The 72089-nt window shown below is 41.9% G+C and overlaps 1 protein-coding gene and 1 long non-coding RNA gene across 3 annotated transcripts; one reads left to right on the top strand and one right to left on the bottom strand.

The window, feature by feature from the left end:
• The first annotated feature begins 21177 nt into the window (after positions 1-21177).
• SLC30A8 (solute carrier family 30 member 8) lies at positions 21178-43413 on the top strand. Its single transcript, XM_014281765.3, has 8 exons — positions 21178-21257; positions 29586-29794; positions 33719-33865; positions 38279-38432; positions 38950-39139; positions 39707-39812; positions 42133-42267; positions 43268-43413. Exons 1-8 carry the CDS (start codon positions 21178-21180, stop codon positions 43411-43413), a joined length of 1167 nt encoding a protein of 388 aa, XP_014137240.2.
• Positions 42286-53227, bottom strand: LOC114016455 (uncharacterized). Of its 2 annotated transcripts, XR_008731575.1 has the most exons (4): positions 53058-53227; positions 48450-48697; positions 47951-48110; positions 42286-43119 (listed from the first exon to the last, which is right to left on the bottom strand). It is a non-coding gene; the product is annotated as an uncharacterized LOC114016455 (long non-coding RNA). The 2 variants fall into 2 exon arrangements; XR_003560898.2 differs by lacking the exon at positions 42286-43119 and having other exon boundaries at positions 43417-48110.
• Positions 53228-72089: the final 18862 nt, after the last annotated feature.

The raw sequence follows: 72089 nt of genomic DNA, 5'->3' as shown, positions 1-72089 counted from the left end.
AAAATATTCAATTTAGACTGAAGTGAAATACCTGAATCTTCTGTAGCCATCAAAATCAATGAACTAATTTTCAGAGATGCTAATTATCTCTCAGTTCCTATGGGACAAGGGAGCCCATGGTTGTCTGGAATTTGAATAGACATTTCCTATTTTTATTCGTCTTGCTCCAGTAAACCTTTATTCACTAAGAATATGTGGGTTGTTAGCTGTTAATTATTATGCTAACAGTATTTTGCTAAAGGTGGTCTGGAAACCTGTTTTCCCAGTTACTGACTCATCTAATTCTTAAAAATGAATTCCATGTAAAATAACTGTGACATTGATGCTTTCTCTAATCCCCAGGTTAACAGAAACAGTCAATATCCTCTCTCTTAATGAGCAGATGAAACTGTATATTGCCACTCTAATTCTCTAGTTTTGTGACTGGATTTCTTTAGCCACTTAAGCTTAACAGCAGTGCTTTCCACATGGGAAGATTTAGTATCCATAAAGATCCTCCCCATAATCTGCTGCTACGGGGGAGTCCGTACCTCCCTCCGAGGAACATGTGATTCTTGCAGACTTCTTCAGAGATTAAAGGTAACTCAGTTTCAAAAATCCTTTCTATGCAGTACAGGCATTCAACTCAAGACTAAGACACCTAAACTGAGGTGTCTAAATGTAAGGGCTTTATTCAGGTGCCTAAACATAGGTGCCTAGTGCTTTGTGAGATGCCCTTGTGAATTTGTTGAGATGCTCATTTAGCCTTCATCGGCAAGTCCAGAAGAGCATGGGTCTCCTGTAGGTCCTGTGCTGTGTCTGCCAGCTCTGTGTAGATACCTCAGATCATCCCAAATGGCGCTGGGCATCTATGTTAACTAATTTAATAGAACCCTAATTACGATTAGATTGAGTGACATAGAGAGAGTCAGTAGAGAGATGCAGCACTCACCAGGTTGGCTGCTGGATCCCCCTAACCTCCAGCAAGGGTACTGACTATAACAGCGGTTTAGGCACTAAGCTCACATATGGACATTTACTTGCAAAAAACTAACTGTCCCAGGCTTTATCCTTTATCCCAACCTGAGACCGACCCATGAAATTTTTGTGGTAACAGGATGAGTTCAGAAACGGAAAGCAGAACGTGTGAAAAGGGGGAAACCTCTATGTGTATGCCTCAGTAACTCAATTAGCTGGTACTAGTTCCCCTCCTGAATGTTTCAGTGAATGCTACATCTATATGGTGGCAGTGAAAGGGCAACTTTCTCTTTTTACCTTCCACTATCTGAGATCAAACAGTATCTCTTCTGTGGAAGAAATATCAGTGAGCAGCTGTCGATCAGATATTACTACTTTTTTTTTTCCAGAGCTGTCCTGTTATTTCATTAACACAATTAGCTTAAGCACTAATCACTCCATTAAAAATAATCTGAACTTGATTGTTTCCTTCTGCTTCTATCAGGAGTATCATAGGTCATAGAATCATAGAAACATAGAATGGTTTGGGTTGGAAGGAACCTTAAAGATCATCTGTTTCCAACCCCTCTGTCATGGGCAGGGACACCTAACACTAGACCAGGTTGCTCAAAGCCCCATCCAGCCTAATCTTGAACACTTCCAGGGATGGGACACCCACAGATTCTCTGGGCAACTTGTTCCAGTGCCTCAACACCCTCAGCATAAAAAGCCAATTCCTTATCCACCGACTGGTACACCCATCAAATCCTTATCTCTTCACTTTAGAGACAAGGATGTGCAGGACAGTGTCAAAAGCTTTGCACAAGTGCATGTAGATGATGTCAGTTGCTCTTCCCTATCCACCAACACTAACCCCATCACAGAAGGCCACCAAATTTGTCAGGCACAATTTGCCCTTAGTGAAGGCATGTTGGCTGTCACCAATCACCTTGTTTTCCATGTGCCTTAGTATAGTTTTCAGGAGGATCTGCTCCATGACCTTGCTGGGCACCAAAGTGAGACTGACCGGCCTGTAGTTCCCTGGGTCCTCCTTTTTTCCCTTTTTAAAAATGGTGGTTATGTTTCCCCTTTCCTAGTCAGTAGGAACTTCACCAGACTAACGCAGCTCCTCAAATTTGATGGACAGTGGCTTAGCGACTTCATCCACCAGTTCCCTCAGGACTCATCTCATCAGGCCACATGGGCTAGTGCATCTTCAGGTTCTTTAGATGGTCTTAAACCTGATCTCCTACAGTGGGCAGTTCTTCATTCTTCCAGTCCCTGTGTTTGCCTTCTGTGACTTGGGTGGTATGACTGGAGCATGTGCTGGTGAAGATTGAGGCAAAAAAGTCATTGAGTACCTCAGGTTTCTCCATATCCCAGGTAACCAGATCTCCTGTTTCCTTTCAGAGAGGGCCCACATTTTCCCTAGTCTTCCTTTTATCACTGATGTACCTATAGAAGCTTTTCTTGTTGCTTTTGATGTCTCTGGCCAGATTTAATTCTATCAGGGCTTTAGCTTTCTAATCTGACCCCTGGCTGTTCAGACAATTTGTCTGTATTCCTCCCAGGTTACCTGTCCTTGATTCCACCCTCTGTGGGCTTCCTTTTTGTGTCTGAGTTTGTCCAGGAGTTCCTTGTTCATCCATGCAGGCCTCCTGGTGGTTTTTTCCTGACTTTCTCTTGCTGGGATGTTGGGATAAATCACTCCTGAGCTTGGAGGAGGTGATTCTTGAATCTTAACGAGCTTTCTTGGGCCCCTCTTCCCTCCAGGGCTTTATCCCATGGTTCTCTACCAAGCAGATGCGTGAAGAGGCCAAAGTCTGCTCTCCTGAAGTGCAGGGCAGTGATCTTGCTGTAAGCCCTCCTCACTGCCCTAAGGGTCTTGAACTCCACCATGTCATGGTCACTGCAGCCAAGTCTGCCCTTGAGCTTCACATTCCCCAGCAGCCCCTCCTTGTTGGTGGGAACAAGATCCAGCATGGCACCTCTCCTCATTGTCTCCTCTATCACTTGGAGAAGGACTTTATCGTTAATGTATTCCAGGAACCTCCTGGATTGCTTATGCCCTGCTGTGTTGTCCTTCCAACAGATAGCGGGGTGACTGCAGTCCCCCATGAGGACCAGGGGCTTGTGAACATGAGGCTGCCCTATCTGCCCACAGAAGGCCTCCTCTGCATTGTCTTCCTGGTTGGGTGGCCTGTAGCAGGTCCCCACTGTAATGTCACCTGTCCTCATGCAGAGCTCCATGCACTCCAGCTGGTCATTAACAGAGAGGGTTACACGCCCTCCTCGTGTCCCCTGCCTGTCCTTCCTAAAGAGCCTGTATCCTTCCATTCCAACACTCATAAGAGCCATCCCACCACATCTTCATGATGCCAGTAAGGTCATAGCCCTGCTGGCATCCGCATGTCCCTAACTCCTCTTGTTTATTCCCCATGCTATGTGTGTTAACACTGAGGCATTTAAGCTGGGCCCCCAGTGGCTAGAGCGACTGGAATTCCCTTGTGCTGCTCTTCAGGTGCTCTCCTGCTGACCTGTGATCCCTCCCCAGGCTCTGGGCATCTATTGCTGACATTGGCATCAAACTGGTTATATTGGGATGGATTGAGGTTTCCCTCCCCCAGCAACTTCAGTTTAAAGCCCTTTTCACCAGCTGGGCAAGCCTTTGACCAAAAATGCTCTTCCCCTTCTCTAACAGATGGACCCCATCAGCCCCCAGTAGGCCAGGTTTCTCACAGCGAGTCCCATGGTCTAAGTAGCCCAACCCTTGGCTATGGCACCAGTCCCATAACCAATTGTTGATCTGCCAGTTTTGGCTGGCCCTTTCAAACCCCTTCCCTTCGACCAAGAGGACTGATGAAAAAAAACCTGTAGTATAGAGTCCCTTACTGCCACTCCTAGGGCTCTGTAACCCTTCCTGATGCCCCTCAGACTGCTCCTGGCTGTGTCATTGCTGCCCATGTGAAACAACAGCATCAAATAATAGTCAGTGGACTGTACTAGGCTAGGTAGTCCCTTGGTAACATCCTTGATATGAGCTCCCAGTGAACAGCACACTTCTCTGGGGAGCACATCAGGTTGGCAAATGGGTGCTTCCATGTGGGCACATCTCTTGCCAGCAGGTCTGCTGCTTGAGGTCGGGACACCTTCTGCAGCCTGAGGTCTGCACTGCAGCCTCTCCCTTTGGCAGCTCCATTTGGGTGGAGGCATCAGCCACCGCAGACCCCCCAGGTGGAGCTGCAGCCTTTGCTCTCAGATGAATGCCCACCATTTTGCATTGAGGGAAGTGTAGGATGAGTGCCCTTGACCTGTGCAGATGGTCACAGAACAGTGCCAGGTTGCTGGGTTATGTGGATTTCAAGTCCCTCAGCGCAGCCAGTGGAATGTCCTTCCTTCGGAGAGTTACCTTCAAATGTCTACCGAATGCTTGACGGAAAAGGACAATACTGAATGGTAGAATATTTGAAATGCTTCCAAAATTCACCTTCCAGTTTCTTACACTATTGAAAACAATTGTTTCCTGCTGCTCAATGCAATTTTCACTAGGTGCTTAGGAGAAAACAACCTTGAATTGTCTTATGACACTAACTTCCATTATGATAAATCTCAAGGTGAGAGCGAACAGAAGGATATGAGCATCTCTTACAATCATGTAATCATGTTTCTGAATAGCATTATAGTAGATGTTCTTTATAGTCTCTGCTGCACAAAATACCCAGAATTTTATTGGCAGCATCTCTCTGACAGATGCCATTACTGTTCTTGTTTAAACCAGCATTAAAGCATCAAACTTGAAAAAAAAGTTATCAGAATTTGCATTTAATGAAATACAAAGGTAAAAAAATGTCATCCAGAAAATGAAAATGAAACTGGAATTTTCTAAATTAAAAATTCTGCATTGAAGGTGTGTTGTTTGGGATGCTGAATTCCAGAGACTAATCCAAATAGGTATAGAGTTGAATAGTTTACAAAATTGACAAAAGAAGTGCTAACTGTGCATGCCCAACCCCCACTTTCTTAACAACTCACTGAGTTTAACTTGTTTAATGTCCACTTTTAGGACTGTTCTTTAGAAGCAGAGATAACTAGAAACAGTTTTCCAAGCCAGTGCCATACCAATAACATGAAATACCACTAAAGAGCTCTGTCCTAAGCATTGCAATGCTGAAAACAGAAAACATACTCTTCCTTTTAAGAGAAGGAAACTGCACTATCTGACCTGTCATTTTTGCATTTATCAAGATAATTATCAGAGATTATTCTAGATCAAGAACCCAAAATGTTCCCTGTTACACGTGGCCAGCCAAGCATTAGACCAAGTGCCTCAGATTCTTGCTTTACCTTCTGCATTCACTCCGGCTATGGTAGCCTAAGTGAGATTTTCTGTGGTGATGTGCTAGGGCCTCCAGAAGCCTGGTCATAGCTTTCCAAGACATGACCCGGCAATTAGGACCTCCTGCACAGCTAATTGCACCAGCAGCAAGACTGTGGGCTAGTAGTGAGAAGCTGTGGAAATTTCTGTAGAGCTGCTACTGAGGAACTCGCTTCTGTGAAAGATAACAGTCTTCTAGAAATCACCAAGTCAGTGACCTGAACAGGAATGGCTTTAGATATCACAGATCCAGTTCTTGCCTTACCTGATCTGATGGAGAATTCTGTAAAGTCAGTGGAACTGTGCAGTGTGACAGAAGTCATGTGTAGTCATGAAATCTGGCCCCATTTTAAGCTTGTCTCATTTATTGTGCTGTTACTAATATCAAACTGCAACAGTGAATGTTGTAAGCTTAAAGCACTGTAAATTGCTTGTGTAACACGCTTTTAGAACATTCAGTATTGACATGCTCACTCATTATGAACACAAACACACTAGGGGAATGGACTTGTCTGGTCATTCAGGAAAAAGTGTTGTAGAGTCTTTCTATTGTTGCTTTACAGAATATGAAAAATGTCTGAATACCAGTTTTTGCATGTTGGTAAAAGTGTTGCCTACATAAATCCAATTACTATAATTCTGAAATCTCTTGTTTTAAAAATTATCCTTATTTTGCTATCTTTTGGGACAGTAATTCCCATTTTTTATTATTCATATATTTAAGTTTTAGAATTCAAAGCCTACAATGAACATGTATCTTGTTTGTGCTCTGACACCTTCTATTTTCATTTGCTATCTATTTCACAGATCATTGTCACTGATTTCAGTTTAGCTTAGATGCCTGGGCATTTTTTCCTGTCATTAGTCGGCTATGTACATTTTCAGGTGCTTCCATACCTTTACAATCACGTCTTTAGTAATTCTAAGTATTCTGACCTCCACCATCTCATGAGATACTCATAAGATCTGTACTGAAGAAGAATTAAGAAAATTATACCAAAGCCTAGCTCCTGCTATGAAATCTTTGTCCTGATACTGCATTAAAGACTCGTACATAAACAATTCCAAGACAATAAGAGAAGGAAAGCAACTGCTTGCATCAATAAATCATCAGCAGCAATTAGGATAAAATAGAATTGACATCTGGCTATTTCAGATGATGATAGGAAAGAAGCATAATTGTTAAAACTGTAAGAATGTAAAAGAGAAATTGGAAATCCATACTCAGTGAATTAATGCTGGCAGCATGAGCACAGTCTATAAAAGTCAGTAAAATTTGACAAACCTTTTTGAGCAGCACAGTTCTGAAAGTAGACAAAAGGCACATGAAGTGTGAAATAGTCTATAAGGTAATAGCTGCTAGACTGCTTTCCTAGGTTCCTTTACTAGGTCTAAATAGTCAGCAGCAGAGTGAGTATAAACACAGCTGGTTTCCTCTTGCACCGGTGTCGCTGCACTGATGTTAAGCAAGTAGCATTTTGTTAGTAAGAGTGAAATTTGTCCTACAGCAAGAAAGCAAAGCACGGATAAAATGTAATTTGGCAAAATACAGCAAAGCAAGTGACAGGCAGTGGTGCTGATACAGCTCACAAATGCAAGCAGGTGGAAACTGCAGGAGATGGGGCAGGCTATCTACTCCAGCATAATGAAGTTCAAATAAACTGTATGCTGAATTTGGGTCCCTTCCTACTAGGAACCCTTTGCAATAATTCGGGCTGATTTAGATACCCAGCCATGAATGCACGGATCTCCTGAATGTATCCTTCATGCATGAAGTGGCCAAAATCTTCCTCAAATCTGGAAAACTGGTTGCTGTCCATGGGGGAGTTATTTCCCCTCTGATAGCTGGGGAAAACAACATGACTTTTTCTTGCTATGCAAATATCAACACTGTCATTTTTGCACTTGGAGAAATCTAGCAGTTTTGTACACGCAGAAAAGATGCTGGATTTTTAAACCTGGCATCCAAAATACTCTGAAAATCCACAAAAGTGACTGCTAATGAGTATAGCTTAAAAAGTCTAACATTTCAGTCTCTGTGTCTATTTTAGTACCCAGTCCTTCTGCTGTGATCCCCCCTGATGGCTGAAAGGCAGATGCCTGTGTGGCTGAAGGCACACTGTTACCTTCAAGTGCGTTCATGCAGGTCATTACCCCATTCCCTGCCCATCCTTATTGAAACTATAAGCATCTCTCAGTCACACATTGCGACTATCATGCTACACCAGCACTACATAGAGAGTTTTGCATTAATAGCACTGTGTGAGGCCTAAAGCACTGTAGATTCAATGTGAGGGTCAAACAATGTTGTAGCAAAAGAGGGATCTGCTTCAGCTCACGCAGCCTGTGCCCCTCTGGTCTGATCTGGAGTCCTCTGAAGTAGCTGGAATAAGTATAGTAATTTCCAGCCCGCTTTGGAGCTCTCTTCTGGTTATGTCTGTGAAGTCCTGAGTGTGCAGCAGAGAAACGTTTGTGGGGATCGTTGAGTTTAGAACTATAAACATAATCCTTCATTCAGATGCTGTGATACTGAAAGCTATAGAAATCCCCTAGGTTTATATAAAGAGTAAGGCTGCTCAGGAAAAAGAAGATTTTGTTGTTTTTCTTTAAAATACTGCAACACCACGTTATTTTCATTTATTTAAAAACAGCTTCTCAGCAGTCAATAAATATTTACACTGATAGATTTCCTACTTAAGTGTGGCAACTTCATGATTCCCAACTGGTTTTTCTGTTACAATGCTATCAGGTTCCTTTTATCTCAAAATGTTTTCCAGTGAAGACCAGTGCCGTTATTTTTCTTTTATAACTAAAGAATCTGAAATTCTCAGAACTTTGTTGCCACAGGCTATCCCTGGCTCTACTATATTTCAGTTTGAAAAGGTCTTAGCCGTACACCCTTGTCTTACCACACTTCCCAGTGGATGCATATGAAATTAATTCCTTTAGGTGTTTTATCTCTTCAGGAGAGCTGTCACTAATGTCCTCCTAGGTGATGTGATATCTGGCCTCAAACTCTTACTAGGTTCCCACTGTAGCAGAGGGGAGTTGTATCCTTGTTTGTAAGTGAAAAAATAAATCTAGAAAAATATAGCCATTATTTAGCTTGTTGTCTAACTAGGAAAAAATAATGAAGAAATTAGCTATGGTTTATTTTATCTCCGAAGCGGAGCACTGCTTGATCTTTCATTATCTGAATTTTCCTCAATGTGGATCTCTTTCCTTCATTCAGAGCTTCCACTCTGTGCCTAGCTAAGAACTAGAAGAAAAGAGTGATCATGGACCCAAAAAATCTATCATTACCTCCTCAGAGCAGACATTTCTGTATTTTGCCATAATAGGCACATTTCTTCTCTCCCCCTCCTTGAAAGATCTTTCATCTTATTTTTTCCCCATGAAAACCTCCAAAATACAGTGTGGACATTTATTTTGAAACTACGAGTCACAATGGGCAATTGTTTCATGTGTAGGCAAATAAATTCATTTAACTTAATTCTACAGGTAACACTAATAGAAGTATCAAAGGTCTCATGAGGCTGGTGGAGTTGCAAAGCAGAGGCTGCAATAGTTTGAAAGGAATTTTTTACATTATTGTATTCTCTGAACTAAATATGTAGGGAAAGTCATGGGGAAAGAACCTTCAAGGATGTAGTGAAATGTATAGTTCCCCAGTCTGGGAAATGTATATCAGGATTAAATACAAGCAGAGCTTTGTACTTACTGCAGACAGACGTTACTGTTGGGTGAGGAAGTTTAGTTTGCATACAGGAGACAAAAAATCTTACCTACCAGCCCTGGAACAGTCACTTAAACTACAACATCTCTACTACTGCCTTATGCAGGCAGGCCATTATTGATTTGCTCCCTCATCAGGCTTATGTGCTTCTAAATTTGCCCAGCAAGAGAAGCTTTTTAACAAAGAGCTTCAGTTCTAAGATGACAAGTAGTGAAAGCATAGAGGGTGCCTTCTTTTGGGAAAGAGTGAAAACACTGCCATGGAAAATAATAAGGTGGTAAAGTGGCGCAGAGGATGCTTGGCAGAGCAGGGCTCCATGCTGGAGCTTAGTGCGCGCCCTTTGCTCTGTGCATGTGTGCAGAGCAAAAGCCATGGGATCCCAGTCATAAGTGAGATCTAAGGTTGAAATTCAAGTTGTCCCACAGGTGTAACAGTAATGTAGCTGGGGATCAGTGCTGTGCACCCAGCACTCTTCATCCTTTATTCCTGGTCCCAGAGCTCCCTCCCAACCCTATTTATGTGTTAGATGTGTTGATTCACCTGGTTAAGAACCTGGCTATCCAAGGGGCTCACCCAGGCACTTTCTGCTACAGAACTGACCAGACTGCATGTAGGTAAGATACTTATACATAGTGGAAACTGTTCTTGCAGATGTGGAAACTGACACATAGCACAACCTTTTGTACGCAGTCAAGATAGTTGGATATATTGTGCATGATTTAACACTGCCAATAGAACAGACCATGCATGTGCTGGAGTGGTCATGCAGGACCACAGCTCAGCTGGATCATAACAAGGGAGAAGAGGTTTGGGGAGTCTCACCAGGTCGAAATGAAGATACTGCTGCAAGGACCCTCACAACAGAGATTCCCCATCACCATCTGGGCAGTAACCAGCCATGCTGTTTGAGGGACTGGAGCATTACTCCGTGGAAACAACCCCTTAAATCTCTTTATTTTTAACAAAAGGTCTGTCTGTGAGTGTCTGTGCAACAAGCGTACCAGTGGTGCAATGCTTCTGGGACACTGAGAAAATGTACATAGCAGCAGCCCCCGAGATACCCAACACACAGAAAAGAGGCATATGATTTCATCTCCACTGGAGCAGCTCTCCTTTGGTGTAGAAAACAAACAGATCCAGTATCTTACTCCTAAAACTCCTATTTTGGAATGCAGCTCTCGTGCTAATGCATATTTTATTATTTCACTGGAAGTGGGAAGTGTTTAACAAAGATCTTCTGCCATCTTATAGATATCATGTGGTAATTAGATGGTCTCCTGACAGGGAGAATTGAAGCAAGTCTTTTCATGGATAATTAAACATGGGTCCTTCATATCCCAGAAGTCTGTTGTAACTTTGAGTAAGACCTCCTGCAATCTCCTCTGCCATCTTGCTTGGTACTCCCCTTATCTACTACTGGGAGTCTACTTAAGAGCTAGGAACTCATGGCTTCCTTTATAGGGCACATTTGGAAGGAGCAGTTCATATGTTTTAAACGTTCTCAAAATCTTTAGTGACAGAGGTTTTGTGCCTTTGGTTACTTGTTCCATTGATTAACTGTTCTAACTAGACAATTTTCTTGCCCAACTTTCTCTTTTGCTGTAAATTATCCTAAATCACTGCTTGTCCTTCTTGTCCTCCATCCCTCTGTACAAACTCTGCAATATCACCTTTATTCTGCCTTCCCACCAGTCTGCTAAGCTAAGTCAAACTAATTTTATTTCAGCCATTCCCTAAAAAAAAAAAGAATTTTCTAAGTGCCACTTTTCTTAACATCAACGAACAGGTCTTCATCTCTGTGGATATGTAATATCTGAACCAGGACATGACACTTCTTGTCAAGCTTCAGGAGTGCTGAGAGGAGAACTACTGTCCATTTTCCAGGATAGAAGCTGCCTATCTGGCAACAGCATGACATCAGTTATATCATATTTAGATTATGATTCCCTATAACCATCTTTTCTGCCACGCTGCTGCCCAGTTCTTTTTTCTTTTTCTGTTTGTTCCTCTTTCCAAGTGTGGCACTTCTTGCACTTCTCTATGCTGCGCTTAATTTCCCAACTTCAGATCATTTCTCCAATGCATTGTTTTAAATTTTGACCGTCTCAAGTGCTTTCAGTCCTTCTTTGCTCATTATTTTCACATTTGAGAACATCCATGCTTTTCTATTATCCAGGTCGTTGATGGGGATATTGGACAGTATGCCTAATTGTGCGGGACACAGCCTGTTCTGAGTTATTGAAGATTGAGTGCAATCTTACAGCAATTTGTGCATTCACCTTTATAGTGTTTTAATCCACTCAATTCATGCTTATTTCATAAGCTTCATCATAAAAACGGAGCTACGCAGACTAGGCAGTTAAAACCAAACTGTGATTGTGATCAACTGGACATCCAAAGTACCCATTTAGTCAGATTTTCAGCAATAAAACATGAATCAAGCTTTTTTCTAGAAATCTCCCCAAATCTTTGGCAAATCCTGAAGTTTCAGTGGTGGAGAATCTGTGGGAAAATAGAGCTGACCTCCTCATACTCTACTTACAACACTTAATGCCTAAAAAGCCATTACTCAATATCACTTCTAAGGTTATGTTTTGGGCTCTCCAGAATGTCTTCTACTTTTTATTTATTTTCATAAGATCTACTACAAATGAGCATCTCTCTGGCCATCAGTTTAATAGAAAGAGCTGTTATCCACATACTTGTGTGAATAGTTCAAAAAAGTTTGGCTGTGTAAAATCTGGAACTCTGACTACTGTTTAAGTTATTGCTGGCTCAGGTTACTAAATTTTTTAACTTCTTGATAAGTCATTCGAAACATAAGCTTCCCAGAGTGTTTCAATTTATTACTCTTTTTAAGTGAACTGATCTAAATTAGAATCTCCTGAGATCAATAGCTCATTTTTATCACAGAACATTTGAACTGTACCATATAGATCAGATAAATCATCTTTCACTGCACTCGAAAGTCTTAAACTGCAAATCTGTGATGTAAAACTACCATAGACTTGGTGGTAGGAAAATGATACATTATGACTGTTTCTACCTGCCTATGGCTCTTCCTGAATAAATGCCATGTTCCAGCACAGCAATTATTTTAATTGCAGATGTTTCATCAGGCTGCATGACATATTGCTGTCTCTTAGAGCAGGCTGTTTACTTCTACGCTACAACCAGGGTCTCATCACTGGGTGACACAGGTTAATTACACTGTGAGAAACGCTAGATAATGTATGTGACTGCATGTGCGATCCTGAGCTAAAGGCAAGCGTAGATTCAAAGTGGAAGTTAAAATCACTGCCATGACCTGTCCTGCTTTAGTGTATGAATCACAGGATTGTGGAAAATTCATGCTGGAAGGGCCGTCGGGATCTCTCTAGCCCAGCAACCTGCTCAAAGTAGGGTCAGCTCTCAGGTCAGACAGGTTGCTTAGGGCTGTACCCAGGCAGGGCTTGAAACACTTGCAGGATGGAGATGGTCCGACCTCACTGGGCATCCTGCTCCAGTGCCTGACTGTCCTTGTAGGGAAAAAGATTCTCCTTATATCTAGCCTCAATTTCTCTTTTTTTTTCATTTGATGCTTATTGTCTCTCATCCTCCCACCATGCACAGCTGTGAAGAGCCTGGCGCCACCTCCTCGAGGACCTCCTTGTGGGCACTGGGGGCTGCTGTTAGGTCTTCCCCCAAGCTGTCTCTTCTCCAGACAGAACCAGCCCAGCTGCCTCAGCCCCTCCTCACAGGACCAGTGCTCCCACCCTGAGCATCTCAGTAGCCCTCAGCTGAACTCGCTCCCATTGACCAATATCTTCCCTGTGACATTTTGGCTTCCAGAGATGACTGCTCTTTGATTTTGACACTGCTTCTGTTCAAGTATTAATCATGTATTAAGCTGTTATATGCTGTTGGCTGATCAAGAACTGCCACAGCAAAGGTCATTACAGGGATTTCAGAGGTGGATGACATGACATTGCATAGAACCACTTGGAATTTGCAACCAAAACAGATGTAGTTTTCATAACAATTTTTCTTTTGTTTATTTTTTTTCCTTTTTCACTTCTTTCAACAGAAAAAGTTCTTAAATACATAAGAGAGATTTTTGCCTTCATTTTGCCTAAGCCATGATATGCAAAAATAAAAAATGGATTTTTAATGTCAGTTTAAAATATTCTTTTGAAACAAATAAACCTTGCTGCAGGCCCTTTGGAAAAGGTGGAGGATCCTTTGAGTTTCAGGGCAGAAGGAAGCCTGATATTAATGGGGACCCAGAAGAGCCACAAGAACAGGAATGTGCGCTCACTACTGGGCAGGTCACTAGTGCAGAGCTGCAGCCACTGAATCCCCACAGTTCATCCACTCTGGAGGCTTTGACCTAAGTCTTTCCATGTGGCAACTGTGAAGAGCAACGTTTCACAAAAATATCAGATACAGAACATTTCTCCATGTTCTTGGGCACAGGCATTAAAGAAGATCGTGAGGACTTTTTCCAGAAGACCGTCTATTATCCTGGTCAGAGCGTGGTTCGGGAAAGCATTTATACTCCCAGTAGAAAATAAGGATAACTTGAAAAGTTTTTCACTGTGCTCTCACTGCTGCTGCCAGACTTGCAGCTGTATATTGCCATATTACAGCATCACCATGGTGATCACAGGAAATGCAGGTAGGTATCCACATCTGAGAGTTCAATGCTAAATCAATTGCAAATTGTGTACTTTAATGCACTTTAATTCATTAAGTCAGGGTTTCATTGTGGTCTCTCCTTCACTAGCATTATTCAGTATTTTCATTATTGCCATGGAAAGAGGCATAGAGAATATGTTTATTAATTTCTCAGATGACCCCAATCTGGAAAGGGTTACCTGGAGGACTATAAAATAGGATTAGAATTCAGAATACTTTTGACAAATTGAATACATGATTAAAACAAAGAAAGATGATGCAATGCAATCAGTCCGAATGAAAGGTATTTATACATAGGTAGTGATAATCATCTACTCAAATATGCAATAACTGGAGTGGGGTAAGCACCAGTATAACAGGAGATTGGTCTGGCAGGGGAGGACACTTAGCAAATCACAAGGTGAACCAACTTCTGTAACATTATACTATTGCCAGAGAAGTATCTATTGCCATGGGATACATAAGCAGGAATTTGTCTATCTGACACATAGAGGAAATCATTCTTTCAGCTCTGGCATGGCCCCAGCTGGAGCATGTGCCCAGCCGCTGTAGCTCGGAAATGATGCAGCGGCTGGTGAGTGTCCAGGGGAGAACGGTCCAAAACCACAGCCCAAAGGAACTGGAGCCATTTGAACAGAGAGGCACAATTGCCGCTTCTAACACATAAAAGGTAGCTATAGAGAGGGAAGGAATTAATTGTCCATTATGAGATAATGGCTTCAATTACAGTGAGGTTTGAGTTAGGCATTAGAAAAAGCTTTCTAATAGCAAGAATAATTAAGCACAGAAATAGACTGCATGAGGAATATCCATCACTGGAGGCTTTTAAGAGGAGGCTAGAAGTGTCTGTAAGCTGTACAGGAATGGGCAGTCCAGCCATGGGGCTGAAAAGGGGGAAGAGCTGTTCTGATTTTGTGCTAGCAAGCAGAGAGGATTTACATTTTCTAAACGCAAATCTCATGGCTGTGATACAATGTGTTTGCGTAGCACTAGCACACAGATGACCTGGAGCAAGTAATTCATTTATTAATGTGTGCAAACCCCAATAGAAGGCCTATTCTTACAGATGGCACCTCAAAATGTTAGGAACACACAGGACGGGGCATCAAAGTAAACCCTGTGATCCATCCCTTGGTTAGCCCAGATGCTCCGCAGGAACTGGGCTCCAGCTGATGCTGCAATGTACCAGTATATATAGGCAGGAAAAAGCCTAGCAGGAGAGTGTGACCAACCTTTGTAATAATCAGCGTGCTCTTACTTAGATGCCTTCCTGCCAGATTTTGCTTAGATCAAATTTTTAATTGGTGTTTGGATACTCTAGGCAGTGGGGGAGTGCAGAGGGAGGCTGATGAAGAAGTTCTTTTATAGTAGGAACACTAACCTGTATGTTACCAAATCAGCTAATATGTTGGTATCCTAAAGATATCTGCAAAACCCTGGTACTTTTAAGAGAGGAAACTAGATACAAATTTATCAACAGGCTTTGAGCGTTGGAAAAAGCAAGAGCCAGACTCTTTAAATGTCATATTAAATGCAAACTTAGCAGTATTTACCAGCTTCACACTACCCTTGGTATCGTCAGGTAGTTCAGGGATTTGATTACAGTCATCATGACAATGCTATAATAAAAGATTATGAATAGCTTGTTGCCGGGTTGGGAGCAATCTGGAAATCTCGTATCATAAAACCAGCATTCAATCTCTTTATCTTTATTATATTAAAAAAGTTATAAAAACTCACTGCGTAAATTTTACTGTGCTCCATACACAAGAGACACATTATTTAACTCTTTATTTAATTTCCAGATGCTCTATATATGCCATATAAAAGGTATCCAGAGAACCCAGGCAGGAAACAGGCTTGCAGTAGGCAGCTCAGAGGTATGCATGTGTGGAAAACACCATGAAAATCATAGCTTACCTAGTGTGTTTTGCTTCCCTAAGCTAGAAGCCTTTCAACCATTTCCACAGGTTGCATTTCAGGCTGCAGGTTGATGTCCCTTCATGCTGGCTGGTGCTGCCTGGGGTTCACATATGTGTTGTACCTCTGAGATGCTGGATCCTGGATCCCCTGGCGTTGCCTGCCTTAAAACACAGCCACTGTGACCCATTCGGATGCCTTACATGGGTATATCGCTGCATGCCATGATACAGTGCATGAGTGGCAGTCTTTGATGTCCCAGCCCCGGACTTATACCGGAATGTCCAATTGGTCTTTAGCAGAAAGGAGAGAGAAAATGCATGTCTGCAGAGAAAATCTTACCCAGGTAACAATTCACAGGAGTCAGAGCAATGTGGGCTGCATTTCACCAAGAAGTTTTAAGGATGCTGTCCCTCTGTAATGACACAAGTGTGCTCGTGTGGCCAGGGAGCCCTCGTGCTGCCCCAGGGGTGTACCCAGCTCTGGTGCCTGAGGACATCCTACACAGTCGGAAACTGGAAGGGGAGTGAAAAAACCCCCTCACTTTTTCAAAGTCTCACCATTCCTGAACATTTGAATGGTGAGCCCTGGTTTCCTACCTGCCAGTAATATTACACATCATCGCAAAGAAAAGTTCAGAAGTCCTGCGGGGAAGAAAAAGTGTTTGAGCGATGACCAGTGCCTGCATGGCACAGGCAAGAAGGACGTGAGCTCTGTTTAACCACCAGCAATTTGACAGGCTTGAGAAATCCTGGTTGCTGGGAAGCCTTTGCGCAGGATGTCCCTGCAAATGCTTTTACCAGGTTGCTCTGTCCTTTTCTTAATTCAAACTGCAATTACAGGGATGATAAAATGGAAAATAAATATATATGCAGTAGCTGAGAAAAACCAATTAGTTTTGCGCTGGTGAGAAATAACACAGAACTCCTTGTGTCTTTAACAAACTGGCTCTCAATATATATTGTAATGTATCTTCATGACCTGCGTATACTTAGGAAGACCATGACAATGAAATGTATGTTGGAAGTGTAATAAAGGAACAAATGCAGTAAAGTTACTATATTTTATTAGTAGAAGAAAACAATTAAAATTATATCTAGGTAGTAACTTAGGAACCAAATGTCATAGCTGTCTCTTTTGCTGCCAAAATATGTGTACTCTCTTCCTAACAGTCTCTTTCCCCAAGGAAAAATAAATGTATCTAAGAAATACTTGTTAGCAATGCAATTACAGGCTTAATTCCCCAACCAACTTCAGACATCATAAAAACAAAAACAAGCAGAAGCCCTTTGCAATAGCAATGAAAAAGAGACAGAAAAACACTAAGTATTCAGAGAAAGTTAATAATATATTTTTGTAACAAAAGCTGACACACTCTTTGACAGTAACATTTGAGAAGTCATTAGTATTTGTTTTTCAACTGTACTGTCTTCTTCTTTTAAGCTACAACCTAGAATGAAAAACTTCCAAGGGTAGGCTCTGTGCTACTCCTTAACGGGACTTTTGGGACACTTAGACACCAAGGTAGCTTGCCAAACTCTCACAAGAACAAAGCACCTGTAACAAAATAACATTTCTTGACATTATTTATTTCTGAAGGTCTGCTCCCTCCAAGGAACTTAACGAGAGCTGGGTTACTTGGGCAATGTGGATTCAACCATGAGAGCTGAGATGCTGAGAAGCTGATTCAGAGCACTTCCAAAATGTTTGCCCTAAGAAAATAACATTAGAAGGAAGTTTGAATGAATAAAATAAAAAAGGGCAAAAAGTGTTAAACCTTACTTTTTATGTGGTCATACAGATTAGACCCATATTCATACCCCACCATGGAGAAAGAAAACCTTCGAAAGCCCTGGCACGGGCAATATGAAGTTTGTAGCTGTGCAAGGCTCATGCCTGTGGTGTCCTTCAGGACTCCCATGCTGTGCTCTAGATTCATCCCATGTCTTCTTAACGTACTTACCAGTGTCCTTCCTGCCCAGCCTGGGCACCCTGAGCTCTCTCGCTATCCATAGCAAGGTCCTGAGCTCCTCATCTGTGAGGGGTTGTCTCACACCATTAGCTTCACCAGGAGAAACTCTGAGCTTGGACACTTCCCTGCATGGAGAGCAGGTGTCTGATACCCCCTGACCTGGGGCTCCAGCCTGCATGGAAGAATCCCATTTGATTTGGTAGCAGCACAGACTTTTATTGTTGAAGGCAGTGATGCACACCACAAAGTGGTACCATGCTATGTTCCTGCTAGATCCCCACTCCCAAGGAAAACTCAAATTTCTTTGACAAGGGCCTGAAAAGTAAGAAGACTTTTTCTCCCCAGCTACTTTGTGTAATTTGAAATACTCATCTAAGACATTGCAAAGGACTTACTACCCCTCAGTAGAGACATAGTCAGTGGCTATCAAAAGTCTCCATTCTTTTGAAATATTGGTGTCAAATCCAAGATAAAAATACTGAAGTTTAAAAATTCAGTATTTTAAAATATTGAACATTGACATCCTTTTAATGATTTTTAAATTTGCTCTAAATCAGAGTAGATAGTTTCCTTTTGACAGTCACTTTCAAAAGGTTACTGCATTACTAGTTTCACAAGAAGAGGGAAGTGCTTTTTCTCTCAATTTGTCTTGCCTCCAACCTTGAATCCCAAAATGACAGATGGCTGGAGAGGTTCCAGTCAAAGGCATTGGAGCTTCACTGGGTGAAAAAGCATATCCTCACTATAAATGCAAAAACTGTAATAATCAAGCCCCAGGAATCACAAATGCCTGGATCCCTTCATTGCAGGCAATGCAGTACAGAGCTACTTGAGCCCATGCCACAGAAGGGTGGAGAAGAACTTTGCAGACCATCTCTAAGATGTCTCATGCCTGATAAAACTAACAGACTTCACTGGCATTTTCAATTAATAGATGCACCAAATTTCTCTCGGTACATTTAAGCTGTCAGTATCTACTCCCATAATGACAGGATGAGAGTTTGGGGTTTTTTTAAATATATATATATTTAAAGTGTGGCTGATTAAAGTTGAAATGGGATCAAGGATATGCTATTTTTACTGATGGAAATTTTGTATAGTAAGTACAAGGAGCTTTCATTTGAAAAAGCCAGTGTACTGCCTCACATGTCTGCATTGGATGCAAATCTTGAGAAATGTCCTTGACAAGGACAGTGTCCTTGTCAATGGAACTGGTATGATGGGATATGTGACATTTTTAATGTAGATTCAGAAACAAACTGCATTATTATTGGAAGTCGAAGATGAATTTATTGAGACAGTCTGAATAATTTCTCTGAAGCAGAAATTCCACAGACAGCTGCTGTCTCTCTCTTAATGAGTTTCAGAGTCTGTGTAAAGAGGAAACCCAAGTCTTTGTGGAAAGCTCTGAAGAGATTTCTTTCTATCCTGCCTCACAGCCTGTCTCCTGAGAAGCACAACCATCAGCACTGACAACAATAAACACAAAACAAAGGTCTAGATTAAATGCTGGGAATGATCTATGGCTTTGTTTTTCTGGTATGCACCTGAGGCTGAAGACCCTTTTGCAAAATGATGGAAACTCATCTATCTCACTTACAAAAGTTATGTGCTTCCAGTGATTTGAAACAGAAGCAGGTTTTATCTGTAATCTTCTGAGGTGGATTTTAAGTTTTCCTTAAATTAAGGGTGCTTAGACCTGATACTTTGGCTTAGCACCTCAGAAATACTGAGATCCATTATAAATCATGTCCCAGGCCAGGTTTATCTTTCAGGCGTCCCTTGTCTGTGACAGGATGTTGGTGTTTGGTAATTTCTAAAGGAAATATGAGTTGAGAAGTGCACAGGGACACTGCAATAACAGTGGTATTTATGGGATGGGGAGCCAGGAGAAGCGTTTGTTGGGTATGAATTACAAGCCTGTGTCAGGTTCCAGGGTGCACAGCTGGAAAGGCCACCTTCCCTGTCCTTCCTTCCTCCCTCTTGGTGGCAGAAAAAAATTGCCACTTCGTGGCATTTCTGGGGTGGTAAGTAATGTGGTACTTCTGTTTTGTAAGATTTCTGCAAATGCTCTGGGTCCATACTTGGACCTGAGCCTCTTCTCAAAACAGCTCTGCCAGCCATCCACATTGTCAGGTCCAGTGAGTGACTGCAACTTTTAAGAAACATTAAAAAGCAACTTTTTAATGTCCAGAAGAAGCTAGGAAGTCCCAGGAATGAGTCAGAAAATTGATCTCTTCTACCAAAGGGGCTTATAAGGGTGAGTAGGTGGGTATAAGCACCTGAGAAAAGGCTCTTGAGAAAAGAGCATTAGAGAGGCAGAGGTGACAGCACATTGTGGAAAAAACATGTATTTCTGCTGCTTGCTGACAGCTGCTCAAAAAAGTGTTTGAGATACCATCAGCTCCTTGGCTTACAGGTTGCAGCGAAGTGTGAGGCAACATGTGGATCTCTGACAGCATAAACCCAATTGTTTGCAGTTATATGATGTACAAATGCGCCCCCCGACTCCATGGATCTCAGACAGACTATGTATTCTGCAAGCTGGGGGAAGGGAGGGGAGATCCCAGCTCTTCATGTACATATTAAGCTACCAATGGTACAAAAAAGCTGCACAATTTAAATGCAGCACCCAGCATTTGCTCACTGCCTGTTCCTAACCTCTCCTTAGAAGGCAGCGCACAGGTAGGGATCTCCATCCCTGCCTGCTTCTGCTGAGGGCAGAGTAAAACACAGGCAGTGCCGGGGCAAAATTTCCCATTAGCACTGAAGAGCATGTGTGAGGCCAGGCTGTAGAGAGGTGAGAATGGAAGTCTTCTCCTCCCCTCCGGGGACTGCGGCTGCCGACGGAACTAACAAACTGAATAAAGCAGAACTAACAACCTGCAGTCCTTCCCGGTGAAATGAAGATTTCAATAACCTGTGTTGCAAATGGCAATAATAAGCTGTCTCTTCTGTTTCAAACCGTTAGGAGCAAACGTGCCAGGGGTAGAAATCAGTCTTTAGAGCAATCACTTAGATTAAAAGGCTTGCGCTGAGCCAGGGTGAGAGAAGTGTACTTTCCTCCTGAGCCGAGGAAGCAGAAAGGCAAACAGCAGTTCGACTGTTTCCAGGTGAATTGGGCTGTTTCATCACCTTCCTCCCCCCTCTCAGTGCACCCATGCGAGCGCCTGTGTGCGCGTCGGTGTGCAACCTGCCGTGCCTGACCCCGAGCCGGCAGCAGGGAACGCATGCACCCACTGCCTGACCACGGAGCGTGTCACAGCGTCAGGCATGGAGGGGAAAACAAGGAAAACGGGGAGGGTGGCCTCAAGTCTCCTAATCTGACATAGCCACCTAGTTGCTGGTTGGCATGTTTTAGTGGCGCTACCAGTGCTGGGAAAGCAGCTTTCTCTTGCAGTGGGTTTGAGAAGATTATTAAAAGCTTTACATTTAAAAATATTTGGCAGTGATTTCTGCCTAAGTCGGGAGGACATTTGTGCCCACATCTGCTTCCAACAGAGAAAAAAGAGTTTAAGGCGGGGGAAAACCCAGGCAACCCCCTCCCCCTCAACTTTCCTCATGGCTGCCAAAAAGGGTCTTGAAAGAGCTTGCCTTGTGAGTCAGAGGGACACCAAGAAGTACTCCTTGGCCCTAGACAGGTAACACAACTCTCTGTTTCCTTTGCTGCCATTGCTTTGTCTTTGAGAGCAATACGAGATCACCTATCTGCTGGCGGGCTGCAGCAGTCAAATTATGGGGAGTTTCACAGTGCGTACAGGGAACATCTTTCACTACTTTCAAAATGTTTTGTTTGATTTTTTCCTTCCCAAACTTTCTTATTAAGTGTTTGATGCGTTTACTAGACAGCAGCCTGACGTGTCTGCATCTGTGATGGATTGAACCAATCTACTGTTGAAGCCAGTGTCTCCTGATATATATTTTATAAGCTTAGTAGATTTATTGTAGGATGCAAAACCTCATGGATTATGCTGCAATTTTAGGCTGAATTATAATAGTGTTATTGACACCATATTTGATTCAGGGCTCCTTCATGCTTGAATGTCTAAATTATCTATTTGGTCTGAAAGAAATGCAATGCTGTTACAGACTTGATCCTGCAAAAAATTTTATTCATGCGGATAGTCTATCAGACTTGGAGTTGATGTACCTCTCATGTGCCAGAGGTCCTGTGAGTAAATGCTTGCCTGAGTGAGGAAAGACCTGAAAACATGTGATATGCTGTAGCTTGGGTTAAAAAATGAATATAAATGTCTATCACAAAATAGTTTTGCAGTTGAACTTCTATTCATTCTTCCTCTTGACTCAGACCAGCAAGTATTTTTAAAAGAAAATAGCTGCTCAGTTACAGCCTAGCACCTCTTGACATTTCCATTATCTCATTGGTTTTCAGGTTGTTTATGTCTTGGCTTTCTTAAAATGTATGGGACAGAAACTTGGCGTAAACACTGTCAGTTCAAATGGAAATCTGTCTCTCCCTGTTCTTATACTGGGGTCACTGCCATCGTATTTTAGTCATTTCAGTGTCTGGGTTATTATTTAAATATTATTACATGGCTCCATAAATACACATGGCACTGTCCAAAATTACTTTTGTGGTAATATTTATATTTTTAAAAGATCCCATATGATTCTGCAATTCATTTTAGTTACTGAAGACTCTGAGAGCTTTTTTGACAGTTTGCAATTTTGTGGGCACAGCTTCAGCGTTTGAAATCCTTTGGCCCCTTGACACCTCTGGACACAAGGACATCTCTGGACAAACCCTTCACACAGTGCGGGGAAGGGTGCCCAGAGACAGGGGTAGTTGTTGGGCTGCCTTGTGAGGAAGCTCTCGTTTTCCCTTGATCACTGGCAACAGGGAATATCCCAGTGAGAAGAGGGGTAGGATGCACGTGGCGGGCACAGTCTCTGGCAGATGATCCTCCCATCTGAGAGCTGACTCACTTTCTGGAGGAGCTGATTTCTTTCTGATAATTATTTCTTAACTCAGGAATTAAATTAGTTGGGGTGAACCACTGCAACGACTGGAGTGTTGGGCTGATTGCTGCAGATACGTCCAACAGCCCTTGAGCTTGGGGGCTAGTCCCAGGAGGGCTCCACAGCAGAGGTCCTGAGATGGCTGGATTATGGCAGGGGTAACACAGCTCTCCAGGAGGAGGACTTGTCATCCAGCATGTGGCTTTTGTGCTGCACCTGCTCTCAGCTTTTCTTGCAGGTGAAATTTGACTAACAGCACAATCTAATTACTCTGCCCCAGCAACAACCAGAAACGGGGTCTGAGAGCTGGGGTCTCCCACCTGTTCAGAAGAGCTGGCAGCTCAGGGGAAGCCCTCACCCTGCTCCCCCTGGCAGCCCGGTGAGCCAGAGTGCCAGCCCAGGGGCTGGAGCCAGCGTGGCAGGGTGTGTTGGGGCGTGTGTGTGTGTACATACATGTACCTTCTGGGCTCCGGCTTGCACAGACCAGCTGCACGCACAGCTTCAGGTGTCTTAAGCTGTTCAGTAGCAATAAGGTCATCTTAGCCTTTAGTATAAATTACCACATTTTCTCATCCCCTGTGTGTAGGCTTAATGAACAGCTCTAATGCTTTCATCAGAATTTATTTTGCACACAGATTGCCTATTCCTTTGCCATCCCCCAGTGCCTTTCTTTTTAATAAATGCCATTATTACAATACGCAGGGAACAAAACTGTATTTATCTTAGCCACATGAGTAGGAAGTATGAAAACAGACCCCTTTCCCTGCACACAGGGCTGTGGGGGAGCATGCTTTGCACATGCCAGGCCCGTCTGTAGTCATAGTGGGTTTGGATGTGTTGAGGTTTCTCATGCCAAACCTGAAATGCCTACAGGGGTCTGGGCTTTAGCTGAACTCTTTGAAAATCAGGTCAGCTGTAGGCTTGTAGGATAATTCATGTTGAAAGTGACCTCAGGAGGTCTCTGGTCCAACCTCCTGCTCAAAGTGGGGTCAGATGAGATCGAATGAGGTTGCTCAGGGTTTACTCTTGAAAAAAATCTCTCAGGACAGACACTGCACAACGTCTCTGGACAATCTCCTCACAGTCTATTTTTCTCCCTTATATTCAGTCTGAACCTCTCTTGTTTCAGTTTCTGACCGTTGTCCTAGTCCTTCTTCCATGCACAGCGATAAAGCTCTGTTTTCTCAATAGCCTCCTCAAAAGTACCACCAGGCTGCTACTAGGTGCTTGTGAGCCCACCTTCAGTTCCCACAGAAGAAGTGCTCCAGCCCTCAACCATCCTGGTCACTCTGTTGAACCTGTGCCAGTTTATTGATCTTTCCTGTCCTGGGGACTCCAAAACTGGGCACAATATTCTAGATGTGGTCTCAAATGTCTGTCCCAGGTGCAGGACTTTGCATTCATCCTTGCCAGATTTCAGAAGGCCCCTGTTGACCTCTTCCTCCACCCTGCCTATGGCAGCCTTGCCCTGCAACGTACCAGCTGCCCCCCTAGGTTGGCATCATCTGCCACCTTGATCATGGTGCACTCCATCTCCTCCTGTAGGTAACAGACAAAGATATCACACAGGACTGGTACCAGGGCAGGACACCACTTCTCACCAGCCTCCAGGAGGGGTATGAACCACAGTGGTAACAGGGTCTGAAGCTGAGCACTCAGAACCTCCTGCTTTATGCAAAAAGTGTTGTCTGTAAGTCATATCAAGAAAGATTCGTATCATCTGCCTTTCAATTAGATATGAATTAGGTGTCTAAGATAGTTTTCTATGGTTTTTTTACAGTCAATGGTGGTGGTGGGAGAGGATAAATTCTTCAGGTGATTGATCATTTGTTATGTTATTTTTTATTTGTTATCATCTATCTAGTGATCTAGATAACCACTTATCAAAGTCTAGGGAATGTCTTGAGCAAATTCCTGAAGTTTCCAGGAATGAAGACAAGCCAGATGATCTTATTTCTTGCTGATGATAGATCAGAAGGAAATCAGATAGATTCACTAGAAATATTCAATATCCCACTTCATATGTCAGTGGATTTGCAACTCATGTACAAACTACACTGTGAGCTAGATTTTGGCTTGATCCAGCATGGTTATCTGGATTTCTGATTATGTTCTTTATATGTCATTATAGTGGGATTTTGAATACCATCACACAAGTGAAACTTGACGCATCTAGTCTCAAAGTCTTCAGTTTTATTTTGTCTCTGAGGCAACAGACAACAAAAAAAAAAAAAAAAAAAGGGAAGGAAAAAAGTGGGCAATGCTGAAAGGAGAGATGTGTAAAAACCCTAGGGCTTGTTTTCATGTAAAAGCTTTTAACACAGGGCATTAACATGACCTGTGGTTATGTCTATCTATTAGTGAAGCCTTAGGCTTGTAATTGATTCCTGTCTGCCAAGCTCATACCAGTAGGCAAAAAGTTTGAAGTGAGCCTGGGAGATGATTTCTTCAGGTGGAGATTGATTTTCTGTAACAAGCACGTAGGGAATATTTTCTTCTTTTTTTGCCTTCCTGCAGGCAGTAGGAAAACTCTTATAAGATCAAACAGTCTTCATCAAATACAGGCTTTCCACCACAACTTGTGCTTTGCAAAAGTCAATGCTCAGGAAAACTTTAGGTGTTTCTTGTAACTTCTGAAGACTTTTAGCTGTGGGTCCTGTGGTTATGTCTGCTTTGTACCAGCTTGCCAGCTGGTCCCAGGAGCACACAGTCTCAGGTGTCCTCTCTGCGGACTCAGCAAAACCCATCCCGTTGCTTTTGCCCTTGTGTTAGGTGACATTAGGACCCCCTGGAAAGGGCTGTGTCTGCTCAGTACTGCCCATATGCCATCTCCATTATGCCCACTTCATCTCAGAAAAAAAATCAGAACCAAAATAGTAAGAGGTATGAAACAGAAATTAAATAGCTAGGACACCAGCTCAGAAAACTGATGGTTCAGAGGTCTAACAATCATACATAGAATCATGAATGATGTGATGAAGCTAAACAGGAAATAGTAATTCATTATTTCTAACAGTACAGGAACTAATTAAAATAGCAGGCAGACAGTGTAAGGGTAACAAAGAATGCATTATTTTTACACAAATCACAGTTAAATTGTGGAACTCAGCAGTTTCAAGTCAGCCACGTTTGTGGCTGAAAGATCTGTGAAGGACTGTTAGACACAAGCTCTGGCTCAGCCACCTCCCAGTCTCCAGGTTTGTGTGACTGGGGTGCAGTACTGCTCCGGACATGCTCCTTTTTGGTACTTTGTCCTTGTGTATTCCCTCCTGCTCATGACGAAGTTTCGATACTTGGCTACGTGTACCTTTGGTCTAACTCCATGCAGCTATCGTTAAACTGTTACACAGAAGGAAATTTATTGACAATATATTTATGCATACATGGCCAGGCCCTCAAAATAAGACTAAAGAAAGTAACCACAGGACAAACTCCCATCTACTAGACATCTAAAAGTATGCAAATACATAAATATTAGCCTTTGTTTTGTGGCCACAATAAAGAAAAGGAGAATCTGGACAGCCAGGCTATAGACAGATTCTCAAATGCCTTGGAAATATTTCAGATTGGTACATCAGTTGAAATTGGAGTGGTGCCAGCATAAGGGAGGTGACTATGGCTCTGATAAATTTTTCTCTGAAGGCAGTTTCATTATCCTTCCAGGCACAAAAAAATTACTATTTTCCCTTGTGAAGGAGATGATCTCCTGTGGGAAGTGCAGTGATTCTACATTTTGCTCTTTTGGCTGAGGATCTCATAATGGTCTAGGAGGATGGCAATTATTCCCATCAGCTTGCAGATCAAGGCACCCAACAGATCAAGTGAAAACAAACAAAAGGAAATTGTAATCAAAAGCTTTTGCTAATGATCTGTGTGGAATCTGCAATATGTATTAATTTTTTCTACTTCCCTCCCTCTGGGCATGACTCAGTAGGAGCCTTTTTGTGACATTCCCCTGAATACCTTTTTCACAAAGGAAAAGGAATGTGAAATGGAGAAAAATTATTTTTTAATCTGGGACTCTGCTTGCAGTGTGCTGGTGCAGAGATCCGATGCTCAAAGGCTACATCTTGCTCTAACACGCCCAGAAAGGGTTTATGGTTTGACAGAGCTGATCTCTGCACCTTAAGCTTTTGATTTACACATTTATAAAACTATCTCTTAGATTCTTTTAATTAGTGGCAGCTTGCTCTCGGAAGAAAAAAATAATGGTTACGCACAGGAGCTGGCAGGGGTTTTCCTAACTTATCGGGCCAGATGCTGCTCTGCAAGTTCAAAGGGAGCAGCGGATGCTCGCCACCTCTGCCAACTGGGCCATTTTTATTTAGGTACCCTTTAGACAGAAAAATGTGACATTCGTGGGTTTACACTGTCTCTGTTTGCTTTTACATCTGTCAAACAAGATCTGTGGACAGTGCTTTCCTATCCTTTGTGTTACTCTGAGGTTTTGGTAGCTGATGGAGAGACTTGAAGATTAAAAAAGGGAGGGGGATCACAAAGCGACCTATTTTGTTAGCAGCAAGGAAAGGATTTGGTGGCTCAGAAATATGCAGGGGTAATTTTGGCATCCCTGCCCTGACAGGCTGTTGAGATGATCATGACTCATGTCGTTAAGATGATTTTAATGTTCAATGCCAGCTGATGAAAATTGAGTTAAAGGGAAATTAATTTTACATGCAAACTATAGAAAAGCATTACAAGTTAACTCCAGAGAGGGATCATGAGAAAGAAAACCTTGCATACCCTGATCTCCAGGGGAAAGTGAGAGAACTACAGTATTTCATTCAGCCATCTGGAAGGAATCAGTTTGTGGTACCTTCTGAGTCTAATTCATCAGGAAAATATTGTACATAAGTGACACAGCGCACATGAGGAGCCTGATGAATGTAAAACTGAAAGACTGGAGAAGGACTGGCTAACAGGGACCCTGGCTGCCAGATGGGCAGCCCATTCCCCAGGCGGCCCAGCTCCCATTTATTTGTTGTTGTGGGGAAGATAAATGAAAAGACTGACAAAGGGACTAAGAAAACTCACTGTCTCCAGGCATCAGGCATTAAATCTGACCAGTTGCTCTTTCACACAATCTCCTTACGTACAGGGGGAACCGGTCGCCTCTGCTGAGCAAACAGAGACCACATGCTAACCTGGCTGGGAAACAGGCTGACTCAGGGGAACATGTTGCATCCTTGGAACATCTCAATAATATTTAGAAAACCAAATCCATGCTGATTATCTACAGTTACAAGGCTTGGCTGCCTAGTTGGGTCAGCTCTTCTCCTTTTGCCAGTACCTCTGTGGTGCTGGTGGATGCAAGGGGCTGAGGCATTCACAGCTCCATGGATTAGGAGGCTTTGCCTCCTGCCCATCAGCGCGATGTGTGCTGCGGGGTACCTGGCAGGACTTCGGACCTGCTGAGCAACTGCAGCCCCCTCAGGCTGCCCAAAAAGGCAGCTGGAAAAAGCTTGTGATTTCAGTAAGATTTTTTTCTTGACATCAACTACTGCAGATTGGCGGCCACCAGCATAATTTCTTTCCTGTAAGATTTTAGGCATCTTGACACTTTGATAGACAGCGCAGAAACGCTACATGAAGTCACCAAGATCCATGTACATCCCAGAACACAGGTCTCCTTCACACAACTGAAGAAACAATACTTCCTGGTCCCAAAGGGAAGTCCTTGGTCAGAATGGGGAAAGAGACTGTTATTACTGGGGCAGTTAAGCTCAGCCCCACATCATGCCCCTAGGCTAATTCAGACTCAGAAAGAGCAGTGGAGTTTGCTGCATCCCTGGGCAGGCTTGCAGACCACGGCCCTCATGCACAGACCTCACATGGCTGTAAAATGTGGCTACCTGGCTTTTACACACATGCATCTGGGCAGAATTCACCTTTTGAAGTCACAGTGTGCTCCCACAAGTCTCAGTATAGGGCAGGGGATGTTCTACCAACAGGGTTATCACCTTAGGAGCAGCTGTGGCAAAAAATGTTGTATCTGGAGAGACATAATGGTTTTCAGCTGAGCCTCCTGGGACAGAGTTTGGGGAGGGGTTGCCATTTGGGCACTTCTCAGTTGAGAGGTAAGGAGGAGGGAAGGTGCTTGTTTACCACCTGGGGGAGTCTCTGGGCTGCTCTAGTGAAAGCACCAGATGTCATAGTCATCCAGGAGCTCCTGCAGTTGCAATGCAATGTGCGTGGCCCTGGATCTCTCTACCACCATCCCATATTTCCTATGCAAAAGCCCTGAGAAGGGCTGCACTGAGTTTTTGTGGCAGAGCAGATTTGGTTGGGAAATCACTTGTGATGGAGCAATGCTCAAAGAGCCACTTCCACCAAACTTCTTGCCTTTCTATGAAATCAGTGGCAGAAAAGGGTCAGCATACTATGGAAAATTTAGTTCTTTGATTTTTTTAAGTGCCTTTGAAATTTTTTGGCTAATATTTTCTGTGCTCAGGCTCTGCCAGAAGATCGATAGTTTTCCTATGTATGTGGAAATTCGAGATAAAATAGTTCTGCATGCAAAAAGAGGAGAGAAATATCTTTAGTCAATTACATTTGAGAAGAAGTAAACTTTTTTAAAAGTAGTCTTCTTGACAAAGCTGTTATGAATAAAAACCTGAATTTTTCCATCGAATTATCTCCATGCTATGCTAAATTTGGTTATATTTGCATGATGTATGACTTTTTGAAAATCACACGGTGTGCATAAAATACACAGCCTAAGAAAGTCACTTTGTGCTTCATAAACTGCTAAATGATGTAGGAGAGCCCAAAGAGCAGGGAAACACAGCCAAGCAGTCATTTCATGTGCAGCTCCCTTCTGCAGAGCCCTGCTTGTGCAAGCAAGCCTCTTCTGTGACCTGCTCAGCTGTTCCCAATGCTGCTTTTATCCTTCAAAAGCATTAATTACATAGTTTCTGGGGATGCAGGGCTAGAAGCCCAAATAACCAGGGTTTTTCTTTTTTAACCTTCTGTTTCTTTCAATCCTGAAGGATAAGCTGGCATCAGAAGAACTTAAATGAAGAGAGGCAGCAGCAGGAAGCAGAAGTCACTGAAGCTAATCCAGCGCATCACTGTCACAGCTACTCACAGGCCTATGAGAACAGGAAAAGGGAGCAGCAGCGAGCCAGGAGGAAGCTCTGTGTAGCATCAGTAATTTGCGTCTTCTTCATGATTGCTGAGATTACAGGGGAGTACATTTGCTCCGAGAGAGCTCAGTTTGTTGCCCAGCACAGCCGTATTCATGCCCTTTTGCACACACTTCGACTGCAGGGACCCATGATGCACAGAGGTGAACCCACCTGGGATAAAACAGCATTCCTTTCTCCCAGTCTTTACAGGAATTGTGGGGTTTTTTTAAGGTGAAAATATCAAAATATTTTCATATATCCATTTAAAGATTGCAATCTGGGTAGGAATACAAAGATCAGTTAATGGTCTAAACTGTTCTCCCAGGTCTTTAAGCCCAGCTGAAAGTGGCTAGCATGTCTTAGCATCCTGTCACAAAAGGTTTCTAATAAACTGGGTTACATTTTTTTTGGAAAGATTAAAAGATTTTATATATTTATCCAGGCCAATGAGACCTCAGCACTGATGAAAGCTGCTAGCAGCAGGACCTGATATTAAATGCAACAGTCTTTACAAAATCCAGGGAAATCCAGGGCCAGATTCACCATCTGCTTTTCTACAGTTAAGTGAATGTATTTATACCAGGGCACGTTTATCTTTTGAATTGGCCTGCTGGTGTGTCTCGGGATCAATGGAAGATTATTCCCCTGTCTAATTAGCTTTCACTTCTGGACCCATCCTACAATACCCAGTACAAGTACTTGGCTCACTGATAGAGCATTAGCTTTCATTTTGTCCAACTGATCTGCTCTCCGCATGGCTTCTGTGATATTTATGCCTACCTGATAGTTCCTGGCTCTTTAATTGCCACTTCTCTGCAGTGAGGTGAGGTGAGGTAAAGGGATGAGGAATCCCACAGACATTTGTCACATGTGCCCCAGGGGATGTAACAAAAATCAGCCAGGAATGCCTCTGAAACCCATGTTTTCCCAGCTTCTGCATCTCTGGAGCCCCATGAAAATGAAACAGAAAGGCTTTGTCTTCCCCACAGGTGAGAAGTGGAGGTACTGAAAGAGCCGCTGCATTTCTGCTTTTTCCCCTGGCTGCCAAAGCCAGCAGGGACTTCTCCAACTCTTCCCTCCCACGCGCTGCTTCTGCATGAAGCCCCTTGTTCGTAGGTCATGTGCATTTCCTCCATGAAAACCGGTGCACACCGCTAATCTCCATGCAGTAATTTCCAGTGCCAGAAGTAATGTATTATTAATAAAACCATATCATCAGTACGCTTAATTTTGGTGAATGCGGCAATGCTAGAGGATAATTGGAAGGACAGATGATATGTTAACTAAATGTTTCATTTTGCTTAATGAATCATACAGCTTTTTTGCAGTGACAGCTTAAGTAACAGGCTTGAAGACCATTTTGCTTCAGACCATTAAACTTTGACAAACCAGTTACTGCAGTTACAGACAGCAGTCTATGGAGATTTTTGTAATTACGAACCATGCATTTAATTTTTTTAATCGTTAGGCTAGACTGCCTGAGCCTGATGATTGACCATTCAGTGACTGACAATTTCTAGTGCTTTGTGATATACAAAGCTATAAACATCCATTGTAGGTAATAGTAAGTCATAAAGGTCACTTGTTGGGAGCAATGACACAAAGAAATAAAAGCCTATAATGATTACACAGGCTTTACTCTTGAAAATAAAGAATATGTTCCCTTTCCTTCTCCTCTTAAGGGCAAACGGCTTTCGTGGGCATAATTACGCTAAACAAGAAACAAAGCTGCATCACTCTCAAAGAGGTTGAAAAGTTGTGCTTCTTTGTATCCCTAGGTCTTTCCGTGATATTTTTGCCCAAACCATCTGTGCTGGCCCTTACTGCTCTCCCAAAAGGGACACTGTTGGCTGAGCCTGATATACCAACTGTCTCTGAAAGACAATTATCTTCTGTTCTTCTAATGCAGATCCATCAAAATCTCTGTACATTTGGAGATACCAGTCAAATTGACGACATCCCGTGTACAGCCTTGATATGAAAGTGGTTTCCAAGGATTTTTAGTGGCTAAGGACCAAATGTGGCTTTCAAAGTACTTTATTTCCATTTGGGCACTAGAAAGAGAGGCAAGCCCCACACGTGTCCTCATGTCAAAAAGGAATATAAAGGCTTGACCGTGCTGCTAAGATAAGCAGACTGAGATCTCAGAAGCTCACCCAAGGCATTAGTTATGCCAGCAATACATAAAACATTAATTTGCCAACTTTTTTTCAAAGATGACAATCTAGAAGCAAGCTCTGGTAATGTCCCGCAGAAGATGGAAATACACTAGCCAAAATGCAATTGGGTTTTGCAGGCAGCTTGTGCTCTATATATTTGTTTGCTGAAAGATAGCTGATGCCTTGGTTGTTAACATCTGTGCACTGTCAGGCAAGCCTGCTTCCCTCTGCTATGCAGAATTGCTTACCACTTTAGAAACAGCTGTCCTGCAAACAGTGAAAGTCTAAGAGCTGGGTCATGACCACAAAGTATATGTGCATTTACACCTGGCCATGTTCTGGGAAATCCCTATTCTGTTGAATTTTTCATATTGCTGCAAAGAATGAGATGCCCCCAAATTCTGCAGTCATGCTTGCTGCCTTTTGGGAAGCAATTTTCAGACAGTTTTAAATGATATGTATAGGGAGGAAACATAGAAAAATAATATATCCCCTATATGTGTGATATATAGTCTCTTGTGGTGACAAACCATACAGTATTAGGTATTCGAATCTAAAATCTGCATATGGGAGGAAATTAAACAGACCACCCTGCTGGCATGAAGCCTTTTCATCTATAAGGAAACAAGAGATATGTCTACAGGTCTCTCTGGCAGTGGTATCTTGCCAAAGTTTTGAATGAGGCATTTTATGACATTTTTAATTGATTTTCATATGGATTGTGGTCAGGAGAAACAGGTGAGCTGAAATTAATTAAATGACTGAAGGATGGAAATATATCACCAAACACAGAGACTAGATGTTTTGGTTCTATTACTTCACATTTCTGTTTTTCTACATTTCTACTCTGATGAAAAGGTTCCCCTGCCATAACAAGTTGGCAGGACAGCTTTCTGCCTGTGTTCCTTGTCTTCTCCTGCAGCCACTGGCACCTGGGGTAGTTTAGAGCAATTTTTTAGGGGGGTTTTTTTTTTTGGATTTGCCTTTAACCCTGAGACACGGTTAGAAGAGTTTGGCAAAATAATGATATTTGGCTTACTGGGTAAAAGAATGTGGTTTCAGATTGCCTAAAATGGTTTGGGGTTTGGGTTTAGGGTGGGTTTTTTTTTCAGAATTCACATGAAACTGAAGCCCCTCAAAGTAAAATGATATTCAGCCACAATTTTTGAGCTCTAGTAGGAAAATTAAATCATGCATTACAGATGCAAAATGATAGATTGCTCCTGTGAACACATTTTTCTCTATGCCATCACCAAAACAGTTGGTTGTTTATCCCAGCTCTTCTACTGGGACCTTTCCTTTTATTCCTGTTTTAGTGTTGCCTGTGACAAATAAACAGTTGCGCATCCAGCTGTCCAAAACTCAGGAAGAACATGCATATTTTCCTATAACAAATAGGAATAAATTCCATAAACTAAGTCTCTGAGGTTTTGTACATATATAAACATATCAGTGATCTGTGAGAAGATAGTGGGGGGATAGTGGAAATGTGATCCTTAATACTGCTTTTCATGAAGAAATCTGATATTAAAATAGTCATAGTAAAATAGTCCAATAGTAACATAACCACAGCACTAATATATTACAACTCATCGTCCTTAGGGCTCTTGATCTCTCTCAGACAAAGAAATTCAGCTTTTTTTTTTCCTACTCATTCATACCTTTCACTGTCTGAATAAGGTACAAAATGAAACAATCTTTGAAGAGTTTTGAGTCATGTGTATGATCACTGAAAATTGAGTGTTTCCTTTGAATCACAGCAAAGAGTTCTTGAGTTTGACCTGGTTGACTCAACCTTCTGACCAGAGCCGTGATAGGGATGTGTGTTTCACACAGGTGGGCAGATCGCTGGGAGCCTGGCGGTGATCACCGACGCGGCGCACATCCTGGTGGACCTGACAAGCTTCCTGATCAGCCTCTTCTCACTGTGGCTTGCCTCCAAACCTCCCACCAAACAGTTGACTTTTGGGTGGCACCGAGCAGGTAGTAAAATTGTCACAATGTGAGCATGTGGAATGGGAAAGGGAAGTCATCGTAGGCAGGAGCTAGAAAATGTGCCGATGTCCCACAAAGGTCTGTAGATGTTTAGGGGTAGCACACTAATGCCCTCAAAGCCTCCAGGACACACAACAAAGCAAGCTAGTGAACTTCTAAGAAGTAAAGAGCACAGTCATCTCTTATCTGCAAACGTATCTTTCAGTTCATTATTCAATATAGTTGTGGGCTGGTGCTAGCTTTGGCTGAGATAAACAGCAACTTCCCTCAGTAAGTATGAGGAGGACCGAGCCCTCAATCTACTATGAAACACAAGCTTCTGTAAAAGCAGCAATACCCATAAAAATTAGGATCTACTTCATTTATAGAATAATAAAACAATTCATTAAATTATTTTTAAAAAGACAACAATGTTATATTTGTAGAAAAGTGAGATCCTTTAACATTTACCATTTTCTAAATCTTCTCCCTGCACATCTCTGTATCACTGCTGGTTTTTATCAGGTGGAAGCACTGGTAGGCTTTTAAAGTTCTCTGTCCTCAACCAAAATCAATATATTTATGCATGACACCTAACAGCAAAAGCTTTACAAACACAAGTGCTTCTACAAAAGGCAAGACATGAGAAAAATTTTCTGGGGGTATGATTCTGTTTGAGATTTAGACACCTTAATATCAATGCCTACACATACGTGAGCACATACAAGCACAGGGTCCAAGTTTCTGATACATTCAACAGAAATTGAGACTCTGTTCAGCTGCCTAAACATAGAATTCTAGTGCTCCATCCCTAGGGTGTCTGAGACTTATGCATGGGAATGGCAGCTGTCACACAAGACCCACGGGAGACCTCACAGGGTAACAAGCACAGGGCCAGAGCATCTCAAATGCCACCAGACACTCACAGTTTAGAAACTCAGGTGTGTTCCCAGGCAGTCAGTGGAGCAGGGAGCTGTGTGAATCACCATTAATCTGATGTCCATTGCCCACAGAGGCAGTTTAGACATTTAGCTCACACCTACATGTAGACATCTTAATTTAGTCATCTCGGTCTGGAAACAAATCCCATGCTGTGTGTCTTAGGGTTTAATTTAGTTGCTCATGTGTAAGTGATTGGTGCTGTTTGAAATGCCCTAACACGTTCCACAAAGTGTCCAGCTGCCACTCTGGAAGTCATCTATACATCTTGTGCCAAGCCATACATGGAGCTGTCAGTGTACCTCAAATGGCTTTAGACACCTGTACACCCGAACTGAGGACTCAAATGATAAATACTTCAAGGTTGTTCAACATGAAGGTCCAGAAGCAGCTTTCTGAGTCAGGATGTCTGTAGGCCAAGGCTGCCTGTAGCTGCAGAATGTACCAGGAGAGACATATGCCGTACTCATATTGTCTTTATATTGCTCCCCAAGTATGTTCTACCAGCTCTGCTGGAAACAGGCTGCTGGGTGAGGGGGAGGTTTAGTGTGACAGAAGCATAGCTGGCATTATGTAGACAACACACAGCTGAATTTTGCAGCCTTAGAAAACTACTACTTACCATCAGTTGATCCATAATTACTTTTTGTGTTTATGCTCTCTTAGCCTGTGAAGAAAGGAAAGTGAGAGAAACTCCTGTCTTGCTGATGTAGGCAGGTTTAGCCACCTCAGTCTGTGTTAGATTTTTTAGGTTTTTATTGTTGCAATGCAGAACTTCAAAACCAATCCTTTATTACATTTTTATCCTGGTAGCAGAGAGAGCCTTGCATAAAATGTCAGTGGCTATTTAATTGCATTCCATGATAGTTATCCTGTTTCTTGGGGTTTTTTCCCCAGCTGTATTTCCAGTTTGATATGCAGGTGGATGCTTTAATAGAGTAGCTGAGGGCAGTCAGGTGGGTGGCAGTCACTGTGCACTGACTACCAAGGTCTCACAGCTGCAGCCCTACATGATCTTGGAAGCTGTTTTTTCACTGTTTTTCTCAGACTGATAGACAGAGTTTGTCATGCAAAGACTGTGTGTGACAGGGCATAGGTTTAGCAGAAGCCATCTGAATGCCTCCTGTCCTCTAATCCAGAACCAGGGAGCAGAACCAGCCAAGACAGCAGTTCAGTGAAATCCTTTGGGTGTGCAGCTACTTTCAGCAACATGGCTGGAAGCACAATATTGAATGAAACCGATAGTGTGAGCCAGACCTATTTCCAGGCAGGAAAGCTGTCCTGGTTTCGGCTGGGATAGAGTTAATTTTCTTCTTAGTACCTGGTACAGTGCTGTATTTTGGATTTGGTATGAGAATAATGTTGATAACACACTGATGTGTTAATTGTGGCTAAGTAGTGCTTAACTCTAAGTCAAGGACTTTTCAGTTCCCCATGCTCTGCCAGCGAGGAGGTGCACAAGAAGGTTGGGGGGAGCAGAGCCAGGACAGTTGACCCGAACTAGCCAAAGGGATATCCCACACCGTAGAACGCCATGCTCAGTATATAAACTGGGGGGACTTGTCTGGGGCTGCCAGTTGCTGCTGGGGGACTTGGCTGGGCATCGGTCAGTGGGTGGTGAGCAACTGGATTGGGCATCAGTTGGGTTTTTTTCCTTGGTTTTATTCCTCTCTCCCTCTCTCTCCTTTTCATTCTAATTGTTGTTGTGATTGTAATTATTATTATACTTTATTTCAATTATTAAATTGTTCTTATCTCAACCCATGAGTTTTACCTTTTTCCCGATTCTCCTCCCCATCGCGCTGTGGGGTATGTGTGTGTGTGGAGTTAGGGAGAGAGTAACTGCACGGTACTTAGTTGCTGGCTGGGATTAAACCACAACAAAAGGTATCTTCAACCTCAATTTCTTTATCCCTGGTATGATTCAGAGATTCCCAAACAATCCTACACTACTGTTTGCTGCGCTCTGTTAGTGCTAGTAGCGCTGAAGAAAGGTAACCTCTTGAGTAAGCCTTTAGTACTCCTGAACTGGTCTGTAAGCTTAGCTAAACTTTTCCTAAGATACTACATTGAAAAGTAATATGTATTTTCACCTATGTAGCTAAAGATGACCTCTAACATAACCTCTAACTCCGTTGTGGAGCATATGTGCACATGCACACAGATATTCGTACAGGTGTTCACAAAAGCTGCTGGCTCCTTTCATGCCAATGATAGCATAGCCATCAACACCTTCAGCTGGGCAAAGTCTGCAGGGTTTCAATCTCTAACTTGCAGAAAATACAAACACCAGGTATGCTTTATGTTAGTTTTTCTCTATTTTTAAGCTAAACTAGGTTTCTCTGTCAGTGCACTTTAATCCATTACTTGTCAGTTTTAGACAAAATGGTTATTTTCATAAGCGTCTGAAGCCTGGGCTGCTGCAAAAGCTCTGACCCTCATAAAATATATTCAGAATCCTAAGCTGAGTTTCAGCTGTTTTCATGGACTGACAGTGGAGGTCTGTGCAAGTGCTTTGCTCTTTCTGGCTATCTACTGCCTTTTACTTTCCTGTGAGCTTTCATTGTCCTTGGTATTTTCTCAGTTGGACTCATAAAGCGCAACATTTACCCATTCAAGTCACACGGCAATTACTGGTTCCACATCCTATTAAAAACATGCTGTACGTTCATACGAACATCCCTGGACCTGTCCTATGGCAGTGCAATAAAACTTGGCCTTGGGGACCGGATTTATTTGAGCCCAACTCAGAGCCAATAGAGATGAAATTAAATTTTACTGCCCCAGGGAAAAAATAACTTCCTTTATCCTCATCACTGCTGGTGGCACAGAAATGATTTTGTGGCATTGGCAGAATGAGTCCCAGGAGAGGGGAAGGAGAGGTTTTGCTGGCAGGACCTTGCTGGGGGCTGTCACTGCCTTTCTGAAGTGTGAAGTGACAAGAAGTGTGCGGAAGCAAGGGAGGTTTTTGGAGGGGGATTATGTCTGCCAGTGGGTTTGTGTAAGCAGTGCCTCTCTCCGGGCTGCCAACCTCTGCTCCCGGGACCAAGATAATCTTGTTGGGGAAGAGGGGTGGGTTCCTGGGGTCTTCACACCATGCTGCCAGAGCCAGGCAACTACATAAGATGTAAAAAAAATTGCTTTTATCTTTTCTTCACATTACAGCTCCTTTTGCTCCTCCCCAAACCCCCCAAACTATCTTTTTCATCTCTCCAGTTTCTCCAAATGCTTCATGAACTCAACACTGGAAACGGGAAAAATGTAGGAGCAGGCAGAACAGGGTAAGACCACCACATACACAGGATTTTCTATGACCAGAAAGGATTTTGGCCCATTCTTTGTGAGCATCAAAGCTGCCAACATACAAGAAGTAACTCTCCTGGCTGTAAAGCTCACAAATGTGGAACCATTACCATCAATCTCTTAAACTTTCTTGCATTTCTGTTATGACTCCTGTTAAAATCGGATTGTTTTAATCCTTAGAAATTCTGGGAGCTCTGATGTCTGTGCTAATCGTTTGGATGGTGACTGGTGTGTTGGCATATTTGGCTAGTATGAGGCTGCTACACCCCGATTACGATATTGATGCTACGGTGATGCTCATTACCTCTGCTTGTGCTGTGCTTGCCAACATCCTGTAAGTTACTTTGTTTTCCTCCCCATATAACTTTTGAGCCTTGAACTTGCTGCTGTATTTCAATAAAAAGTGATAGATATTGGCCTCAAAAATATTAAGCATTTATGAGTTTTGTGAAGATGCGGAAAGGGGTAGAGAAGAGAGATCCTGCTTCTCAGTGAAGGTTGCAGTTGCTCTCCTTTCTGTTAGCTGTCACACGGGGAAGGGAACAATGAATGAATGCACAAGCTCCAGGAACAGATTAATTGGCACCTCAATTTTTATTAGCTATTAGAACATTCAAGAAGTCTATAGAAAAAGAGGCCTCATTAATTACGCCGTTCACGGACTTTCCTGTTTGTATGCAAAACACTGAAACACCTAGGAATTATCTGCTTAACCACCCTGCACTTTTACTTATCATACCTGATTTTGCTGTTCAGCATTCAGAAGTGAAAGGGGTGATGATGTGAGTGACATCATTGCTGTCAGAGAGGCAGTAACCCCACTGATATTTGCAGCTTTACATCTCTTGCAGACTAAGCCTGACTCTGCACCAGAGCAGCCACGGGCACAGCTGTGGGGACCAAGCCAGGGAACACAGGTCAGCCCCTCTGGAAAAGCCAGCTCTGAGCAATGCCAGTCTGCGGGCAGCCTTTGTGCATGCCATTGGAGATCTCTTCCAGAGTATTAGTGTGCTAATTAGCGCACTTATCATCTTCTTTAAGGTTAGTGTTATTAGTTCACTTGCCTTCCTTGCAATTAAGTATAACAGTTATTTTCATAGCATTGTTACATTAGGTACTATGTAAATATTTTCTCTGTCTTAATGATATACATTGTAATTTAGTCAAAGACAATTATACTTATTCTTTGGAACTGAAATGACTGTTCACTGAGTGAAGCACTTCTTGGTGTTTCAACTGCAAGGAGGATACTTCGGTGTCTCTCACTTTCTTCATCTATAGCACCTTCATTCCCTGTGCTGAGGCTCCCTAACTGGCAAAGGAAGTCAGCACTCATTCTGTATTAGAGGGATGGAATATTCATATATAGATATATATACACAGACACAGACACACACACACACACATATATATATATAAATACCTGGTCCAGTGGAAGATGCCCCTGCCCATGGCAGGGGGGTTGGAACTACCTGATATTTAAGGTCCCTTCCAACCCAAACGGGTCTAGGATTCTATTAATACATTATTCTTTGAGATTAACTAATGTAAAATGGCAATAACAGACAATAATGAAATTAACAAAGTGATGTGTTCATATTTTTCTAGCCAGAATACAAAATAGCTGACCCAATCTGCACATTTCTGTTTTCCATCTTTGTTTTGGCAACCACCATCACCATTTCAAGGGATATTTTGTTTGTGTTAATGGAAGGTAGGACTTGATTTCAGAATTAATATAGCTATATCCTGGTTTTTTTCTCTTCCTTTCTCCATACTGCTTATACTCAGTGACAAAAGTATAATATCACACTTCTGCATCAGTTTCTAATATTTTTATTATTCTGATCATAGTTTAAACATAATCATAATTCTAATAAAAACTGTGTTCTACCATTGCACTAGAAGATTTATACATATGCCACTTGTCATAAAAATCTGCGTACTGGTGTTTTGCTAATGAACTCCCAATGCGTTCCTAAAACTTGAGTTGCTTTTGTTTGTCATATGTGTAACATTGCTTTTTAACACCCTTTTGGCATAAGAGACGTCTACTCGCTCTGTTCATTGTGTAATTCTTTTACCCATGTGAAATAAAAGCCTTTGCCAAAAAAAAACCCAAACAAAAAACGAAACAAAAACCCCAAAACCAAAGAAAAGAAAAAGGCTGCGCTTTGAACTGTGTCTATGAAATAGACTGAGTGCAAGAGGCAGAAGTTTAAAAGATTTTTAATTACGTCAGTCCAGAAAAGCAAGCCAATGGAGCCTTCCAGTTGCATTCAGGTGCAAGGAAATAGGCAATTCTCAGCACATCAGCAGCGAGAAGAACTAGGCTTAGCAATATTTAATCCTGTCAGCTATGGGCCTGAACATTTGATTTGCAAGGCCAAGTGACTTGAGCAATCATAGCTGTAAGTTTTTGCCTCCCTTAGACTGGATAATGTAATGTAACCTCTTTCTCATGCTATTAAGACATAAAGATTAAAGGGAGAAGTAGCTCTAACAGTGTCGGTTTGGAATGGATACGAGTTACTCAGTGTGACTTCTTTTTCACTTCGCACCTACTTCTGTTCCAAGAAAGAACATTTCCAATCTTGTTGTACAGTAAAGCTTCGTTCTAGGCTTGGTTTGCTTTCAGTGATCATGAGATAAGAGATACAGTTGTGTAGAAGTGTACCTAGACAGGGTGCAGCAACTGACTGTGCCTTGGCTGCCAAAAAATCAGGTCTCTTGATGACTGAAAAAACCCCACAAACCACCAGGAAAGCCTGGCAGCCCCTGACACTCAGGGGTCTCTCTCTGTCTCAGAGCAGTGATTCCCAACTCCCACAAGCAGTGCTGATATGCCCAAACTGGCAGTGCTCTGCTCCCCTCTGCGGCCAGCTCCTTGATGCTGTCCTTCTGGGCTCTGAAGCCAGTCTCCTACCTCATCGGTAGCATATTCTGTTCAGAATTTTCTGAAGAGAAATTGGGTGTTGGAGCTGGTGTTAGAGGTGGCTCTTACCCCATGTATCCAGTCTGTCCCAGGGTGTCAGCCCCACAGCCCCTGCGACTGACTGCATTATGCAGGTACTGACTGTCCATGTCCATCTCTAAAGAGCTTGTGCATGTCAGCATCATGTTCTACTAAGTCAGTACTCTGTAATAAACTTGTAATAAATTGATAGGACCAAGCATACAACACTGAGGTCATCAACGATTACAAATAATTGTCAGTTATGGTATGAAAGACAAAATTAACCGATACTGTGCTTATCATTATTATACTTCATAACTGGTGATGTTAAAAATATGTTTCAGTTTACTGATCCAAGTGAAGCATGATGAGCATAGCCATTCATGTGGGCATAAAGGTGCATTTTCAAACTCCTAGGTCTCACTCCAGGGAAGATCCAAGTTAACCAAGTTAAATTCCTTGGTCAAATTTGGATTTTAATTAAACTCTGAATTCCATGTTGCAACTCACCTGATCACAACCGCCCTCACTCTGAATGAGGCCCATCACCATCATTGTCTCTTATAAAAAGGCTCATCTAGGAAAACAATCACTGATCTACTCAGTAACTAGACCTGAGATTTAATGTCACCTAAGATTTCTCAGTCTTTTTTAAGTCTTTAATCTTCATGTTTGTCTTTCCCTCTCTGCTAAACAGATGCTTCTCTATTGTGTAAAGGTACTGAGGACAGAATCCCTCAGAGGTGCTCAGGTGATGCCATAAAATCTGCACTCACAAACGTTGTTGGTGCAAAATCAGGATGTGATCTGGCTAAACAGCTCACTTCGCTATGTAAACTGGACCCTCAGAGTATCTACTAAGGCATGCATGAGTCTCATTCTTCCACAGAGAAGTATAAAAACAAGGGATAGGATTAAATTTCACAGTGAATTCTGAATAGTCAGGCTCTCCAAAGCACTGAATATTTTTATAAAAATTACACATTTAAGTGAATAAAGGTTCATGACACATTTTCCTCTAATGATCATAATTCTTATCTCTTAAGAATATTTTTTCCCACCAATTTCTCCTTTTAAGGAACATCAAAAGGATTTGCTTATGATGCAGTGAAAGCAAGAATTTTAGCAATTGAGAAAGTGGAGTCTGTTCACAACCTTCATCTTTGGTCTCTGACAATGAATCAAACTATTCTATCTGCTCATGTTGCCACAGGTCAGTAAATTTCTGTAAACAGGGAGTAAGTATTCAGCTGCTGCCTAGTAAAGGTCAGTCTCTCCTGACTGGGATACAATTGACTGTATATCTATTGCTTGTTAAAACAAATGTCATCATTTTGCTGGAAAAATGACATCAACAACAGCTCTCAAATCCTCCTCTCAGAAATCTTGCCAAAACAACAGGGACTTCTACTTAGCCCCAAACTCGAAAACTGAAAAGGCTGCGCAGCAAGGAAAAAACCAAGAAAATATTACAAATAAATCAGAAGAATTAGACCCAGGCTGGGTTTTTCTCACAAAATCAAATGAGTTTTGGAGTGGATTTGTCAAACTTGAAAACTGTTGATCCCAATAAGAAAAACTCATAGGGCAAATCTGCATTTCTAGCTGTAAAACAATCTTTGAAACAGCTTGGAGCATAGAGGTAACTCCAAGGGGAACAGCTCATATTTAAAAATGTTTGTTTGTTTGTTTGTTTGTTTTTAAATGTAGTCTTTATCCCTGTTGACAAATTTTCCACCACCCAGATCAATTTTCTTTTGCTTTTTACATGTTAAGGATTATTTAAGAAAAAATTCCACCTGTGTTTGGCCAAGAATAGGCTCAGAGGCGAAGTCCTCTATGTAGTCTTTGCTTCCCAAAAAGAGTGGGTCTGTCAGACACCCGAATCACTTGGCACTGTTGCTACTCCCTGACTGGATGAAGTCATCTTTATTAAGTATTCCTGCTTTCCTCCAGTCTTCTGCCAAGTTGAATTTCTTTGGTGATTACTCTTAGCTCAGCTCTTGCCAAAATTGCATATTCCAACCACATTTGAATGAACAAACTTTTGCTGACATGCAGGTTCCTGGAAGGAGGATAAAAAGGACAAGAAACACTTCTCAAAACAAACTTCTTGTTGGAAGTTTGTGAATAGTTTCTGTCAGTAAACACTTACCCTTCTGTAAAGCATTATATTATATGCATTTTGATTATTTTCTGTTTGGTATCTATAGCAGACACATCAGACAACCAGAAGATTTTGAGAGATATTACCCAAGCCCTGTCTGAGAACTACAGCTTTCACTCCATCACCATTCAGATTGAATCAGGGGATGACCAGAAACGAGACTGCTTCTTTTGTCAAGAGCCCAGGGATTGAAGGGGGCAGTATGCTATACAAAATAGCAATTACTCCTCTTACAGGTCAATGGAGACTACATGTGCTGGTTGCATGTAATGTATTAACAACAAATGGTAATTAACTGAACTAAAAAGCCCTGCCACTGTGAGTGGTGCGTGAACTTTTTTTTTGGTACCACCTACCAGGAGAGAACACGTATTAGGTCCATCCATCAGCTAGATTACCTGTCCATCAGCAGTTACTTTGAATTACAAGAGAAAATATCTGAATTATTCTTGACTAGAGCAGCAAATTGGCACTAAAGCAACATTTAAGAGTGCCTGTTTGTAATCACGGGTAACAAAAAACTAATCAACCTTCAAATTATCAGCAAGCCAATTATCACAAAATCTAATGGAACGGAAGTTTCGTGTTAGCAAGGCTCAACACTTACTCAGGATAAAAGAAAATATTTAAATTAGTATGGGGGATGAAGATATCTGGGAAAGAAAGAGATGGTGACATGTGCTTTCCCTTCCTATTAAAGGAAGTATCAGATGTGCACCATACTCTGCAGTGTGGATCACAAGAGAATTCATTCCATTCACATTTGGCAAATAGACCTTTGTTTTTTAGCTAGCCCTACTTATTTTTCAGCTAGCCCTCAGCCAAACTCTTTTCCATTAGACATGGGCAGTATTCTCTACTATCAAGACACCACCTAACTCTTATTGCATTGCATCATGATAAGTCATGATGGAACATTTGTAGTGGAGTTTTGGGTGTCCATGTCACAAGGTGCCACTGCATTGTGACAATAAACCAGACTGGGTGCTCCGAGAAAAGGTAAAAATAATTAGGACAAGGAAAGTCTGGGAGCCATTGTGAACATCACATCTGGTGTCCTTCACAGTATGGCCTGTGGGGTGTTACCCAGTGACGCTACATCCCTGACATTATATCAGATGATTCAAACCCCCTTTAGAATATCACCCAGCCATTCACTGTACATGGAAGGGACTTGCCTCTCTTTCAAGCAGCTGATTCCCACATTTCCCAACAGGATGTGTTAAACCTTCCTCTTCTGCATATCTGGCCATTGTTACTGCAGAACCAGGAACAAAGAGCCAGGTCTGGCTGCAGTGCCTCTATTTTTGTCTATTCAACTGAATTAAACTCTCACCTGTTAGCAAAAACAAGGGTTGCACTTCAAACTGCACGCTCAAGTGCTCCTTCACAAAACAGCTTCAGTTCTGCCCGTGGTCATAACAATGCAGCTTCACGAGCTTCACTGCAGAACCAGGCATAATGTTTTCCCACTCTGCGGTCCTCACTCCAACAGCTATAGGGCTTATTTTACTAACAGGTTTGTTAGAACAGAATAAAGTATGTGATACCGAGTGGTACTGGGTTTCTATGCTAACAGCTGGAAAGAGTGTTGTGTTATTGAGGTATAAAGAAGCCTTGCTTTTTAGGGAAATAATTTTTTTTTATTTGCAATAAGTTCACATTAGTTTTCTACTTCATCATCCTAAGGAGATTAGAATTTATTATTAGGGGCTTTTGGCTATGGATAATACATAACTATGTGATGATAGGTTGATGTATTAAGCTGGCATTTGTTACCTGGTAGGGGAACAAGAAATTATTCTGCTTTGTGGAGGCATCTCAGAAGGTCTTAGTCAGGTAAACCTCCCACTGAAATCAGATAAGGTGCTAAAACACAACACCCGCTAAGAATTTCATGAGCATCTCATTATTTACTGGCTTGAAAGAACTGAGACCATAGCAGTGGTATTCAGTACAGCGATAAAGCCAATTCTTGCCCTTTACAGCTGAAACTCCACAAGATAAGACACAGATAAATCAAAGCACAGTAAGAAACCCTGAATGAAGAAATTACCTTGTATTTTGGCCAGTTTCTCTGCTGGTATATTTGAGCATAGCTGCCTCCTATCAAAGACGACTCAGCTATGCTTATTAAGTAACCTGAGCATCTTTTTCATTAGTTGGGGAGGACAAGTTAACATTGTGGCCTTCATATGAAAAACTATCTTTCAAAATGTTTTGAATAAGGTTAGGACACAGACCCAGATATAATAGGGAATTTGGGGGAATACTTTTATGGTCAAGGACAACATAAAGGATAATGAGTGGGTGACGGAAGCATCCATATAGGACACAGATTCAGTGCTGAGATTTAAGCTGAGGTGGTGATAAAGACCAGAAGTTTAAGAGCAAGCGTTTATATTGGAAACAAAAATTTAACAAACAAGTGACATGTTCCACCAAGAAAGCTACGCTAAGTAGCAGAGCTGTGGAAAAACCGGACGGAAGCAACACAAGAGGAGCTGGAAAAAAAGAAGATTCAGCAGCCTGGACCAGGACTGATGAGGCTATCATCCAAGTGAATTGAAAGGATGGGGAAGTCTTTCAATATGTTTTGGAAAAAGTAGCAGTGAAATATACAGATATGAGGAAAGAAGGAATTAATCCACAATAATGATCCTTAGTGAAAGGGTGTGGGGGAAAGTTATAAGAAAGAAGGTTTAAGAAGGAAGTGAGGTAGCAGCTGCCATCCACAGTAATCCTGATGATCCAACAGACAGGCATGGGGAGGAATAGGAGAAGTTTGGGTTCGTTACAGCAGTAGTCCTTGTATTTCAGAAAGAGTTTAACCATGTATCTTTAGCAAAAGCTAGAGACAGTGCAATTGTCTTTACTTTCTGTTGTGGAATTTACTCTAGCAGACTACTGGAGCAAAAGTGACATGATGGCTTATGAAAACCTAAGGGAATTTTACTTAAATATGATAGGTTGAAGATGAATTTAGAGCAAGTATTTACCTGTAGTTATGAACATTGCTATAAGGAGCTGAATCGTTAATGCTCCCACTATGTATATAAATGCAAAATGTGTATTTGTTCTTCACCCCAGTCTAGTCTGATCCTCAGTGATATTATCTCGGTACAAGGTTGTTTTCAGAATACTGTCTGACTGGCTGAGGAGGATTTCTGCAGAAATACTGTTGTGATATACCGAAGCCAGGTCTGGGAAATTCAGAGACAATTTCCAGATGGCTCTGCTTTTATTAACTTTACAACCTTTTGATTGTTTACAGAATACCTGTAAGAAAATTGACAACAATTTGCTACCTCTAATTCATTCTTGGAACTGCTGTGAAACAGAAAAGTATTTGTTGCATAAACGGTCTATTTTTCATGTCCAACCATTTCTTGGTGAAGTTCAGTTCACATGGGCAAGTACATAGCTTTATTGGCTAGCACTCAAATTTTATGTACGTAAGTACACTCCTTTTCCCCTAAATTTTAATGTAGTCATTTTGCAGCTTGTAAATTATACAGTTCTGCCTTCCCCCAAAAGCACTGTCTCTTTTTTACTTTCTGTGACCAAAATCTAACACACTGAGCAGAGCCTAAGAATAAGGAGTTTGCAGAAGCTCAAGACTTTTTGGAGTAGAAGCCACGCAACAGGCAAATACAAAGCTAAACTTTCCTCATTCAGCACCGACGAAGGGCCTAAGTGCTAATATTATGCTGAGATGACCATCAAATAGCGACAGAAATATTTATAGTTATTCAAACTGGAAACAGTTAAGGCATGAATCTGTCATTAGCATAAATGGAACAGTCCCTTACTGTAGCTATAGCTGTAGACACCATCCTGTGTTCTCCTGTCTGAAATGTGAAGTGGTTATGAGAACTGGATGTGCAACTGAGGATTATGTTGCCCACTTAGTGTGAGACGTCATGACAGTAAATTATCACCTCCAGAGGAAGTCCAAACAAGATGTCTCAGTCCTGTCCATGGCAGCAAATGTTGGCCTAAGCAACAAGGACTGTGCAGGTCTGCAATATCATTCTTACCAATGTCAAGAGGTTACATCAATTTTCACTCTGAGCATTTTCTCCCCTGTTGTAAAAGCTAGCATGCTCCAACACACCTTCCTCAGTGCCTTTCCCTCACCATAGCAGAGGTACTTTCCTTCCTTTTTCATCCCTGTCAACTATTGTCTCCTTGTAGCCTCTGCTCTTCTAACAGTTGGACTCGATGCTCTTCAAGGTCTTTTCCAACCTAAATGACTCTGTGATTATATTCTATGATTTTTCCCCATTTGCCTTTTCTTCAGCAATGCCTCAGCCAGCCACTTATTCAAATTTCAATGCCAGCATGATATTTATCACATATCCTTTCTGTTTATACCCCTTCCTATTCCTCTTCAACCTGTGCGGTTAGATAAAAGCTCCTCAGAAAGAAACTACCTTCTGCTCCATGTCTGTTTAAAATATGGTATAACAAACCATCTTTTTTTCATTTGAGTCTATCATTAGCACAATAATAACAGGGACTTTATAAAAACAAAGAACAACAGCCATTTCACACATCACGTATTGGCCCACGTCAAACACCACTATATATTTACTTTGTGTTAAAGTTACTTAGAATTTTCACAGCCAAAATATTATCTGCTCCACATCCAGCTTAAGGTACTCTTTCACATTCTTAAGCCTGCTGATAATCTCTTTCAGCTAAGAAAAATAAAATCCTTTCCCACCTGAGTACACACAGTTTAAGAAAGAAAGGAATTAGAGACATCCAGTTGCTGAACTGCTTCTTCCGACTTCTCTTCCTTTTGCTCAGACTTTGTGTTGGTGCCTAGCAAGATTGCACTGCAGCAGAAGAAGCTTTGGAGAGCAGCACAGTGAGAACAGTGGCTGGCAGGGAAGCATAACGAGGGATTTTGACACGGTTACTAGCGCACTTGCAGAATTTTCCACCCCAGGTGTTACGTTGATGAGAAATACATCTGCTTTTCACTACAGTCTAGAGGTTTGACTTCTGATTTAAAAAAAAAAAAAAAAAAAAAAAAAAAAAAAGGTATGCAAAGAAATGAATGAACAGGAGTTAGAAAGGTTGGATTGTGAAACACTCCTGGTGGCATCAGAGGCATTTTACCCCACGCCTCGCACTCTTCTTAAACAGCAGGGCTCTGTAGCTTTGTCTCCCAAACCGCACCGCCACCCGCCCTGCTGTGATGTGCTGTCTGTCCTTACCAGACGCCACAGAAACTGCCATGGCATGCAATGAAAGGTGTCCTGCTGTGACACATGCCATGTGACTCCTCGCATGCTATAGCTACAAGCTTCTCAACGATGGGAGCTCCTCCTGAACTGCATGGGCAGAACGAGCATCAAGCCTTTGGTGAAGCACTGACTTCTTTTTTCCTGCTGTGTAGTTATATTCTGTAGTAATTTTCTTCTTGGAGACTGAAGCTGACTGGAACAGTTCACGTAGCTTCTGCCTAAATGAGAAAGAGCAGGAATTCATTAATCATGGCACAACCCACTAATCCGCAAAGGCACTAGGCACTCTGGGCTAGCTCCTGGTCTAGGCAGTAATTCTGATATCAAAACGCCTGGAACCAGTGTGCTTCCCACCAGCAGTGTGCAACCTGGATCTTTAACTTTCGGTTCCTGCCCTGGTGTCTCATGTGATGACAGGCAAGTGCTAGCAGTGCTTCGAAGGATGTGCTGCCCTTTGAAGGAGCAGCAGAAACTGCTGATCAGCTTAGGAGGACATCACACCCAGCCCTCCTCTGTCACAGAGGCTTTTGCAAAAGCAGATCCCTCATAGGAAGCAAGAAAAAATGATAAGGGCATAAATGGGAAATCCTGTGGGCTTCAACGGTATCACCTGGGAAACGGTTGGGAATGAGCTGCATTGCTGCACTCTGCCTGCAAAGGGGTGTGCTGCCCTTCAGTGTGCGTGAGCAGCAGTGACAATTCCACAGGAGTGCCAACAGAAGAGTGTGGATGTGAAATGAAATTTAACAACTCCCTCTACCCTTTAAACTACACTTACAGAATTAAATGCAGAATCAGAGATCATAAAAAAAAAAAAGTTCTCTTAAAAAGAACAGTTTCAACTTTCTCCGAGTACTTTTTTCACTGTGAGTGTTTTTAAGAATTGATCAGGCACAGTCATTCCTACTGCATGTTAGCAGGGAGTAGTCGGTCATCCATTAGTTCCCCGCTGAGCTTCAGTTGCAAAGATATGGCTGAAAGCTGGTATTAACTGTGACAGAGAGGCTTAAGAGTTATATAGGCTTCACGACTGTATAAAAGACGTGAGTCAATAAGGCTATTCAACAGTAGTTTCATGTCGTTAATTTGTATTCTCCTAGCACGTAGGGTTTGTAGCAGGCACAGCTTAGGTTCCTGGGGAAAGAGATGGTCTCGGCCCCAAGAGGACTCTGCTCTACTAGGGCTGGACAGACAAGAGAGGGAGCACAGTGAGGAAAACCAGAGTGATTTTTCTGAGGTCACACCTGAGGTCCGTGGTGGAAGCCATTTTACAAACCAGCTTTCTCTGTGCCTGCTTTAATGCCCTGCCCAGGAACAGACACACAATCATATACCTGTTAGCACTTACCTGTGCGGACTGGGTGGCATTGAACAGCTACTTTAGTGTTATGGGAAGGAAGAAAGGAAAATCAGAGAGGACCCATCCTTAACAAAGATGACACCAAACACAAGACACAAGGAGAAAAAAACCCCACCCAACCAACCTTCTCTTAAAGCTGCTACTAGAAGTGTGCGTTGGAACACATCACCTACATTTTCTTGAAACTCTATAGTTTATTTTTTAGTGATGTGCCCACTGAAGCAGGCTGACTTTGAGGACAACCAAAGGTGTGCCTTATTGCAGGAAGGCAGAAGGGAGAAATTTGCTTTCCATGAGCCCTGGGTTACATCTCCTGTATAATGTCCAAGCAAGGGAGTGAGCCTGTGTAGTGACAACATAGCTAGTCAAGGAGAGAGTCAGGAATGAACGCAGTACTTGCCTTCATCCAAACAACATAAAACCCATTTTATATTTATCACGGATATGTCACTTCCCTTCACTACCAAAAAATGTATTGAAGACCTACCCAGCCAGGCATATTGCTGAGCCTGGGCTGCAAGCATGAGTCACTTTTTTTTTACTAGAAACAAGAAAAATGAAGTTTTCTTTTTATGATCCACTAAATGGTGAGAGGAGACACCCTGTCATGGAACAATAAATTCAAGCTAAAAATACTGAGGCCAGAAGAAAAAGATTTTATCTTTCCTTCTATAATTCTTCAAGCAACTTTTAACTTTCCCCAGAGTATTTTAAGCCTCAGCTAACGCAGTGTTTTTCCATATAGTATTTGCCTGTAGAATACTATATTTTGTTTCATCTTGTCACTTCTGTAATTCTAATTCTTCTGTAAGATACAAATACCTTTTAATCATGCCTGGGTTATTGTAGTGGAGGTGACATCCTACTGAGCACCTTGCCGTAAAAACCCACATTCCCTGGAAAGGAGAGCTGCCTGAAAAGCAGACTCTGCTACCATGTTAGGGCAAAGGCATGGAGGAAATGACTCCTGGCTTTCCGGGTGCTGTCTGGACAGGTCTTGCTTCTCTAGTGTTGCTGTGTCCCTGAGGGGCACATTTGTAGCTGGCAATTAGTGGACGGTTCTCAGATGTCTGAAGTATGAACCCCACATCCCCAGGGGAGTTGTTTCCCTGCTGGTAGGTTGTACAGTTGGGAAGTCCCAAGGCAGCTTTCATTCCTCCTTGTCACCCTCTCCTTTTGTGGTGACCCTGCGTGGAAACCACTTGGGCATCAGCCATGGAACAGGATTTCAGCGTCTTGGAAAGCCACCACCAGGACCTGGTAGGATTTCCTCTCAAGCAGCTCGTCATTCACGGCGAACCCCAGGGATCAAATATGTTCTGCATAGCCACTGCACCACATCTCATTTACAGCTTTCCCTTCTCCAAAACACTGACCTGGGCTAAGAGAGCAATGAAACACTGAAGAAAACATTTTTTAAAACATCAGCGGAATTATTAACTACTAAAAAACAGCAAAGCACTAAGAAGCTTCTTTGATTATTTTTCAATTTATGTAACAAAACATTATTGAGAGGAAAGAATATAATCAATACTGAGTAGCACTGTAGCTAGCTGTGCAGCGGTTAAATGATAGAAATGGATTAAGGTGACAGGAAAAGTCAATGCAGCCTTAAATTAAAGGTGAGAAAAGTCAATGAAAAGTCAAAGCTGGTTAGAGGTCCATCAAGTAATAGAGGTTAAAGCTCTGGTCAGTACAAAGTGCCTCAGTAACCTTACCTTATCACTGTAGCTCTGTTTTACATGCTTGTTCAAAAGAGTAACTGGGTATATGTTTGTTCTCAGTTTGAACCATTAAACCATTTTAATTCATTGGGTTATTTCAAACAGAATTTGCAAAAAGGGAGAACTTTGGGGTTTTATCTTTTTTCTTTAGGGAATGAAAAGGTGGATTTTTCTCTCTGGGTTTTACTTTAACTTTAGAAAAGTCTTTTTCCCTGAAAGAATCTACAAACTAAACTCACTGGAGAACAAACAGACTTGTAATGTTACTAGTACCAGGGGAGGCACCTTTCGCTAAATAAGGTGGAGATACTTTTTACTTGCAGTTTTAGCTTAAATTGTGACTTTGCTTTGTTATATTAAAACAAACAAACAAAAAAATTAAAAAGGAGAAAAGTCTGCTGCATTCCAGCAACACCTCTGCCTTTATTTCTCTGGGGTTTAGAAATCCTGATAAACTGAGAAAGCACAACCTAATATTGCTCTAATTTCTTAAACAGATTAGCCTGTGTCTCTGAATTCTGTCATGGTACTTAAAAACATAGGTACTCAACAACCTTGGTGTGCTGTCAAAAGTCTCTGCTGATGAGTTCTTGAATTATTATACTCTTACTAGAATACAAAGCTGACCAGAAAGGACTGGAAGTGTCATGGCCAGTTTGTTATAATTTATAGGCTAACATCTTGAATAGCAGTTAAGATTCCAACATTTCTGAAACTTTGACGAGTTCATAGCAGGAACTAGCTCTGTGTTTTGCTAGTAATGAGGAAAAAACATACTGATGAGGAGGGTTGGGTTCTAGATCTTCAGTTGCTCAAAGGGATGTTTTTGTAGCTTCACTTTTGATAATGCTAAAGCTTCAAGCTATGTGTCAAGCTACTTTTTAGTGTTCAGTCAGAGACGACCTGGAAAATCTGTTTTGTCTGTCTTGCAATTGCCAGTACCCGAGATGTCAAGCAGAGCTTTCTCTTGCTTTTAGTATCTCCCAGGTGTGTAACAGAACTTGAAAGGGTTTGCATCTCTTGCACCCACTGATGCCAGAGGACAGGTTGCTGTTTCAGTGCAGGCTTTGCTCCCATGATGCTTAACACTCACTCACTTGGTAGACCGCTGTAGTAGTTAAAAATTATATGTTCTCTGCTCAAATACTATAACAAAGCTGCTTTACCTAGGCACAATCTGCAGTGTGTGAATCTGCCCTCAACCTCCAGGACCACCAATAGGTGTTACCTCAAAACACAGCACTTTGTGACATGAAATAACAGTAAATCCATGCTGAAGTATGTATACATCATGTCTGTCCCTCTCTGCAGACAACCGAACTTTTTGTCAAGTAGGGGAAACTGAAATCTCTGCCATCACAGAATACAGGTAATGAGGCAAATCAGTTAGCATACTGGGCAGAAATGTTGGTGCTGCCAATGTTCAATTCCAGTTTTCAAACAATTCCTTGCACCGCAACAGCAGGAGATAAACAGAGTTACAACAGAGCTAACCTTTCACTGTAGTCTTTCCAACTTCGCTGACTCCTCTGAATGGTGTGGTTGGAAGTACAACTGCGCATGATGTCAGCTTTTATTCCAACAGCCAAAGAGCTCAATGCAGAGGTTGTCTAGTTCCTACAGAAACCTAAGGGAGAAGAGTTGCAGGGAGAAGCCTAAAAAACTCAGTTTGCTTGCTGATTGTTTTTCCATCATTCAGTTGATCATTAACAAGAGTACACACAGGAAAGACAATGGGCCACCATCAGGTCATAAGCAACTGATTTATTTACTCCGTTTTCTTGTAGTGGACTATGTGAAAGGTGTTTGAAGTGTGTTTCGGTGGTAGTGTTGCTTTCTAACAGAGAAACACATACAGAGAAACAAGTACTGCTATTTAGAGGTAAATACCTACAGAAAGTAACTTAAGCAGCAACAGCCAGCAGACTTGTCTCACTGATGCTGGTTATGTGAAAGGGTCTCTTTAAAACAACATATCCACACCTATTTTATTTTTTTTTTTTTAACAGTGAAATCAAATCCAGATGTTCCAGTATGTTTGGTTAGTTCATCAGCAGACTTGCTAGGAATTTAGGCTAAGTAAACCACCCCAGCTAACTTGTTCCTGAGTCTGAAAACACCATGAAATACAACGTGGCAGCCTCAATGGTTACACTGATCTCCTTTATAGGCATGGCGTTTGGGTGGGAAGTGTGTTTCACCCGGTCTTATGTGCCCCATTCACAGCTGATACTGGTGGCCTCTCAATGCTCAGGATGCCTTTGGTCTGGGGATGTCTGTGGGTAACAAATCTTATGGCAGAAATGTGACATTAAGCCTGTCCTCCCTGGCCTGTGTTTCCATAGGGTGTGCTGAAAGGTGTGTTCAGTGAGCTTCAGACTCTGGTACTGCACAGCCTTTTGTACCAGCCTGTGTTATCGCCATGTCCAGACCAGACAGCAGAGCACAGGGCGCTCCTGGGGATGTTTCAGTGTGTCTCTGTGGGAATGGTATCACCGACAGTGAGTTGTGGCATCGGTGATGCCTTGCTCTTTCTAGTATTCCAAAAAGTGCATGTGAACCTGGGTGTACTCTTCTTGTGAAGACATCTAGAAGATTTGGCTTTGAGAAAAATAAGTGCAACTAGGAAAGCTGTTTACTGAAGTATTTAGCAATTTTAGTTACTTAAGGGTAGAAATAGAAACCAGAGGGGAAGACATGCCAATTTTAATGGAATGTTGTTGCACCAAACACAGTTTTGCAGAGATTTTAAAGTTCACGGGTTTTTGAAGAGTCAGGCTTATACTTCTGCTAATATTGTTCACATTTAACCTTGCCTTCATAATCAAACTGAAGTTGAATGAGTTTCAGTCCACAAATCCATCACATACACATGCTGTTCTAATCTTACTCGCACACCAAGGGAATTTGTTTCTCCAGTTAAATCCCTAACACAACATTACACAGATAACCTGACAGCTTATGTAACAAACACAATTTCAGCTGGCAAATGCATATGGGGACTGTGGAGAAAAGGAATAAAATAAGAAGTAGGTTCATATAGGAGGGAAAAGAGTTCTGTGAATTATTCTGCTTTATAAATATTTCCTTCAGATGCAAGCATGCCAGTGTGGAATGAGATGAAGGGCCAAGATTAACCTGAAAAATAGGGCAGTGCTTAGCTCTTAAAGGAAAACCCAAGTGAAATGCTCTCAGGCCTTATCTGCTCCCATTTACCTCACTTGATGTATTTCCCTCAGACTGCAGAAGCAGGATTGGTCACAGCAGAGTTTTTATAATTTTTTATTTTTTTATGGTTGCACCAAAGGGCCTTAATCATTTCCTCTCCTCCTCCTTCTAAGGGCCTGAACCAGCATCTGGAGCAGAAACACAGTGTTTTACAAGACCTCCAAAGATCTTATCCCTTCACTTGAAAAAAACCCAACCCTTCAGCAGCACAGCACAGAAACAAAGCTTGTATGCTCCAAATGCTGAATTTAGCCATCACCAATGGTGCTGTCATTCAGACCTTTCCTTCTGCCTGAATGTGGCCCATGCATTGCTCAGGACTATGAAGAAAGATCCAGGCAGGTCATGCTGGTACCCGTTATAGCAGAAGCTGGGAGCAAGACTTACTTCTTCTCCCTCTGATTTCCTCCCTGCTGACACCTCAGAAGACATTATCTCCAAGTGTGGAAACCAGAAGCCATTGGATCAACCAATGAAAACATCTTGTTGATCTGACCCATAAACCCATAGAATAATTTAGGTCAGAAGGGACTTGTGGAGGTCATCTAGTCCAATCTATTGCTCAGTGCAGGCCTAATTAGAGTAGGCTGCTCAACTCTGGTTGAGTTTTAGAAGTCTCCAAGGATGGATATTGCACAGCCTCTCCAGGCAACTTATTCCAAATCACCATCATGATAAAAGTTTTCATTCTATCAAAGAGGAATTTCCCAAATATCATATTTGGTCTGTTGCCCTCCAATACTGTCCCCATCTCTGAGAAAAGCCTTTTTCTGTCTTCCCTGTATCCTCCCATCAGGCAGTTGCAGATAGCAGTAAGATCTTCTTTGAGAAGACGAGCCATCTCTTCTCCAGACTCTTCTCCACTTCTTCCTGCATCATGTGCTGCAGCCCCTGACTCTCTTGGTGTCCTTTCCATTGACTTGCTCCAGCCTGTAAATGCCTTTCTTGTATCGAGGAGTTTGAAATCATAATCACAGACAAGACCTTGACCAAAGGAATTAACCATTAAAGAATAATGAAATCTCAGAAAGAACCCTATATGAAAATTTTCTTTAGTCTTATATCAGGACATACCTACCCTAGCACTAAGATCTTAAGAGGTTAAGCTGAGTATTTGTCACTTCGAAGTACAGACTTTCAATAAATACTAACCTCACCCATGAATTCTCATTGGAAGCTGAAATTAGGGCCTTGATATAAAGTTTAATATAAAGATGAATGTTACATCAATTCACTGAAGTTCCTTCACTAATCCTCTTATGTGCATCAGCCCTTCTCCCTCAGGGGACACAGCATGCATGCAGTGCTTAATTATCTCTATTCTTCCAAGCTTAACTGAAGCAACCTATTCATAGATGAGGGCAGAGCCTTTTCCAGTTGCAAATTTACTGAAGGGACTGATGCAGCATGCATGCTGTGTCTGCTTTTGTAAGGCAAAGGCTGGTTTTGAAGGGCACTTGTTCAGAAGATGCTGTTTTGACTTTTCTCAGTAATACCATTAGCAATTTCATCAATGTACAGCTTACATGCAAGTAACAAGGTCACTGCTATGTGGTACAGCTTCAGAATCATAGACTTATTTAGGTTGAAAAAGACCTTTAAGTTCGTTGAATCCAACCATTAGTCCAGCACTGCCAGGGCCACCACTAAACCATGTCCCTAAGTGCCACATCTACACCTCTTTCAAAAACCACCTGGGACAGTGACTCAACCACTTCCCTGGGCAGCCTGTTCCAATGCTTGACCACCCTTTCAGTGAAGAAATTTTTCCTAATATCCAATCTAAACCTCCCCTGGCACAACTTGAGGCCATTTCCTTTCATCCCATTGCTTGTTATTTGGGAGAAAAGACCAACCCCCACCTGCCTACAGCCTCCTTTCGGGTACTTGTAGGGAGCAACAAGGTCCCCCCTCAGCCTCCTTTTCTCCAGGCTGAACACCCCCAGCTCCCTCAGCCGCTCCCCATCAGACTTGTGCCCCAGCCCCTTCCCCAGCCCTGTTGCCCGTCTCTGGACACGCTCCAGCCCCTCCGTGTCCCCCCTGCAGTGAGGGGCCCAACACTGAACACAGGGTTCCAGGTGCCGCCTCACCAGTGCCCAGTGCAGGGGGACGGTCACTGCCCTTGTCCTGCTGGCCACACGACTGCTGATACAGGCCAGGATGCTGTTGGCCTTCTGGGCCACCTGGGCACACTGCTGGCTCATGCCCAGCCGGCTGTCGACCAGCACCCCCAGGCCCTTTCCCACCAGGCAGCTTTCCAGCCGCTCTGCCCCAGCCTGTAGCGCTGCGTTGGGCTGGTGTGACCCAGGTGCAGGACCCGGCACTGAGCCTGGTTGAACCTCACACAACTGGCCTCGACCCATCGGTCCAGCATGTCCAGATCCCTCTGCAGAGCCTCCTGCCCTCCAGCAGATCAACACTCCCCCCCACATTGGTGTCATCTGCAAACTTACTAAGGGTGCACTAGATCCCCTTGTCCAGATCGTTGATAAAGGTATGAAACAGGACTGGCCCCAATACTGAGCCCTGTGGAACATCTCTTGTAACAGGCCACCAACTGGGTGTAATTCCAATCACTACAACTCTTTGGGCTCAGCCATCCAGCCAGTTTTTTACCCAGTGAAGAGTAGACCTGTCCAAGCCATGAGCAGCCAGTTTCTCCAGGAGAATGCTGTGGGAAGTAGTGTCAAGTGCTATACTAAAGTCTAGGCAGACAGCATCCACAGTCTTCCCTCATCCATTAAGCAGATTGCCTTGTCAGTTCTCTAGAATGAGATCAGGTTCATCAAGCAGGACTTGCCTTTCATAACCCCACGCTGGCTGGGCCTGATCCCCTGGTTGTCCTGCACGTGCCACCTGATGGCACTCAGGATGACCTGCTCCATAACCTTCCCTGGCACTGAGGTCTGACTGACCGGCCTGGTGTTCCCCACATCCTCCTTCCTGCCCTTCTTGTAGATGGGCATCATATTTGCTAACCTCCAGTCTCTGTGAGCACTTCCACTAGCTCCCTCATTACCCTTGGGTGGATCCTATATGGCCCCGTAGACCTGTATGTGTCTAAGTGGTGTAACATATCATTGACCACTTTGCCTTGGATTATGGGGGCTTCATTCTGCTCCCTGTCCCTGTCTTCCAGCTCAGAGGGCTGGGTACCCTCAGAACAGCTGGTCTTAACATGAAAGACTGAGGCAAAGGAGGAATTAAGCACCTCAGTCTTTTCCTCATCCTTTGTCACTACATTTCCCCCCACATCCAATAAAGGATGGAGATTCCCCCAAGAGGATGTAGGGATTGTGTCTCTCAGAGTCCTGGCACAGTTGGAGCTGAGCAAACACCTAGCTCACCCTTGGTAAACTGTGCTTGTTAGTTCATATTTGGTTTTCATGACCTTTGCTTTTACACTGCATTCTGCAAATCTGAACAGTTTCAACATGCCCTTTGTTCCTTTTGATGTAAAAAACCCTCTCTGTGGAAATATTTTTCTCTTTAATTTTAAGGGCACTTTTAAAAACTTCCCCTGAGGCACTCTAGACCACAGCAGTGCCTCAGGACAGCTCTAAGCTCTCTGTTTCCCTTTATGAATCCAACAAAATGGGATTTTGATTCTAATTTGAAAACTTAAGCTGCCAGTAACAAACAATTCTCTATCACAGTTCCCATTTCAGGATGAAGTACACTCGACACAAGTTAAAAGAATAATGCCCATTTCTTGCCCAATATATCTTCTTTTATCTTTGTTTTCATTTTAAGATAGTTTGTTTCTCCAACAGAAAATTTAGTTTCATCTAAGATAACACAGACAGAACTGGTTCTTGTTTTTCTTTTTTATAGTTTGCCAGCTATATTCAGTAATTCCAGTGCTGCTCTCTGCACTGATCCCTTGTATACTGGGAATTTTCTGTGTACTTGTATTCAAAGGCTGGCTGGCAGATTCAGTATGACTTTTGCTTTCCCCGCTCCCCCCCCCCCCCCCCCCCCCCCCCCCCTTTTTTCTGGCATTAAAAGAAAGGCAACTTCAGTTCAGAGTGTGCTGATTTTAGTTGCTGGCACCTCAGGTAGCATGAGGGCTGACCCAACAGGTAACCAGAGTTGTTTGGCATTTGTGATGGAGAGGAGATGGCAATTACTTTCTTCACAGGATCAGAGCATCATGTGTCCTGCTGCCTTGGATGCTTTCTGGGATTTTAAATGCAGAACGCTTAACATAGCACTTTATCACTGCATCTAACCATCACTGATAGGCAATGGCATATGGCAAATCTAGGGGTTTGTTGTGGCTTGTACCATGTAGCTATCATGTGGTGAGAGTTTAGGACCCTGGTGCCATGAAGAAATTCTTCTGATTTTACCCAAATGTCTCTTGGAACATGTCCATTGGGAAGGAAAAAAGAAGCAAACTGTGCGAGCTGTTTGTCAAATACCAGGGAAGAAAGGCAGAGAAGGGCACAGCTATGACCTTCCTAAGTCTCTTCCACGCCCTGTGACATACTGACACTAAGCAAATCCTGTGCCAGATGCATAAAATCATGAAGATTACTTTGTGTGAAGGAGAGACAGATGAAACCACTACAGCTGTAAATGGCAAAGAACCACACCACAGTACTGAATGTGTCCTAGTAATTACGTATAACCCACCACAATTATACAAAGGCCTTTTGTTAATCTTTTCAACAGCAAACTTTTGAGCATCTGGAGTGTCCTGGAAGATGATTAAATCTTCATTGCTAACAAAACATAACTGAGTTATGTGTTTGCTGGCTGCCTTGGCTAAGTGCTGTGCAGATAAGTAGATACTCATGCCCCTTAGCATGCTCTGGACCAGACTGAATTATGTAAATTGTTATCACTGTGTAATTTATAACAAAAAAACCCAACAAATTCTTTGTCCAAGGTCTTATGTTCCTTCCAACTGTGCCTTCTTACACTGATGAAATGAAGACCTACTACTGGCGATGTGGAAATGCTGGGTACCCAGAAAGCCTTCAGCTTCTGAAATGAGTTAGATCGAGGCAGGATCTGGCTTAATGTTTGAGAAAGAAGACAGTGCTCCACACCAAAGACAGGGTGAACAAAGGTCTTCAAATCTATTGGGGTACAACTGTCCATTTTAGGAACAGTCTCAGCTCAGTCACTATCTATAACTGTGTCTAAACATCAAAAGAGCACTTTGGAACAAACTGTTGGTGAAATACAATTTGATCAGCTCTGTCTTAGCTCAAAGCCAGAGGTGGGACCCTGAGCTGAATAGTAGTGTGAGTGTGACATGAAAACTAACATATTAATTCTCACCTTTAAGGAGTTATTATCCCTCCTTCAGCTTACAGAGGAGTGAGAGGCAGGGAGAATAAGTGATTTGCCCAAGGTCACAGTCAAAATCTACATCATGGATAGGAACTAAATCCTGTTCTATTGAAACCAAGTTCTGCATTTGAACTGCAAGATGACCCTTTCTTCATTTTATGGACAGTTACAGGACACACCAATGTGAAAAGTTTAATAATCCTGGCAAACATGTCACAAATCCATAGCTATTGTATATAAATACCTCTCTCAGATATCACTGCACAACCCAATCTGTCCTCCATTCCTTTTGCTGGTTCAGCAAGGTGCCACATAAAATTAGACTGAGAAGTTAACACATTAAGCATTTATTGATCTCAATAAGTTACAGTCAAATATGACCAGTGTCTTAATGAAGAGAAATAAAAGGTCATCTACAATGCTCATACAGTAACTGCAATGCAATACAAAATACTAGTTATTTCTTAGAACAGAATAAAAAAAGTATTAGAGTCTTTAACTCTTACAATACCAAATAAGCAGGGTCAAGATCCAAGATTATCCTAACTTTGTCTGGTCTACTTGTAAGCATTCCAAATGACTAGTACATGCTCTGTTATCACTATAAAAGTACTTACACAAAGTCACTTACTTCTAACAAAAGTTATTTCAGTTCTAAACTAGCAATATTAAATAGACAGTGGTCACTGCCTTGTCCTTTCCTTGGACAGGATATCAAACAGGAGATTAAGTTCGATTTATAAAACAAAGCTTTTTTCTTTTTTTAATGGAAAGTCTTTCTTCACTTTGGTTCCCCAGGAAGCCTACCCTTGCCCTCTCTGCACACATTAGCAGAAAAGAAAAGTCTCAAACTCTGCAGGTGAAATCTTTACTTTTCTCAAGGTGACGGCAAAGTATCGATCAATTTAAGGCTGTAGTTTCACTCCTGGCACTTAGTGAGAAATAAGAGAAAAGCAGCCCATAATGAAGATCTCGTCCTTACAAGTCCCTGTCTCTGCTGTCTGCAGTTGGATGGCCATCTACTGAAGCCAGATGTTTTTGCCAGCTGCTTTGTGTAACTGCGAGTGAGAAGCATCTCCTGCTAGAGACAAAGGAAACTCATATTAGTCCTTCGATGTCCTTACTTTGATCTAGCAAAAACTTTGAAGCTAGGAGAGATGTGAAACTCACTAACTTGCAGACCCTTGAAGAGAAAGAAAGCCTGAGGGTAGGGCAGGACAATTCCTCTTCAGCCTCTGAGCCTTAACAGAAAGGCAGATTAATTCCTTTTTTACAAATGTTCAATTTGTTTCAGAGGAGACATGGCCTAAAGGGCATCCTGATGACACTCAGTTTTATATTTCCACTTCAGAAAGCTTGATGAATGTGTTTGAGCACCTCAGGAAACATCTTGAGGAGGAACTGAATGAGACTGAGGTAATGCTAGGGTAACCGAGAGTTTGGGGAAACATAAAAAGGACATGAAAAAAAGACATTGTTTCCTACTGTCACAGTTGCAGTCAGTCATTTGCAAGTTCTCCTAGCACCGAGAATTCAGGTCTTGCTCTTCAGAGCCACAGGTTTCAGCAAGAATTGGGGACCTGGTTGCCTTTTGGAGAGTTTGCTCTCTCCTGGCAGGTCCAAAATGGATTCTTGCTTGGAGAATCTCACCAAATGCCACAAAGGTCCCCTGAAAAGGGCACCTTGGGGACATTAGTAGTGAAGGTGTCTTGGTGTCCTTTCAGCTTCCTTTTGGCAACCCTTGCCCTGTCGGTTTGTTAACATTTGCCATAACACTATCAAACTCTGTGACTCTTCTTGACTGGATGCCCCAGCCAAACCCTTCAGATTACTATTTCCCTCAGTTCTAGAGAAAGCAGGTGAGTGATGAACACTTTGTCATTCCTGCTGACAGCGGAGATGTCAGAACAAATAAAAGATACCTTCACAGCAACCAGGTCATTTAAACTTTAATAAACCTTTTGTCTCAGCCTTGCCTTTTGACCGACCCCATCCACAGCAGCCAGGCAGAGGAGCTCAGCCGGTGTTGCTGGTGGCACGCAGGCAGACCCCAGTGCCTCACCAGGCTCCACCATGCAGAGCTGCTGCGCAAGGGAGTCTCCTGCTATAGTGCATCTGCAGGACCCTGTGAGGGCCACAGTCACGGTGACAAGCATCCAAACTAAATAAAAGAAAGAAAAATAAAAATAAGAGATTAATAGATGAATGGGACGTGAGCTGAAATGCCTTCCTTCACACCAGCACATCACTGCATTTCATTTCAACAGAACTGTTTTGGGCTCACACCACCATCACTAAAAATAGACCTTGACCCATATCTGGCAAATAATGGGGATGGAAAAAACTATTACTCTGTCAAGGCGGCCTTCTGTCCTAGAGGCCATGAAATGTTATTATTGGATTACTAGATACCAAATTAAGTCTAAACTTGTAAGTCTATGGTAGTTTTTATGTTAAACAAAACACCTTCATCTGTAAGGTAACTTCTGTAGACACAGAGAAGCTTTTAGATTGCAAAAATTCTTCAGCAAAAGACTCTTGGCAAGAAAGACTTGCTGATAAAGAAGAATATTCTTCAAACTACCATAAAAATCCTGTGACCAGTAGAAAAGTTGAAGACAGGCATTTGGAAATGCTGCCATCTGGTCAGCAGGAGATAGCCATAGGGAAATGAGAGCATGAATCTGACAAGAGCCTTTCTTGCCCCCAATCCTGCTCACTTTGAAATTGCACTTTGTATTATTTATTTCTGCAAAGCTGAAGTCACATTACTGCCACTTTTTAGTATACGTGGTGCTGACAACTGCCAGTATCTCATTGATTCTTGCAGTAGTTTATGGTTTATCTCTGGAAATTTACCTCTGGAAATAAGTGACTCTGTGCCAATCTCGGCTCCTTTTGTTAAAAGAAGAAAAGGCAGCCACAAGGTCCAGCCTAATGGTCATTGAGAAATTTGAAAAAGTAACACAAATGCCTCCTTACTACCACGCTCAGGAATCAGGCAGTAAATATAATAAATCTAACCTTTCATTCAATCTTATGAGTTTCAAGCCAGTATTATATTATTTGGAGCTTGAGCATGACCTTTGAGTGCTTGGGGGTGGGCAATAATAGTCTTCTTGTCTTCTTTGACAAAAGGTTGTGCCCTTCTGTCCTTTCTGCTCTTCTGAGGGCAATTTCTTTTCCAGGTTGGCAGCTTATCCTTGTCCCATGAGGCACTTAGTGCAACAATTATATTTTAAAAAATCGGGAGAGTCAATGCAACTGCATGACAGGTACATATTTTCCTTCTGATTTCATTTCTTCTTTCTTCTTGTAGTTTCCTTCTTCTGGCAGCCATGCAGCTCTGCTTACACACAAAGCCAGGATAAGTGGCTGGTTCTGCTGTGGTGGGGGAGGTTGTCCTCATCTCATTACTTCTGTCCCTGCTCCCATCCTTTGCTTCTGTGCAGATCCCTGCTCCAGGGCTGCGTAACACCTCCTTTTTGGGAGTGTTTTGCATGTCTCTGAAAAAAAGCATCTAAACTATTTTGGGAACCTTCTTCATAAAACAACGTATGATTCAGCCAGTATTGGACACACTAGCTTAAAATTAGGATTGGGAGAGATTGACCTTTATCTTTTTGGAAAACTGACAGCTATGATTGTGGATATTAATGTTCAAATTTATTGCTGTTTACATTTTTTCTTTCAATTTCATATGTTTGAATGACACATATTTACCAAAATCAGAATTTATCTGACCAAGTAATGGCAGAGTTAGTCATAAATTTTCTGAGAGGAACTGATGAATTCCTGACATACGTGGACACCATGGGCACAGGCAAACCACTTACTGGCAGTTCAGGAATTGATTGCCTTCAGTAAATGATGCCTGCTCATTTTTCCAGTAATGAAGTGCAGTTTCCCCTTTATTTTCTGGTGCACTTTCTGCCATGGAGATATTAAATGTAATTTTCCTTTCTGATAGTTGCTTCAAATTGTATTCATTAGACTTTGTACAATTCAGTGTCTTTCAACATTTGGATTGAAGCTCCTTTCCAAAATACTTTTCCTCCAATTCTGGAAACATCTTCATCTTAATGCTGTGTCAAATGCTGTCTTCAAGATTGCGCAGAAGCTGCTTATTAGTTTCTTTTAACACTTTCTGTTATTTGAAGGACTTTGCCTTTCCATTTGTAGCTGTATCTGGAAAACTATAAACTGAGCAAGTATTTGGTCTACTACTGAAGATGCTGGCTGTTAACCGTAACTATGAGGAAATGACCGTTTCCTGATTTCTTGTGAAAAATAGAGTGATTTTTTTGTAATAGAAAGTAGAAAGCAAAGCCTTATCCCAATATAACTTTTATGTTTATCATCTCTGACCAGATGTTCAAGCTTCCTCACTTTTCACATACTTTAGCTGATTCTGCTGAAGTTAAGAAAAACTGTAAGCCGCCTTGTCGTTGTGTATGCATCATGCTGACTACAATTGGGAAAACTGCTACGGTGGGGAATACGCAAGTCCGTTGTGGCAACATCGTTTCCCAAACATCAGAACAGGAACACTTTGTTGCCTTAGCAGTCCTGGACTGCATCAATGAAAAATGCAAAAATCTGCAACAAGGGAAGATGCTCTTGAAACAGATCTTTTGCAAGATCCTATGCTCTGGGATGTTTTATTCCCATACTGTGGGACTGACCAATTAGGCAATTTAATAACACAAGGCTCTGAGTACAAGAAAAAGCTGCTCAAGATAATGCTCTCAAAAGCACAAGTAGGCATTGGGGAGAAGAAAAAGGACACGTTTTATACCAAAATATAACTAAAAAAATTCTCTGTGGTTTTTTTTTTTTCATCAAAGAATCTAATGAAAGACATAAGTGTACTAATTGACTATGACTGATTAAAATGGAAACCTTCTGGGCCTGCTTGCATATCCCAGTCTGCATAGACGTGGTAGAGAAATGGCATTCATAGAGTTCCTTCACCGAGGAATTCCCAGCTATGCAAGGATGCACGGCCACTTCAAAAGCTAAACCATGCCATGGGATATAGCATGGTAACTTCCATGTCAGCTCTGTTCATGCCTTGAATCTGACTTGCTTGATATATATATATATTTAACTCAATAGTTTTATACATATAGGTGGTGGTGTGGGGGGCTGTTACACATATGGGAAAAGATGAAAGCAAACATACTGTTTCCCAGTTTAAAATATGCTGTTTAAAACCGCTTTCATGCAAACTAAGGAAAACCCAGGAGAGTTAGCACTCACAGCACCATTTTGCTGATGTTTACTGAGAAATCAGACCTAATACAGATGCACAATGCAATCCTGCTCACTGTGGTCACCCGAGTAAATAAAATCATGTTCAGTTCTTTCAGAAGGTATTCCTTGATAAGAGATTGTGTCAAAGCAGCAACATGAGCATAGGAGAGAAATCAAAATGACCAAAAAGACAAATCAAAACAGACAATAATAATAAAAGAATGGTAACATCAGGAAAGATAAGAGGTTTTCTGCATGCTTATCAGTTCCAAAGAATAGCCTGTCCTCTTGGCATGTGAGCTCCTAGAAATCCCTGCTGCAGGGAGAAGGTTATTCCACATGCAGGATGTCAAGCTGACAGTGTGGTCTCGATGCAGGGGCTCTGGCAATCATCAAAGCAACGGTGATGGATGGACTGTTGACTACAGATGACAGCAAGAAAATAACAAGAGGATATAGCAGAAAGCAGCAGTTGAGGTTTACAATGACAGAAGCTGCAGAAGTAAAGATGCCTCATTCCCCTGTTTCTTGAATAAACAAAAATAAGGCTGGTAATTCTATGGGACATGTTAATAGTGAGTGGTTATGCAATGTCTTAAACCTACATATATGAAATTTGTGTAAATGTATGCCAGCATAAATCAGATGAATTTTGGATTTCTGGATTAAAGGGTTTTGAGTGTGGATTTCATTTCCTGACAAAAAACAGGCTTTGAGGGAAAGCAGATGTTTTCCACGAACATTTCTGTTGTGCTAGAAAGCTATTTTTGTTGAAAAAGGAGAAACATAGAATCTTCTCAGGACTCTTGCAAAAAATAGGCCAGGGAAGAAGATTATCCTGCAGATGCATTTTTTTGTAGTGTACAAAGGAACAGCTTGATGAAAACATATACGTCTGCATAGAGGTGAGAAGCAATAGAAGCAAAGTAAGTTCACATCCATGCTCAATTGTTTTTCTTTTCGCAAGATTTCCAACTATTTCACAGGTATTAGTGCCTGTAAACACTGGAATGAGAACAACTCTGGAGGTATTGTATCTGCATTATATCTCTGGAATTTTATTAGAACTGTCGTGCAATTTTTTTCAAAACTTTGAGTGAAGAGGAAGGTGAAGCCAGACAAATTTTCCTTACACCAGCATGTTATATTTTTCTTCCCCTGCATTGCAGTATAACAACTGCTTTGGTTGGCAGAATGACATTTCATTACCTAGACATATAGGAATTGATTTAAAATATAACTAAAGAATGAAAGTATTCAATTAATAGTAATAGTTGAGCATTAATTCCCATTGACTGAAAATTTTTACTAAGTAGTAAACTAAGTATGAACTGCATATAAATCCATGAAGACAACCTGCCTAAAGTAATCATATGAAGGATTTTCCAGCCTACTCTTTTTGATTAAACTTTTGGTTCTACCTTTAAAGAGAAAATGGCATTTCTTGTCATGATGCAACACCCCTGTTGTAATGGCAGAAGCAGCACAGGTCTGATGACAGCCACATTGCAGCAGTTTCCACTTTTCTATGTAAAATTTTGAGATAGAGGGAGGGCTCCGTCTCAGGAAGGTCTTTTAAAGGCAGCTGGGGGACCAGCATTTCAGGTGTCTTGAAGGATATGGAAGAGGAAATTTCCTTAGCTTAAAGCAAATCCTCTCACTCTTTTCAAATGTATTTAGGGCCCTGGGAAAGAAAAGGCAGCATTTAAAAAGGAAATAAGTCTTTTGTAGGAACATTGTCTAGGAAGACAGGGATTGAACAAAATTATTAACAACTGAAAAATAATTTTCTACACATCTGCCATGAATTTGCATAATGCTATCTTAACTAGTGTTCCAATCAAAGCCAGTTCAAGTAAACAGAAAAGTCCCTGATTGAATTAATTACAAATTTCAGAGACAAGAAAGGCTAAGCAGCAAGTATTTGCAGGTTTACTTTGCAAGCATATTGTAGCTTACACCATAGTACAGTGAGAAATATTCTATTCATGCACAGTTGTGTTATCATAATTGCCAAAATGGTTCAGTATCATTTTAGTTATTAAGGCACTAATAAACCTTTAAACGCATGCGAAGTCCAAATGTTGTTATAGATTTACTTGCAGGACAAGGAGTGAAAAGCTTTTGTATATTTGCTTTTCCCAAAGTAGAAATGTTAATACTTTAAGGAAGAATTCATATAATTTGACTGTATCTAAAACTAAGGCATCTAGTCTGAGCCTGTCATTTCAGTGCCATATAAAATCAATGGAAACAGAAAGAAATCCCAGAGGTAATCCTTAAGTAAATGAAAATCTAAGAACAGGGAGATGCAAGCAGACTGTCTAGCCCTGTACTGTCTCCAGAAGTGATCAGCCTAAGATTCCAAGGGGAAAGTACCAGAACAGCTCAGGCAAGTGGTCAGACTTCCCCACAACACCCCCCAAACGCTGCAGCCAGCCAGCCGTGGGGCTCCTGAGGCCAGGATGAACACCCCATTGCTCCCCTCCGATGACAAGGGTTCAAGAGACAGGGCACAGCTCAGCCTGCCCCTGTGCTTCTTTCCTGCCACTGGCTGTGGGGAGAACACAGCTGATGAAATGCCTCGTTTGTGAATGATGCAGTCGGTTGTGACTGTGTCTGTCCATTCCTGGCAGCTTGTCACCACGCAGTGTCCACACAGATGAGGAGCTGCTTTCACAAAGTCAGAGCAGTTGCTGACCTGGCTAACCCAAAATGCAACTGCACCGCAAGCTCTTCCGCTGCATTGCCTGCAGCCTAGTCACCATTCCCACCACTGGTCCTGCAGCAAGCCCAGGTAAGAAGCTGTTCCAAAAGGCCATTAATCCCTGAGCTCAGTGCAGCAGGCTTTCGAGCAAGTCAATGCTAGCACAAGAAGCTGCTGAGCTGACCTTTACTGCAACTGCAGATCTGCTCCCCAGTACGTGATCACTGAATTGGCCTATCATTATATATTTATAAATCCTTGACCTTGCATATTTTATTTTAGGATGATCAGATGTTTATTTTAGGATGATTACATGGTCTGTTTGTGTTATTTTTCTCTTGTACCTCTCATTGCAAGACCAACAAGTCTTGGCCTGCAGACACAACATCTATGATGTTACATACCCATATGCGTGCAAAAAATCTTACCAGACACAGGGGAATTAATAAGGAGGTGCTGGATTTCTCTAGATTTATCCAGACACCTAAGTGTCCTTGTGGGATGTCAGTCTTCCATTCACAGATGGCTGTTGTGAACTGACTATATATGTAACTTTAAAATTAAGTCTGCTTTATTCTGACAGAAAGCTGGTCTTTTAGCAAATCATTCAGGGTAAATAACAAGCAGACCAGTTGTTTTGTTATTAAAGTATAGCTAAAAATAGCCTTCCTTCAAACTAGTTATTTTTAAAGGTATTTCCTAATATGGCTGGCTGCCGTATGAATCATGACCTGATCCTGGTAACTTGGCAACTGCATTAGTTATTTTATATCTGGCAGCTCACACTGCTTGAAGAGATTGAACAGATCTTCTGTTCTATAACCAATCTCATTTTCTAGTGCTGTTCTAATTGCCACACATGTGGAGCCTATTGCTCCCATCACTGACGGCAACCTAGCAGTTGCAAGGACTTTATACTTTCCCTGTTGACGATGTGAATTTTGGAGGAAAACTACCATGAAACAAGGATTTGTTCTGTTAAAAAGCACATCCACAAACTGTTCAAGGCACTGGGAGACAGGATAATAAGTCCGGTAACATCCCCAGTTTGTGATTTAGAAGGAGTGGAGGTTTAAGAAGAGCAAATGAACAAAAAGAAGAAAAAAGAAAGAAAACAGATGTTCTTTCCCCAGTCCCAGGCAAAGCATCACCTCTGTCTCCAAACCACTCTAAAAACACTTCCCAGGCCATCACCAGGAGAAAAAATATTTGTCAAATACAGATCTGAAAAATCTCAGATCCATTTGTGTCTTCTGTTAAATGATGAAGGCAGTAGAATGGAGATTAACTGCCTGTAGCTAAGAATCAGGCTGGAAGGAAAAGAAGCAACAAAAAAATAAAGAAAAGCTTAATGTTTTAGGAAACATGCAAGGTTAAATATCCTATTAACTATCATGAGCAAACAGCAGTCCTGCAATTAGCATTTAATCAAATCTGAGGAAGGGACTCAAAGGTATTGACTTTATGATCCTCTCTACTAATTATCTGGTTCTATCTATGAAATAGAAATATTTTCTTGTTACAATCAAAGTTATATATACTAACATTGGATCTGATCTAATATTAGAGAAAATCTAATTATTATCTAAATAATATCTACATAATCTCCTAGAAGAAAGTTAGAAGCAAGATTAAATACTGTTATATCCGCTCCGGAGATAATACAACTGAAGCAGACGTGGAGGAAAATAAAAAAGAAAAACCATCTAGACACAGCACAGTGTATGTCTTTCCTTTCCTCTGGCTCTAAATGCTGAGATATGTTGTATTTTTTCAAAGAACTTAGTCCTAAATTAAACTCTGCCAAAGGTCCTGGGAATGATAACCCCTTCATTTACAGTAGTAAACTCTTAGAACAAACTCTGGTGTGATTTTGCCCCAAGCCAGTTAGTTCCCTCCTAAATATTCCCAGGCAAGGTTCAAAAGTTGTCATGGCCAAGCAATCATTCCCATGAGCGGTCTTCACATAGCTGACATGTTCTGGGACTGATGGATGCAGGCTGTGGCATACCAGTTGACCTCAGCGCTGGAGAACAGTCCTGGACATATTTAATTCATTTTGTATGGTCACAAACTCCTCAGGGAAACATGGCTTTCTCTAGAAATAATATAAACTGTAAATCTGGGTGATAGTAATAAGCAATGTTTGGATCTTCTCACTTGTTGCAGAAGCTGCAAACAGGTACATTATGGTGACAGAAAGGACCAAATTGTGCTGGATCCCAGTTTTAAATCCTGTTGAAAGTGAATGCCCATATTTTTTCCAAATGCCTTTCTTTGTAACGCTGCTCTTTTACATGGATAATGACATTTGCAGCACAAAAACTGCTATCAGACAGCTGGTGGCTTTTTTTCCCATCCAGAATCCTTGCTTCGCTCTGCCCAATAGCCTTTGAATCAAACAGTAAAGACAGGTATTTTTCTGTTGCCAAACACAATCAATTCTAAATCTAGGCCTGAATTTATTTTATGACATGGAGAAAATTTATTCATCTCCCCTTTATCTCTCCTTCTGGAAAAGTATCTTTTCTTAAATTAAAGTGTCTAAAATTTGCTAGTACGGTTTGATTTATTCCTCTGGAAGGAAAAGGGGCACCCTGATACATCTTTAGATCTGACCACCACTGGAAGTGTTCAGTGCATAAAAAACCTGTGCAGAATGTGTAAAGAAAAATAATGGAAATGTTGTGACTGGTGTGAATGGGGAATGAATGGAAATGCCTGACTATGTTTTGAAGACACCTAGAGATAGCAGCTCATCACAACCCTAGCATACAGTGAAGTGCAGCGCAGCTTCTCAGGACACCCAGGTCAGAGACAAAGAACAGTGAATAAACCCTGCCAACTCACAGAGGTGGGATGGGATGGAGACACTAATCACCATCAGGCCCAAAAGGATACAAAAAAGGCACGTGCAGAAATCAGAACATGGTTCCCAAACCAGGAGAAGACAAGATGAGGACTGGATAGATGGTGTCTTGTCATCCACTAGGAACCCTGGGCAGACCACCTGAATTCAGGCATCTTTGGTGCTGGACAGACTGCCTGTGTGTATACATCCTGATGCTTGCCTGTGGGAGTGTGAGAGTGCACAAGTGAGATCAGCAGTTTTAAAGTAAATCACCTTCCAGTCCCATTTTCAGGAAGCAGCAAGAGCAGGGCAGCTCCATTAGGGGACATGAGCTGGGAGCTTAGCATGACCACACACAAGCAGCGAAAGACAGATGTAGCAATGCTATGGGCCACGGAACAAATATATTGGTCTTAACTTTGCATATTTAAATAAGAAAGTTATGTTTTGATGTAGATCAGGACTGGGCTATCAAAAACCCTACCTGTTATGTGAGATATTCTGTAGCAGGCACAAGGCAAACATCTGCATGCCTTTGTTTGAAATGTTGAGTATAAATGCTGCCATTCAATTGACACTTCATTGTGTGATAAATCCAGAAGATCTTTGTAAGCAAGACATCATCTCTGGAAACCTCATATTCACTTGCAAAAAGTGTAAAATCACTGCATTTAGATGCATAAAAGAAACCCCAGGATGCCTAGCAAGCTAAGCCTTGGACAAAACCCATCAGTTCTAAGATGAAAACTTATAAAAAATGAAAAAAAAAAAAAAAAGTGGAGATTAAACAGCAAGCTATTATTACAGAAAAAGTAGAAGCAAAATATACCCCCTTTTTGTTCAATTCTGTTATCTATATTTTAGAACTTATACTTCTAATTTAACATGTGGAAAATAAATTCAGCAATATACAGGGAAATGGATGAAGAAAATAAATCTTAATCAGAACTATAGCAAAAAGACTGGGCAAGGAACTGGAGGCTTTAAAAATGGGTCAAGAGGAAATCACATATTGAAGTGTGTGAAGGTATGCTTATATACATCAACAGTCTGAGTGTGGGCGGTGAGTATGCCTGTTGTAAACGTGCATGGATAAAGAGTATGTAAAGAAAAATAGGTTAAATCAGCACAGGACATCTTAGCAAACAGAACTGTTAGCTATTGTAAAAGGCTACAGTAT

This window comes from Falco cherrug, chromosome 3 (assembly GCF_023634085.1).
Source record: "Falco cherrug isolate bFalChe1 chromosome 3, bFalChe1.pri, whole genome shotgun sequence".
Taxonomy (NCBI): Eukaryota; Metazoa; Chordata; class Aves; order Falconiformes; family Falconidae; genus Falco; species Falco cherrug.
The sequence above is the reverse complement of the archived record's forward strand: the minus strand, read 5'-3'. Positions and strand labels throughout refer to the sequence as shown.

Coding starts and splice junctions, on each gene's coding strand:
- SLC30A8 (XM_014281765.3), top strand. CDS start 21,178: ATGGCTGCCAAAAAGGGTCTTGAAAGAGCTTGCCTTGTGAGTCAGAGG. Junction 21,258..29,585: donor TACTCCTTGGCCCTAGACAG/GTAACACAACTC, acceptor TCAATCCTGAAG/GATAAGCTGGCATCAGAAGA. Junction 38,433..38,949: donor GCTGTGCTTGCCAACATCCT/GTAAGTTACTTT, acceptor CATCTCTTGCAG/ACTAAGCCTGACTCTGCACC.